The sequence below is a fragment of the Bufo bufo genome, chromosome 6, assembly GCF_905171765.1.
Source record: "Bufo bufo chromosome 6, aBufBuf1.1, whole genome shotgun sequence".
NCBI lineage: Eukaryota > Metazoa > Chordata > Amphibia > Anura > Bufonidae > Bufo > Bufo bufo.
Window position 1 is genome coordinate 181,840,485 of NC_053394.1, and position 72,089 is coordinate 181,912,573.

The following is a 72,089-nucleotide window of genomic DNA, read 5'->3' on the forward strand; positions in this document are numbered from 1 at the left end:
CATGATCTCTTGGAATGGAGGGAGAGCAGGTATGACTGGGACGACACTCATGAGATTGAGCAGGACCTGGTCCACCTGGTGACCCGGGAGATGGAGCTGGAACAGGGCTACCAGCAGCTGTTCCACGCCAGTGAGAAGGCTCAGCAGGACAGTAAGGTGACAGACCCAGTCTCCATTCCCCAGCGGCAGTGTGAATTGCAGGGAATTGGGAGCCCAGTCTCCATTCCCCAGCGGCAGTGTGAAGTGCAGGGAGAGGAGAGCAGCGTCCTCCCTCCCCAGCGGCAGGCTGAGTTACAGGGGGCAGAGGTAGTAGTCCCTGCCCCCCAGCAGCAGCATGATTTTTTGGGAATTGGGAGCCCAGTCTCCATTCCCCAGCGGCAGGCGGAGTTACAGGGGGCAGAGACAGTCGGTCCTGTCCCCCAGCGGCAGAGTGTCCAGCAGGGAATAGAGAGCCCAGTCTCCTTTCCCCAGCAACAGGACACTGTATTGGGAGCGGAGACGGTCTGTCGCCCTCCCCAGCGGCTGGAAGTATGTATGGGAGAGGAGCTCGTTACCCCCTCTCCCCAGCGGCAGCTTAACGCACCAGGGGGAGACAGTAAGCCCCACAACCGTGCAGATGGGACCGTGGTCTCTGCACTTACAGCACAGGGGGTAGAGACAGTCGGTCTCCCCCTCCAACAACCAGGCTCCAACCAGGCTTCTTCTGTGGTAGCGCTGGCACCAGGGCAGAGTACCGCTGATCCCTGCCCACAAAGCAACCTCCACTCCAAGCCAGGGAGCAACACAGAGACTGGGAGTACCAGCTTCCAACATAACCTTGGTAGACTCACTGGACAGAGACAGGCTACTAAAGTCAACAGGTCCAGTATTTGGTTGTGGGTGGGCTGCCAGACTAACTCCGGTACCGACCGGCGTGAGGTCAGGTATCTGGTTAGTCTTCCCTGGGGGGGGGGGGAGATGTGTGGTGAAACCAACCTCGCCACTGGGTTTTGGAGAGGACTGGCTGATGGCCTCTTGCAATTTTGGATAGGTTTGTCACAAAGTTATACTGTTTGAATTAATGTAAGTTATATGTATGGCCAATGTAAACTCACAAAGTTGTAACAATTTATAATAAGTGTAACTTGTCAGCTTGGGAGGAATATGCGGGTGTGTTTCTATTGTGCCATTGTGTGTTTAAAATGGTGATGTCTGTTCTGTTGTCCTCACATGTGTATTGGCGATCTCCCTTTGTCCTCAGAGATAATTGGATTGCTCTTCAGGTTGTCTGGACAGAGAGGAGGAAACCATGATGCATTGTGGGGATATGTTGTCCTATGTCACAGTCTTCATTCTGGTCCTCTGGGGGCGTGAACGATTGGTTGCTGTAGTTACATTGTATGTGTTGTTAATTACTGATTGGTTGTATTTCAAACCCCTGTGGGCAGTACTATGTTTGTGGTTTATGAATAAAAGAGGCTTTACGTGAAGTACAGTCAGACCACTGCTTAACCCGCAACACGGAGCCTTGTCTCGTTATTGGGGGGATTCGCTGTATGCTGTTAGAAGACAGATTGCCAGAAGTGTAAGCTGATCCCTGTTCGTCTGCTAGCAGCTATTCATGAGGTTCCAGTTTGGAGTGCTATTTTGTATCCAGTTCGGGAGTTGGTGTTCTGCAGTAGCTGTGCCTGTCTCTCAGAAAGGGGCTTATCGCCTAAACTGATTTTAACCCCTTGTCTGCTGAAACGGTCTGTTACAGTTTCCTCTCTAGTATAATCATCTCCCCTGTAATGTAATGCTCCTGTATATATAATGTTGTCCCACAATAGTACAATGCGCTCCCCTCCATTATTATAATGGCCCGATTTATAAAATGCTCTCTAGTTTAAGGCCCCCTTATGTAATGCTCCCCATGTAGTATAATGCCCCCATATAAAGCTCTCTCCCTTTGGTATAATGCCCCAATATATAAAGCTCTCCCCCTCTAGTATAATGCCCCATATATAATGCTGTCCACCTGTGGTATAATCCTCCATAGATATAATGCTCTCCCCCTCTAGTATAATGCCCCCCATATAATGCTCTGCCCCTGTAGTATAATGCCCCCATAGATAATGCTCTTCCCCTGTAGTATAATGCCCCAATAGATAATGCTCTGCCCCTGTAGAGGAAGGCAAAAAAAAAAAAGTGAGGTAGAAGCCAATTTTCCACACTTAAGGGGGAAAAAAATTCCTTCCCGACTCCAATCAGAATATCTCCCTGGATCAACGACCCCTCTCTAGTAACTATAGCCTGTAATATTATGTAACCCTGTGAAGTTACACGGGCTGCATTATGTGAAATGCCCAGTAGATGGCAGATGGACTCAGTATGCTGTTAATAGAACATTGAGCATTGATCACATGACCTGCTGAAATCAGTCACATGATTGTGGCATCATCGCAGGTCCTGTTAGGATACTTCCTGCACAGCTCTGAGGAGGGAGGTCCTGGAAGATTTCTAGAGGTTACGACATGCTCAGCCAGAGAAAGGACATGTGTCTAGTTGTGAGAGACTGCAGCACAGAGATTCAACCTTGCTGAGAGAACTTGCTTCACCCAAGATCACACCTGCTGAGAGAGGGACCTGCTGGCAAAGACAAGCACTGAGTCCAGACGTCTGGTGAATCCTGTGAGAGGAGATTGCTGCGGACTGGCCTGGTTAATGGTGTTGTGAGGGTAAGTCAAACCTCTCCCTGTATCACCACAGGGCACCTGTCTCCTCACTCACAGTAAAGACTCTGAGGTCCAGTGACGGACATTATACAGCTCAGGCTGCTTCAGTGACCCTGCGGAGCAGGACTTATAAGGGCCCCAACTCTCCTATGTGCACCAACGGCCACTAGGGCGAAGATAAGGGGGTGGGATGCAGGTGTGCTGGTGGGTGGGTGAGGAAAAATCCACATTTCATTGTTATCGGTGTTACTCTATTGTATTTTCCTATGTATATTGGTTCATTTGCTACGTGCTATATAAAGTTAATTCCAGTTAGGCTGTGTCAGTCTCATTGCACCAAGTATGTTCCCAGTGGGACCCCACATCCCTACCCCAGATGCTCCACTGGGTGGAGGCACTGCCGCAGACATGTACCCCAGCTACCAGATAGCGGAGGCTCAGGATCCGCCTGTCAGGCATAGTGAGTTAACTAGGTTTAGGGACCCCAAAGACACTAGGGGGCGCCAGCAAACCCCTGTTACAATTATTACACTCCAGAAGTACGTCCAGGCCCCTCTTGAATTCCTTTATTGTAGTCACCATCACCACCTCCTCAGGCAGAGAGTTCCATAGTCTCACTGCTCTTACCCCATATATAATGCCCCCATAGATAATGTTCTCTACACAAAAACACAAACATTATACTCCCCTGTATCAGTCTGCGATGCAGGCGCTTCCTAGTGCAGGCGGTCGCAATGACATCACCCCAAGCTCCTGTGCCAGGTCACAGGCTGAGTATTGATGTATGCAAGTGACCACGTTGTTCCGCGGAGGAGTTTGTAATGATGTTATCATGACCACCTGCACCATTATACTGCCTCATGGGCTTCAGACCATCCCATGGTAGAAGCGGCACCAACGTCACTAAAATACTGCGGTAATTAACAAATGGTGACCGCCGTTAATTATCATAGATACCAATTTATAGCACTAACCTGCCTTCAGCCCCTCCAAGAAAGTGCCATGTAAACTACATCATTTCCCCTGTCTTCAGTCCCTCCAGCATACAGTAAAATGTTAATATCACCCCCTTCTCACATAGTCTCCAGTACAAAGATCATTCCTCCTCCTTTCAGCCGCCGCACAAAGGCCCCCAAGTAAAAATAACAACCCTTGCTCCCATCCGTACAGCGACCTGCAGCATCTGCTCCACTCTCCAACCACCTGCTCTGAAGATTCTCGGGCAAATCCTAAAGGCCCCGCCCCATGGATGACCAGACCCCGCCTCTTCCCATGACGTCATACCTACCAGGAGCGACTCCATTCTATTCGCTACAGTCCAGACTCGTTGGCCAGTTATACAGAACAGAAAGAAGACAGAGGCTGGCGGGTTACAGCGGGAAAGACGCAAGCGGTTTGCTGATTTGGTGTGTACTGGAGCGGAGAAGTTTATGCATGTTATTAAGAAGTTATGAATTCTCAAGGACAGGCGGCGAATTTTTCAGTCTCAGTGAAAAGAATACAGCTGCAATATGTGTCCATATCGCCTATGTCTTCCCCATAGGTCTGAGCATGGCTGAAGATTGGAGACACACGACTAACCGAATGCTAAACCTTACCCTGGAAATTATCTACCTGCTGACTGGAGAGGTGAGATATTCCTTGAATGATATCCCATGAGCCTCCTATACATGGCTGCAGAGAGATTCTGGGAATGATATCCCATGAGCCTCCTATACATGGCTGCAGAGAGATTCTGGGAATGATATCCCATGGAATCAGTATACATGGCTGCAGAGAGATTCTGGGAATGATATCCCATGGGCTCAGTATACATGGCTGCAGAGAGATTCTGGAATGATATCCCATGGGCTCAGTATACATGGCTGCAGAGAGATTCTGGAATGATATCCCATGGGCTCAGTATACATGGCTGCAGAGAGATTCTGGGAATGATATCCCATGGGCTCAGTATACATGGCTGCAGAGAGATTCTGGGAATGATATCCCATGGGCTCAGTATACATGGCTGCAGAGAGATTCTGGGAATGATATCCCATGGGCTCAGTATACATGGCTGCAGAGAGATTCTGGGAATGATATCCCATGGGCTCAGTATACATGGCTGCAGAGAGATTCTGGGAATGATATCCCATGGGCTCAGTATACATGGCTGCAGAGAGATTCTGGGAATGATATCCCATGGGCTCAGTATACATGGCTGCAGAGAGATTCTGGGAATGATATCCCATGGGCTCAGTATACATGGCTGCAGAGAGATTCTGGGAATGATATCCCATGGGCTCAGTATACATGGCTGCAGAGAGATTCTGGGAATGATATCCCATGGGCTCAGTATACATGGCTGCAGAGAGATTCTGGGAATGATATCCCATGGGCTCAGTATACATGGCTGCAGAGAGATTCTGGGAATGATATCCCATGGGCTCAGTATACATGGCTGCAGAGAGATTCTGGGAATGATATCCCATGGAATCAGTATACATGGCTGCAGAGAGATTCTGGAATGATATCCCATGAGCCTCCTATACATGGCTGCAGAGAGATTCTGGGAATGATATCCCATGGAATCAGTATACATGGCTGCAGAGAGATTCTGGGAATGATATCCCATGGAATCAGTATACATGGCTGCAGAGAGATTCTGGGAATGATATCCCATGGGCTCAGTATACATGGCTGCAGAGAGATTCTGGAATGATATCCCATGGGCTCAGTATACATGGCTGCAGAGAGATTCTGGGAATGATATCCCATGGGCTCAGTATACATGGCTGCAGAGAGATTCTGGAATGATATCCCATGGGCTCAGTATATATGGCTGCAGAGAGATTCTGGAATGATATCCCATGGGCTCAGTATATATGGCTGCAGAGAGATTCTGGGAATGATATCCCATGGGCTCAGTATACATGGCTGCAGAGAGATTCTGGAAATGATATCCCATGGGCTCAGTATACATGGCTGCAGAGAGATTCTGGGAATGATATCCCATGGGCTCAGTATACATGGCTAGAGAGAGATTCTGGAAATAAAGCAAGCTTGATTGCGTGTCAGATCTCCCAGGTGCCCTGTCCGTACAGCTGGTCCTTTCTCTACTCCCAGGTGCCACCACAGACAATGGTCTGATTCCAATTATCACTGGGAGCAGAGGGGTGAGCTGGGATGGGCATAGCTGAGTTGCCAAATTTATGGAATAATGGTCTTGTTTGCTGTCTGTACAGGAGGATAGTGTAGCATGAGGGCTGTACGAAGGGCTGGGCGTATGTACTTGTATAAAGGGGGTCTACTCTGGGGTCTGTATTTTTAGTTTGATGGCCTGGTGTATGAATTGTTTTTGCCTAGGGAGCCTGGTTTTGTTTATCCATTTTGGGATGTCTGAAAAGGGATCATATATACAACTTGTGATTTACATGCCACAGGTTTGGGGCATGTTCTGTATAAGGGGGTGGGGGTGAGTATAGGTAAAAAAAATATGCACTTTAAAGTGTCTTTGTTCAAGTATACTGGATTTCCTTTTCTAAAAGTTACCAAATATGGAATAAAGTCACCCAGCATCTGGTATCATAAACCTTAGTCTTTCTTCTATTTTAGGAATATGGCCCTAAGTGTAGTGATCCTGTGAATCACAGCAGGCTGCCTTGTTTGTCAGAAGGTTGGAGCACTGAGATCCCCATTATAAATCCTCACTCACAGATCCATGGGAGGAACAGTGGGCAGAAGATCCTTGAACTCGCCAAGAAGATCATTGAGCTGCTGACTGGAGAGGTGAGGAATTGATGGACATTATATGGTAACACCAAGAGTCAGTGTTTGGATAGTGATTATATGATTATCTTTGTCAGGTTTCTGTAAGGTATCAGGATGTTACTGTCTATTTCTCCAAGGAGGAGTGGGAGTATGTAGAAGGTCACAAGGATCTATACAAGGATGCCATGAAGGATAACCACAAGCCCTACCTGTTATCAGGTGAGAGGTTTAAACAGCCATGTTTATGTAAAGTATTCTTTATTGTATATTTCCCTTTTTCATCTTCTATCTGAAGCCATATGGGATTGTAGATGTAGAGTCCATCAAATACACTTTACTTTCAGCAAAGATGGGTGGTTTGGCACTAGCAAAGTACTAAAGACAAAAAGTTGTGTCCATAAAATTGAGTCTCTAGGTAACTGAAATTATATAGCAGGAGACCTCTAAAGTGAGGTGTTAACATGAATCCATGCATTCTTAGAGAAATCTAAGGAACAATAAAAAGGGATATGATAGCCACAAGTAATTAAAGAGGTTCTGCAGGCTTTTAATATTGATGACCTATCCTCAGGAAGGGTCATCAATATCAGATCGGCGGGAGTCCGACACCCTGCTGATCAGCTGTATGAGGAGATGGAGCGCGAAGTGCGCACGTGCCATCTATCTTGCTGCTGATGTCTATGGCATAGCAGCAGCAAGCAGGAAGAGAGAAGGGAGACGGCTGATATACCGGTGGCAACGATATACAGCGGTATTAAGAAATAGCGATATGACGATATTTGATAACGTCATAGGAGCGGTCACATGTGCGCTGACCGCCTCTAAATCTGGGTCTGGCTGTCTGCATCGTGATATGCATACCGTGCATAACATATTACTTCCTGCCCCTGGCTTCTCAATTCTATATTCAGGTATCCGCCCACCGACGTCTGATGTCGGAATCAGATATTGGCCGAGCACAGGAGCGAGGCGGGCAAAGTCATTCAGCAGTCAGTGTCCAAGCCAAGGTGGGAGAAGAGGAGTGAGAGACCCTAACGGTCCGGGTGTCATAAATAAAGGTTGTACTGTCTGTCTATGTCTTCTGCGGCCCTGGCCCTGCCTGCAAGCTGCACTGCACATGGTGATCTCTCATAGCAAATTGTTGTCCCATAAAGTATGGGCAGTATAGTTCCTGATTCCAGACAGTATGAAGTAAAAAAAAAAAAAAAAAAAAACATTTTTATTTATAAAAAAATACCAAATTTGCCAAACATTTGAAAAAATTAGCAAATTTCTAAGTTTCAATTTCTCTACTTCTATAATACATAGTAATACCTCCAAAAATAGTTATTACTTTACATTCCCCCTATGTCTACTTCATGTTAGGATCATTTTGGGAATGACATTTTATTTTTGGGGGATGTTACAAGGCTTAGAAGTTTAGAATTAAATCTTGGAATTTCTCAGAAATTTTCTAAAACCAACTTTTTAAGGACCAGTTCAGGTCTGAAGTCACTTTGTGAGGCTTACATAATAGAAACCACCCAAAAATGACCCCATTCTAGAAACTACACCCCTCAAGGTATTCAAAACGGATTTTACAAACGTTGTTAACCCTTTAGGTGTTCCACAAGAATTAATGGAAAATAGAGATCCAATTTCAAAATTTAACTTTTTTGGCAGATTTTCCATTTTAATATTTTTTTTCCAGTTACAAAGCAAGGGTTAACAGCCAAACAAAACTCAATATTTATGGCCCTTATTCTGTAGTTTACAAGAAACTTTTGGGGGTCTAATCCTTTACAATGCATTCCAATATTTCTGCATTGGAATGCATTGGCTGTATGAGTAATACAGTGTGTATTACACATACAGCTTCCGGCCTGTGAGATCCAGGGGGCTGGATCTCACAGGCTCGTCACAGGAAGGTAGCGCCGATGCCTCAGGATGGCATCGCGCTGCCTTCCATGCCATCGGGTCCCCCCTACAGCCCCACGGGGACCCGATGGCACTGCTGCCGCGCCATAAAATGCCGCAAACCGCCCCTGCGCATTGACCCAAGGTGCCTGCTCAATGATTTGAGCAGGCACCCTGTTCCGATCACCGCTGGGCGGCAGTGATCGGAAATACACATGACGTACCAGTATGTCATGTGTCCTTAAGTACCGGGACAACATGCCGTACCGGTACGTCATGTGTCCGGAACAGGTTAAAAGGGAGCATGGGAGGCATCTACTTCTTCATTCAGACCGAGTATAACTTCTACATGTACGGCCCGGTCTCTTGTAGTTTGGCTCTCTGAACTAGATTATCAATTGAAAAACATCTCCCAGGGAAGAGATTTTAGCATCCTTGCCAACTATAAAAAAAGCAGCTGACTTCTTGGCGGACGCCTCAGCTGATTCTGTTAGACTGGCAGCCAGATCTGCCGCTTTGTCTAACTCTGCCCGTAGAGCACTCTGGCTAAAAAATTGGGTTGGCGTTTTCCCTTCAACCCAATGTGGTGTCCCTTGTGAAGGGGAGTACCTTTTTGGACCAACTCTGGATGACTTATTAGATAAAGCTGCCGATAAAAAGAGAAAATTTCTGGGGTTTCAGAGTTCCTTCTCCTCCAAAAATAGGTTTAACCGTCTCTCCTCCTCCGGCCAGCCCTGTCAGCATTTCAAAAATCGTGCGCCTGTGTTGATTTGGCGCAGGCGCTCTGAGATAAGGAGGCTCGGCTCCTCAGCACCCCCTCAGTGCGCCTGCGCCGATGACTTCACCGAAAGAGAAGACGTCATCGGCGCAGGCGCACTGAGGGAGTGCTGAGGAGGCGAGCCTCCTTATCTCAGAGCGCCTGCGCCGAATCAACACAGGCGCGCGATTTTTGAAATGCTGGCCGGAGGAGGAGATCGCGGCTGGCCCTGTCAATCAACAAGAGGAGGGGGCGGTTTTCTGTGGCTGCTACCAGCAAGTAGACGCCCTACTTGCTGGTAGAAAGGTAATTAGCATATTATAAAAGTAAGTTTTTAGCAAAATCTACTGAACGAAAATTATTAATAACATAAGGTATAGCAAAATCGCATGATAGGGATTATAAGTACACAAAAAAAAAATAATCTGTTTAGTGGGATGACAGAAGCCCTTTAAGTTTTTTGTCCAGAGAAAATACCGCAGCATGCTGCAGATTTCTCTCCGGCCAAAAATCCTGAACACTTGCCGGAATGCGGCATTAATTTCCATTCAAATGTATGAGTGCCGGATCCGGCATTTAAATTTTCGCATTGACTGATACATTCTTCCGGTCCGCTTATGCGCAGACCTTTAAATCTGTGAAAAAAATAAATACCGGATCCGTTTTTTCAGATGACAACCGTAAAGACGAATCCGGTATTGCAATGCATTTGTCACACGCATCCGCATCCAGATCCATCTGACAAATGCATTCGTTTGCGTCCGGATTGCCGGCGACGGAACTGCCTGCCAGAATCCTCTGCCGCAAGTGTGAAAGTACCCTAAAATTTGTCAAAAAATAAGTTTTAGTGGCAGTAGCAAGGGCGGAAGGCGAGGGGTTTTACTCTCCCCTGTTTTTAGTGAAAAAAACGGATGGGTCTTTCAGGACAATAATAAACCTAAAGAAATTGAACCGGTTCCTTCAGATAAAAAAGTTCAAAATGGAAACTATAAAATCAATCTCAAAGATGCATATTATCACGTTCCAATCTTTCCAGGGCATCAAAAATTCCTAAGGGTCGCAGTGAGAATAGGTGGTCAGTTACGACATTTTAAGTTTCAGGCTCCCTTGTTTGGCCTGTCCATGGCTCCGAGAGTATTTACAAAAATAATTGCAGAAATGGCAGCTCATATAAGGGAGAAAATATTTCATACTATATCTGGACGATTTTCTGATGGTAGGGGGAACAGAAGAAGCCTGCGGAGCAGCAGTGCCAGAAATTCTGGACAAATTGGGCTGGATTTTAAATCTGGAAAAATCAAGACCTTATCCCACCAGAAGACAGTCTTTTTTGGGACTGATATTAGATTCCTCCTGCCAGAGATGTTTTCTGCCACAGGAAAAAGTAATCCTTATCCAGAAGAAAGTCAAGGATCTGATCAGAAACCCGATAATCACAATGAGGAATGGAATGTCTATTCTGTGGTCCCTCACATCATGCATTCCTGCAGTAAGATGGGCGCAACTCCACTTAAGGGGTCTCCAGTGGGAAATCCTGTCATTCTGGGAGAAGAACGACTCCCTAGATGCAAAGATAACAATATCGAACCACACTCTCCAGAGCTTGACGTGGTGGTTGGAGAGGAAGAATTTGATTCAGGGAGTCCCATGGAAACTGGAAGACCTGATATGTTTAACTACAGATGCAAGCCCCTAGGGGTGGGGTGCTCATATTCAGGAAATCTCCCTTCAGAGTCATTGGAGGGATATCCAGGAAAGGGGATCCTCCAACATAAAAGAGCTAACTGCTGTACGCCTAGCGATGAGTTCTGTCCTTCCAAGAATAAGTAGAAAAGACCTTAGGATTATGACGGACAACAAAACAGTAGTCTCGTATCTGAACAAGCAGGGAGGCACAAGGTGCAAAATTCTAAAGCAGGAAGCCCAGAGAATCTTCTTATTGGCAGAGAAAGGGTGTGCATCGATCTCAGCAGTACATATCAGAGGCGTGGAAAATGTACAGGCAGACTTTCTGAGTCGCCATTTTTTTCTCTCAGGGCGAATGGACTCTAGACCAATCTATTTTCAAAAAAATAACGGCCCTCTGGGGACAGCCAGACATCGACCTCTTGGCTACTTACCAGAACAGGAAGGTCCAGAGATTCTTCTCCCTAGATCCGGCAGGATCCCCTTGTGGGATAGATGCCTTCCTCCAGAACTGGAATTTTCCCCTAGCCTATGCTTTTCCTCCTCTCCCCTTGATTCCTTGTGTCTTAAAGAAAATCAGGGAAGATGGGGCGAGGGTTATCCTCATTGCCCTGTATTGGCCGAAAAGGTCTTGGTTCACGTGGCTCCGGATCATGTCGGTCTCGGACCCTTGGGTTCTTCCAGAGATCTGGAGCCTATTGACCCAAGGTCCAGTTTTTCACCCGGACATTAAAAAAATCTCCATTTAACGGCCTGGAACTTGAAAGGTACTTGCTAGGTAGGAAGGGATTCTCTGACACTCTACCCTTCTTAAGAGTAGGAAAAAAGTAACAGTGGATATTTATGCTACAGTTTGGCAAAAGTTCTTGGACTTTGCTCAGATCCAAGTTAATGACATCTCCTCTTCTGCTCCAATTCATTTAATAATAGAGTTCCTTGAGAAGGGACTAGATCTAGGACTAGCAGGTAGTACCTTTAAAAGTACAGGTTTCGGCCCTCTCAGCTTTGTTTGACCAGGACATAGCAGGGTCCGCAATGGTGTCCAGGTTCTTTAGAGCAGTGGCCAGATCCACCCCAACAACTTCCAATAGACCTCCTCCTTGGGATTTAAGCATAGTTTAAGGCCCTAACTCAGCCTCCATTTGAACCTTTAGAGTCCATCTCCATTAAGTGTCTCACATTGAAGTTATGTCTTCTAATAGCTTTAACATCTGCTTGTAGGATTAATGAAATTCAGGCTATTTCCATAAGTCCTCCATATACGACTATTTTAGAAGATAAAGTTTTGATACGCCCAGATCCAGGTTTTCTTCCAAAAGTCGTTTCCAAATTTCATAGGTCCCAGGAAATTGTTCTTCCTACACTGTTTAAAAGATCTTCAGTCTTTGTACTCTTTCAAGGAGTGAATAAGGTTAAGGGGCCACCAAAAGTTCTATTGCTAGGTGGCTAGTTTCTGCCATATCTTTGTCTAAGGCCTCTTTCACACTTGCGTTGTCCGGATCCGGCGTGTACTCCACTTGCCGGAATTACACGCCGGATCCGGAAAAACGCAAGTGTACTGAAAGCATTTGACGACGGATCCGTCTTGAAAATGCTTTCAGTGTTACTATGGCAGCCAGGACGCTATTAAAGTCCTGGTTGCCATAGTAGGAGCGGGGAAGCGGTATACTTACAGTCCGCGCGGCTCCCGGGGCGCTCCAGAATGACGTCAGAGCGCCCCATGCGCATGGATGACGTGCCATGCGATCACGTGATCCCTGCGCTTGGGGCGCCCTGACGTCACTCTGGAGCGCCCCGGGAGCCGCACGGACGGTAAGTATGCTGCTCCCCCGCTCCCCACTACACTTTACCATGGCTGCCAGGACTTTAGCGTCCCGGCAGCCATGGTAACCATTCAGAAAAAGCTAAACGTCGGATCCGGCAATGCGCCGAAACGACGTTTAGCTTAAGTCCGGATCAATGCCTTTCAATGGGCATTAATTCCGGATCCGGCCTTGCGGCAAGTCTTCAGGATTTTTGGCCGGAGCAAAAAGCGCAGCATGCTGCGGTATTTTCTCCGGCCAAAAAACGTTCCGTTCCGGAACTGAAGACCTCCTGATGCATCCTGAATGGATTTCACTCCATTCAGAATGCATTAGGATACAACTGATCAGGATTCTTCCGGCATAGAGCCCCGATGACGGAACTCTATGCCGGAAGAAGAGAACGCAGGTGTGAAAGAGCCCTTATCTTGCATCCGGGTTGTCTCCTGCGTTGGGTTTTAAAGGGATTCTGTCACCTTGTTTTAGCTTATAGAGCTGCGGACATGCACGGCTAGATCGCCACTAGCATGTCCGCAATATACCTGTCCCATAACGCTGTGTCCTTTTATTGTGTTTAAAAAATTATTTTATAGATATGTTGGGCTCCTTCACAGGGGACGTGGCTGGGCTCCAAGAAGGTTAGTATAGCTCCTTACCAGGGTCATTTTACATATCTATAAAATCATTTTTTAAGCATAATAAAAGGACACAGCTTTATGGGACAGGTATATTGCGGACATGCTAGTGGCGATCTAGCCATGCATGTCTGGAGCTCTATAAGCTAAAACAAGGTGACAGAATCCCTTTAATCACCTCAGCTCCCCTAGTTTAAACCCCCTTAATGACCAGACCACTTTTTACAATTCTGCACTACACTACTTTCACGGTTTATTGCTCGGTCATACAACTTACCACCCAAATTAATTTTACCTCCTTTTCTTCTCACTAATAGAGCTTTCATTTGATGGTATTTCATTGCTGCTGACATTTTAACTTTTTTTGATATTAATCAAAATTGACCGTAATTTTTGCCCAAAAAATTCATTTTTCACTTTCTGTTGTAAAAATTTTCAAATAAAACTACATTTCTATATAAATTTTTCTCTAAATTTATTGTTCTATATGTCTTTGATAAAAAAAAATGCAATAAGTGTATATTAATTGGTTTGTGTAAAAGTTATGGCGTTTACAAACTATATGGTGCAAAAAAATTAATTTACGCACTTTGACTTTCTGAGCACCTGTCATGTTTCCTGAGGTTCTACAATGCCCAGACAGTAGAAACACCCCACAAATGACCCCATTTTGGAAAGTAGACACCCTAAGGTATTCGCTGATGGGCATAATGAGTTCATGGAAGTTTTTATTTTTTGTCACAAGTTAGCGGAAAATGATTTTTTATATTTTTTTTTTCTTACAAAGTCTCATATTCCACTAACTTGTGACAAAAAATAAAATTTTACATGAACTCGCCATGCCCCTCACGAAATACCTTGGGGTGTCTTCTTTCCAAAATGGGGTCACTTGTGGGGTATTTATACTGCCCTGGCATTTTAGGGGACCTAAAGCGTGAGAAGTAGTTTGGAATCCAAATGTGTAAAAAATGCCCTGTGAAATCGTCAAGGTACTCATTGGAATTTGGGCCCCTTTGCGCACCTAGGCTGCAAAAAAGTGTCACACGTGGTATCGCCGTACTCGAGAGAAGTAGGGCAATGTGTTTTGGGGTGTATTTTTACATATACCCATGCTGGGTGAAATAAATATCTCTGTAAAAGACAACTTTTCCCATTTTTTTTATTTTTTTATACGAAGTTGTCATTTTACAGAGATATTTCTCTCACCCAGCATGGGTATATGTAAAAATACACCCCAAAGCACATTGCCCTACTTCTCCTGAGTATGGCGATACCACATGTGTGACACTTTTTTTTTTGCAGCCTAGGTGCGCAAAGGGGCCCAAATTCCAATGAGTACCTTTTAGGAGGGCATTTTTAGACATTTGGATTCCAGACTTCTTCTCACGCTTTAGGGCCCCTAAAATGCCAGGGCAGTATAAATACCCCACATGTGACCCCATTTTGGAAAGAAGACACCCCAAGGTATTCCGTGAGGGGCATGGCGAGTTCATAGATTATTTTTTTTGGCACAAGTTAGCGGAAATTGATTTATTTTTTTAGTTTTTTTTTCACAAAGTCTCCCTTTCCGCTAACTTGAGACAAAAAGTTCAATCTTTCATGGACTCAATATGCCCCTCAGCGAATACCTTGAGGTGTCTTCTTTCCAAAATGGGGTCATTTGTGGGGTGTTTGTACTGCCCTGGCATTTGAGGGTCTCCACAATCATTACATGTATGGCCAGCATTAGGAGTTTCTGCTATTCTCCTTATATTGAGTATACGGGTAATGAGATTTTTTTTCCGTTCAGCCTCTGGGCTGAAAGAAAAAATGAACGGCACAGATTTCTTCATTCGCATCGATCAATGTGGATGAAAAAATCTCTGCCAAAAAAAAGGAGGGGAAAGGCGTCTGCCAGGACATAGGAGCTCCGCCCAACATCCAAAACCACTCATCTCGTATGCCCTGGCAAACCCGATTTCTCCATTCACGTTAATCGATGTGAATGAATAAATCATTGCCAGAATTTTTTTTATTTTTTTTTTATAAAAAAATGTTTGCCAAAGCTTATGAACACCGCCCCTCAGCTCATAAGCCTCGGCAAACGTATCTTTTTTACTGCATAGGAGAAATCTCGTCTTGCAGCGCCGCATACACCGTCTTTGTGTAATCTGACAGCAGCGCAACGCTTCTGTCACAATGCACACCAGTGCTGCAGCTGGTTGATCGTTTGGTCCACCTAGAAGGTAAAAAAAAAAAACAGGCCGCAACGCAATAAATTTATTAACATTAACTTTATATAACATTTGAACAGAACATTAACTTTTATAAACTTTATTGAACTTTTGGAACATTAACTTTTTTGCTTACCTGTGATTTTTTATTTTTTTTGATCTCTTCCTGAAATTTGAGGAAGGATCTTGTTCTCCCAGCCTTACTGTAGAGAACAAAACTATTGTACATAGCCAATTGAATTAGGTATACAGACACCTTCTTATACCAGCATCTGGTCCTGCGGGAGAGTAAATAAGGAGCCAACATCTGGTCATTGAAGTCCACCCCTCCCATGAGCAAATTATAGTCGTGGACCGAGAGGAGCTTTTCAATGACACTGGTTGCCAGTTCAATTTGGATTGTCGTGTCTGCGTGAATGGAGGAGAGCATGTAAACGTCACGCTTGTCTCTCCATTTCACCGCGAGCAGTTCTTCGTTACACAAGGCAGCCCTCTCCCCCCCTTGCAAGACGGGTGCTAACGAGCCGTTGAGGGATGCCCCGGCGACTAGGTTGCGCGGTGCCACAGCAGCCAATCTGTTCTAGGAACAAATGCCTGAAGAGGGGCACACTTGTGTAGAAATTGTCCACATAAAGGTGGTACCCCTTGCCAAATAAGGGTGACACCAAGTCCCAGACTGTCTTCCCACTGCTCCCCAGGTAGTCAGGGCAACCGACCGGCTCCAGGGTCTGATCTTTACCCTCATAGACACAAAATATGTGCGTATAGCCTGTGGCCCTTTCACAGAGCTTATACAATTTGACCCCATACCAGGGACTCGTCTATGCAGATGTTTTGCTCAGGGGTATACAAATCTGCAAATTTGGTGTTAAAGTGGTCTATGCGGGGCCGAATTTTGTGGAGCCGGTCAAAAGCTGGGTGGCCTCTGGGACGAGAGGTGCTGTTATCACTAAAGTGCAGGAAACGCAGGATGGTCTCAAATCGTGTCCTGGACATAGCAGCAGAGAACATGGGCATGTGATGAATTGGGTTCGTGGACCAATATGACCTCAATTCATGCTTTTTTGTCAGGCCCAAGTTGAGGAGAAAGCCCAGAAAAGTCTTAAGTTCGGAAAATTGGACGGGTTTCCAGACTGGGCATAAAAGCTTCCCGTTGGCGGCTATAAATTGAGTGACATACCGGTTTGTTTCTGCCACGACTAAGTCAAAGAGCTCCGCAGTGAAGAACAGCTCAAAAAACCCCAGTGCCGATCCAATCTGAGCTGTCTCAACCCGAACACCAGACTGGGCGGTGAAAGGGGGGAAGTACTGATGCGGCTGAAGTTGGGGGGCTGCCAATCAGGGTTTGCCAGCACTTCAGGGACTCTAGGGGCTCTACGGGCCTGTCTGTGCGGTGGCTGCGACGGGGGAACTACTGCACGTGCCACCGTACCAGCTTCAACTGCCCTTCTGGTGCTCGCCACTTCACCATGTTCTACGGCAATGCTGGTACTAGGTCCAGGATGGGTTTCGCTGCTGGTGTATGCCTCACCACGTAATCCGACAGCGCCAGCCCCACTCTGCTGCCCTTGAAGCGGATCCTGCGCAACCTGTGGTCTAGCAACATGGGGCTGGGTACGCCTGGTGGTATCAGGGACCTCAACCTCATCGTCCGAACTTTGGGTCAGACTGCCACTGCTTTCTACAGGTTCGTATTCTGACCCGCTGGATTAGTCAGATGAGGGTTCCCATTCCTCATCCGACTGGGTCAGAATCCTGTAGGCCTCTTCAGAAGAATACCCCCTGTTTGACATTTGGACTACTAAATTTAGGGGTATTCCCTGAGACTACCCAAGAAAAAAAGCAAGCCTGTCTTACAAATGGGAGGCTAGCGAAGTACAGGAAGCCGCTGCGATTGATAAAAAATATCAAAACTGATTTTTTTTTTATCGGCGCAGCGCTTGTGTAGTGATTGTGCAGTGATAAAAAAATAATAATAATTTTTTTGTCACTGGGGCGGGCGTGGGTAAACGCACGTGTGGGAGACCGATTAGGCCTGATCGGGCAAACACTGCGTTTTGGGTGGAGGGCGAGCTAAGGTGACACATACTATTATAGATCCGACTGTGATCAGTTCTGATCACTTACAGATACTATAAAAGTACCAATCCTGATTTGCGTATCGATAATCAGCGAATCAGTGACTGCTGTGCGGTGGGCTGGGCACTAACCGACGCTAACTACCTACCAAAGGGGCCTAAACTAACCTAAACCGAACAGTCAATACTGGTGGGAAAAAAAAGTGACAGTTTACACTGATCACTTTTTTCCCTTTCACTAGTGATTGACAGGGGTGATCAAGGGGTTAATTGGGGTGATGGGGGGGGGGTGATCTGGGGCTAAATATGTAGTGCTTGGTGTACTCACTGTGATTTGTGCTCTCTGCTGGGACCAACCGACGAAAAGGATCCAGCAGAGAGCACAGAAGCCATTTAACACATTATATTTATGAATATAATGTGTTATGTGGCTTTTGGTTCGTTTATTTAAGTCACCAACCTGCCAGCGCTGATCATTGGCTGGCAGGCTGGTGACCAACTCCTTCTGCGCCTTTTGCCGACCCACACTGCGCATGTACGGGCCGAATATGTGCGTCATCTCGCGTCTTGCGAGATGACACGTAGATGCGTCAAGGAGGAATAACCCGGCCGCCCGCAGGACTCATCCCTGCGTTAGGCGGTCGGGAGGTGGTTAAAGGGAGTCTGTCATCAAAGTTTCACCTTTTTAACCCTTCCCATAGCTTTCTAGCAGCCGTAAAGTTAATAAAAACATTACCTTTATGAGCAATCCTGGACTTATAAAACCGGCAAAAAACAACTTAGTAGCATATGCAAATGAGGGCTCACAAGTTCCATGGGGCGGGGTTACCCTCGTAGGTGCCCAGCTAGCTCAGCCTTAGGCCTAGTTCACGAACGTATGTCTTTTTCAGTGTTTTGCGGTTCGTTTTTCACGGGTCCGTTGTTGCGTATGGCATATACAGTATACAGTAATTACATAGAAAAAATTGGGCTAGGCATAAAATTTTCAATAGATGGTTCAGCAAAAACGGAACGGATACGAAAGACATACGGATGCATTTCCGTATGTGTTCCGTTTTTTTTTTGCGGACCCAATGACTTGAATAGAGCCTCGGAACGTGATTTGCGGGCAATAATAGGACATGTTCTATCTTTCAACGGAAATACGGAAACGGAATGCATACGGAGTACATTCCGTTTTTTTTTGCGGAACCTTTGAAATGAATGGTTCCGTATACGGAACACAAAAAAACAGCCCGTACACCTGCAAAAAAAAAACGTTCGTGTGAACTAGGCCTTATTGTGGCTTCCCCCGCCCATTCTTTCCCTCTGCCCGCCCATTCTTTCCCTCTGCCCGCCCATTCTTTCCCTCTGCCCGCCCATCCTTTCCCTCTGACCGCCCATCGACTTCCGTCGGCCGGCGCATGCGCACTCCGATGCCCATTCCTTGTAAGGCATCACAGTAATTAATGCGCATGCGCCGGCTTCGCACAGTTAGCCGGCGCATGCGCATTAATTACTGTGATGCCGTACAAGAAATGGGCATCGCAGTGCGCATGCGCCGGCCGACGGACTGAGTGCGCAGGCGCGGGATCTCGGCGAAACAAGAAGTAGGTAGATGAGCGGTCAGAGGGAAAGAATGGGCGGGGGAAGCGAAGATAAGGCTGAGCTAGCTGGGCACCTACGAGGGTAACGCCGCCCCTGGGGACTTGCGAGCCCTCATTTGCATATGCTACTAAGTTGTTTTTTGCCGGTTTTATAAGTCCAGGATTGCTCATAAATGTAACGTTTTTATTAACTGTACGGCTGCTAGAAAGCTATGGGAAGGGTTAAAAAGGTGAAACTTTGACAGACTCCCTTTAAGGCACATTCTACCTTGACATAAAGATCCTCTGTTCCCATGGAGGATATTTGCAGAGCAGCCACCTGGTTTTCTCCTTCAACCTTTTTTAAACACTATCGGCTTGATTTGAACACCTCCCCTTCGGGGTTTTCCTTTGGGGAAAAGGTGCTTCTTTCTACTCTCCCACCCTGATTTTTCCTCTAGTATATCTCTCGTGGTGCTGTCATGGGCAAAGGGAAAAATGATGATTACTTACCGGTAATTCTATTTTCCAGAGACCATCACAGCAACCTTGTATTCCCTCCCTGCTGTTTTTTTCTGGTTCTCTTATACTCACACGGGTGTAGCATTAATAAAAAAAAATAATAATAATAATAAAAAATTGATATTAAGTGAAAATTATTGTCTATCTAACATTATGTTGGCTGACTGCCTCCGATGCTTGGATATCACACTGAATTGGGAGGAGATTGTCCGCCCTTTTATTCTGCAGTTTTCATGTCTGTGCGGGCAGATCCTTCGTCTCATGGTGCTGTCATGGGCTCTGGAAGATCAAATTACCGGTAAGTAATCATAATTTTTCTGTAAAATTCCCCCCCCCCCCCCCCCCAAACAAAAAACAGCTGTGGGCCACTATGGGGGCATTATTTAAACCATGGGGGAAATTATTTAAGATGGGGCCCCACATTGGCGGCGTTATTAAAGCTGGGGGCGGTAAAAAAATGTCCTACACTATGAGGGACATTATTTAAGTTGGGGGCGGTAAAACAATTCATACAATATGGGAGACATTATTTTACCGGGGGCCTACGTAGGGGCATTATTAAAGCTGGGGGCAGCAAAAAAAAAAAATCCTACACTATGGGGGACATTATTTTAGCTGGGGGCCTAACATCCTGTGGGTGTTTTCAGAAGGGTGGGTCTAGAAATAACTGCCAATCAAATTCATCCATTTTTCATGTCATTTTTAACAGACGTGAAAAACTAATGCAAAACTGACATTAAAACTGAACATATGGCCAGAAAATGGATGCACACATTGATACAAAATGGCCATGAAAAACTGACCGTGTGTCGTGTGCATGTAATGCACACATTGATGCAAAATGGCCATGAAAAACTGACCGTGTGTCGTGTGCATGTAGCCTCACTGAGGTCAGAAAAATGCCATGTAAGGTGCTAAATGAAATGTAAGGTGCTAAATGAAGTCTCAAATCGATGTAGAAGCGAAACCAAAACATAAATGATGTAATCGGAGCTGTTAAAATGTACGCTGGAGCTCAGATAAGTGGTTGAGCAGTGCGACATCTATAGATGTCCAGAGCACATGCATTATCCAGGAGCTCCTCATGATGTCAGCGGGACATCACTACCATGGTGCTAAGAACACCACCGTGTGAGTGCTTGGGCAGATTACAAAAGTGGGAAAATAAGGTACAAATTCTGTTCAAGTATTAAACTCTCTAGCGCTGCAAAATCCTGGACACAAGTGAGCAAAAGTCCATACAGTGAAATAGAAGAAAAATTGGATTGCGCTGCAGGAGAGTATACTAGAAATAATCAAAGTCACAAAGTTATTTTCTTCCTATGTAAATCTTCAGTCAAAAGGATTCATCCATGAACATCAAACACAAACTGGGATGTAGAATTAAAACTCGGATGGTAATAAGTGTAGAAAGCCGGCTCAGCGCTGTCAAAGACCCAGGAGCTGCACACCTCAAATGCTGTTCACCAGACCCGACGGGCGGATAGAATCTTGGATAATTTCCACAAGCACAGGCTGGATCTCCAGGTAAAAACCACTTAGGCAGAATGTCAAACTTTACACTCCTCAAAGTCTCGGAAAGAAAAATATCATCCAATGGTGAAGTATATACCACAAGGTTGAATAAAAATGGATTTATTATACTCACAAACAACGCAAGTTTTGGAGCAAATTAAAACAGGTACAAAGTGCCCGACCCGGGTTTCGCCATAATGCTTCGTCCAAGATTCTATCCGCCCGGTGTGCAGCTCCTGGGTCTTTGACAGCGCTGAGCCGGCTTTCTACACTTATTACCATGCGAGTTTTAATTCTACATCCCAGTTTGTGTTTGATGTTCATGGATGAATCCTTTTGACTGAAGATTTACATAGGAAGAAAATAACTTTGTGACTTTGATTATTTCTAGTATACTCTCCTGCAGCGCAATCCAATTTTTCTTCTAGATTACAAAAGTGGGTGAACCTGGCAAGTGGGGTATAACTCAGAGTAGTAAAGAGTAAGGGGGGGGGGCGAAGCCTGACCGCTAATGGAGGAAGACACATGAGAGACGAGCTCCTCCACAGCAGTCTCTACAAGCAGCCTAAAGATCACTTTTACCAGCATAGACATGGTCAAATATGGCAAGGACTGAAGATCGGACACTACTGGTGCACAACACCCCCAAAAACACTTGTCAGACATTCATAAGTTCTTGCAACAAAAGACCTCGAGCTCCAAACCACGGCCTCCCAAGATGGCGCCCGGAGACTTGACGGCAGCCGAGAGTGAGGATGAATCAGACCAGCTTAGTCGTGGAACGAGTGAACACTGTGAACCACAACTAGCCGCCACATCCAAAGCCTTCTTTAAGACGAACACTACCCAGGCCCTGCGCCCTGTCCTCTCCGAATTGTCTGAGATTAAAACAGAGATCAAACATGTCGGAGCAAGAGTGGAGGGGCTAGAAAATACATGCGCTGCTATTATAGCGCATTCAGCGGCCCTTGAATCTCAATCTATGTATTATTTAGCTTACATTAATGAGGCATTGACCTTGATAGTGGACCAGCAAAATAGAAGCAGAAAACGCAGTGTCCGCATAAAGGGTCTACCTGAATCCTGGTCAGCTGACTCACTGCGGACAGTCGCTCTTGAAGTCTTTGAAGGGCTAATTGGGGAACTGCAGCCCAGGAAGTTACTGTCGAAAGAATTCACAGATCCCTTAGACCCAGGCCGTCCTGACCGAACTCTCCCCTTCCCCCCCAAGATGTGATATGTGGCCTGCTCTTTTACGTGGACACAGCTAAGATCCTAACAGCAGCGAGAGAAAAGGCCCCTGTGACATATGCTGGCGCAAGTTCTGCGCCCTATCAAGACATGGCTCCATCCATAATAGCTAAAAAGAGAATCCATTGGCCACTTCTAGAGAAACTAAGCCAGAAAAACATTGCTTACTCCTGGTTATACCTGTTTGGCCTTTCCATTATGCACAATGGTAGACAAATACGCATCCACACTCCTGAAGACCTCACCAATTCATAGCCGATACTGGACATGGTGTCGATCAAAATACCATCCTGGATACCGGCGGAGTCAGCGGCCACCCTGCCTATGCTACCGACTAGGGATCGACTGCTATTGATTTTTTTAGAGCCGATACCGATAACCTGTGAACTTTCAGGCTGATAGCCGATAACTTATACCGATATTCTGTGCATTTTCATTTTTGAAAAAAAAAAAAATTCCTACACATCTACTGTTAAATGAACATGGTTATTGTTAACGTTTAGCTTTTTTTTGTAGATCTTTCTTTTTTCATTGGTAAATAAATAATACAGAGACACACCAGTGAGATTGCAGCAAAACAATGGTGATATGGGTCAAATACAACAAATTGGACCACAATTTTTTTTTATATCAGTCAAAAAGTAACAAGAACAACAATGTTTAATTGCACATAGCCACATAGTCCATATGATTAGTCATCATACGGGTATTGGTCTTGGGTAGCAGAGGAAATGGTAGTGGGCACAGGGTAAGGTGGGTACACCACACACAGGACCAGTTCCTGGAGCAACCCAGATCATTCAGCGAATGCCAAGCCATGTTAACCTGCTATCCAGCTTCAAGGTTACAAAAAAGTGAGTTAAGACTGACATTAAATAAAATTTTATGAAAACTATACTAAACTAATATAAAACTTTAGAATTTCTTCAATACTTCCAGTTGAGAAGTAGTACATTGAAGTGCAGAAAGCACAACATTTCTGCATGTTCTCCTGTTAAACGGCTTCTGTTTCTTTCCTAGATTGCTGACACTTCACTGAAAACACTCTCACTAGGTACAGGAGGGTGGAGAGCAAAGGTATCTTCTGGCATAAGAAGAAAGGGTTTTAAAGCGTGTCTCATTTTTCTTTCCACCACTCAAGTGGATTGCCCTTTCTATTGATCACTGGTTCTTTCAAAAAAGGTGAAGCTCATCATCAAGGCAGACTTTTGTTAAAGTTAGAGAATCCTCTACATGAGGCCCCAATAAAACGCTAAACATGGCATCAATTTGGCCATGTTTAAGCTTTTTTTTTCCATGTGTTTCCTTTTTGGGAATTTGTATGTTTCTGTTGCATCATCATCCTGCTCTTCCAGACTAGTACTACTACTAGTAGTAGTAGCATGCTCTTCCAGACTAGTACTACTAGTTACATGCTCTTCCAGACTAGTAGCATCAGGCTCTTCCAGATGTGACCTTTCTAGAACATGCATATCTTCTGTCAGCCTTGCCCAATACATTATCAGAAGAGAAAGTATGATGTTTGAATCGAGGATCTAAAAGGCATGCCAACACTACGTTTATATTATCTTCATACTTCAAAAAACGTTTGAGACTTTCCTTCATGGCCTCCCTAAGTGTTTTAATGCCACGTGTAGTGAACCCCTCATTCTCTTGAAGCATCTTCAGCACTCTCACACAGGGAATGACTGATGACACACTTGAGTCGTTATGGCTAACCTCTAGGGTCACCTCCTCTATTGGGAGGAGGGTCTGAATAAGATTTGCTACAATCTCCCACTGATCAGCATTAGGGCAAGAATATTCTCCATGTTTACCAGCATAGATGCTAAGAGCTCGCTTCTGTTCCAGCATTCTTTGTATCATGTGGAGTTCCACCGTGTTGGAACAGCCTGAATCAGGCTGTTTTTAGGAAGGCCAAGGTCTGACTGAATGCACCTCAGTCAGTGCTTGGCAATTAATGAATGGTGGAAATGACTTGCGTACTTCTTTAGCATGGCAATTTATGTCTATCACAGCTCTCTGGCTTGACAGACCATCATTTACTACAAATTGCAGGGTGTGTGCCATGCAGCTGAGATCTGACACTTCAGCACTCGATCTTTGGTTATTCCCCAGTCATCAAGCATGCCTAGAAACAGTTCTTTAACATGTTAAGGACCCAGGACGAGAATGCTAGTCCTAAAAGGCCGGTACTTAGTGCCCCAGGATGAGCAATCTCGTCCTGCGGTCCTTCATTCCCCCCCTCCCCCCCCCGTGTGGTGCCGCGATCAGTGGCGGAAATCCGGCTATTACTGACAGCCGGATCCCTGCTGCATCCACCAGCATCGGTTATAACGCCGATGCCGGTGGATTTAACCCCTAATATGCCGTGGTCAGCGCTGACCGAAGCATATGGAAGGTTTGCGCTCCCTCACCTCATCCATCGGGTTCCGGCGCTGCTGTGGCGGGGACTCGATGGTTGCCATGGCAGCCCCAAGCCATTCCAAGGCTTGGGGCCCGGCATATACGGAGGTCTAACAGGCCCAGCCCCCAGGCTGGGTCTCCTAGGCAACTGTTAGTATCTTACAGTGTAAGACACTAACAGTTCAATACAGCACAATACAGATGTATTGTGCTGCATTGAAACAGGGATCAGACCCTGTAACGTTGAAGTGGAAAAAATAAAATAAAAGTTAAAAACAATTTTTTGTTTTAAGTAAAAAAAAAAAAAAGCATAATTTTCCCAGAATAAAGTAAAAAAAAATTGTAAAAAGATAGGGAAAAAAAAGGAAAAGTAGACATATTAGGTATCACCTCGTCCATATCGACCAGCTCTATAAAAATATCACATTACCTAACCCCTCAGGTGAACACCGTCAAAAAAATAAAATAAAAAGTGCTAAAAAGACTTTTTTTTTTGGTCATCTTAGGGCTCTTTCACACCTGCGTTATTGTCTTCCGGCATAGAGTTCCGTCGTCGGGGCTCTATGCCGGAAGAATCCTGATCAGGATTATCCTAATGCATTCTGAATGGAGAGAAATCCGTTCAGGATGCATCAGGATGTCTTCAGTTCCGGAACGGAACGTTTTTTGGCCGGAGAAAATACCGCAGCATGCTGCGCTTTTTGCTCCGGCCAAAAATCCGGAACACTTGCCGCAAGGCCGGATCCGGAATTAATGCCCATTGGAAGGCATTGATCCGGATCCGGCCTTAAGCTAAACGTCGTTTCGGCGCATTGCCGGAGCCGACATTTAGCTTTTTCTGAATGGTTACCATGGCTGCCGGGACGCTAAAGTCCTGACAGCCATGGTAAAGTGCAGCGGGGAGCGGGGGAGCAGTATACTTACCGTCCGTGCGGCTCCCCGGGCGCTCCAGAGTGACGTCAGGGCGCCCCAAGCGCATGGATCATGTGATCGCATGGATCACGTCATCCATGCGCATGGGGCGCTCTGACGTCATTCTGGAGCGCCCCGGGAGCCGCACGGACTGTAAGTATATTGCTCCCCCGCTCCCCGCTCCTACTATGGCAGCCAGGACTTTAATAGCGTCCTGGGTGCCATAGTAACACTGAAAGCATTTGGAAGACGGTTCCGTCTTCAAATGCTTTCAGTACACTTGCGTTTTTCCGGATCCGGCGGGCACCTCCGGCAACGGAAGTGCATGCCGGATCCCAACAACGCAAGTGTGAAAGAGGCCTTACATCACAAAGTGCAACACCAAGCGATCAAAAAGTCATATGCCCCCGAAATAGTTTCAATCTAACCGTCACCTCATCACGCAAAAAAAAATAAAAACTATAGCTCTCAGACTATGTATGGCATTGTGAACGTACCAGGTGACTTCTGGAAGTGATGCTGTGCTACCAACTGTGAATATTGCCGCATATACGGTATTAATTGGACTTTAACTGGGAACGACCATTGGCATTAAGCGCTACACAGCTTTCACCATCATACCTGTACATGTGTTGTATGTCCAGTGTTATATCTGGCTGTGGTATACTGACACATGTACCACATTCCCAGTACTATACAGCCGGTATATATGTACCATCTTTTCTATTAATTAGCACGGGCCTCATTTCAACGGTAAACAGCTGACATAAACGCTATAGGAATCACCCTGGGACTGGTGCATTGATATACGGGACTCATTCCTATCTATATAGAGGTCATATATCTGTATAGAGCCTGCATTTTATGTATATTTTTAGGGGATATATGTTTTTAGGTTAAATAAATTGTGCATCATTGTTCTTTCAAGTGTGCCCCTTCTTTGCTTTTGCTAAGAATGAATCCATCTCTCTGCTCGTCATGCGGACAGACGGATCCGTCTTGTATCTTTTTACACATTTTTACCGGAAGGACGGATCCGGCATTCCGGTATTTTGAATGCCGGATTCGGCACTAATACACTCCTATGGGGAAAAATGCCGGATCCGACATTCCGGCAAGTCCTTCAGTTTTTTTGGCCGGAGATAAAACCGTAACATGCTGCAGTTTTATCTTTTGCCTGATCAGTCAAAACGACTGAACTGAAGACATCCTGAACGGATTACTCTCCATTCAGAATGCATGGGGATATGCCTGATCAGTTCTTTTCCGGTATAGAACCCCTGTGACTGTGAAAGTACTCTAAAATATTAAGTTTAAATCCCCCCTTTTCCAATTTTACATATAAAATATATAAACAATAAATAAATAAACATATTACATAGTGCTGCGTCCGTAAAGTCCAAACTATTAAATTATTAAAAAATATCTCCTATGCGGTGAGCGCCGTAGCAGAAATAAATAAATCCATGCGATTTGCCATTTTATAGTCACTTTGTCACCCCAAAAAATAGGATAGGACTGTTCTATTATAGGCCGAACGTTTCATAAAATGTGAAATGCACACGGCTTTTTTTGGTGTTTTTTTATTTTTTTCCCCGCATGATATTGAGTATCGCAATACTTTTTTATGGTGACGAAAGTGAATCAAAATTTTGGTATCAAAACAACCCTACGCCGATCTGATCGGCGTAGCGTTGTCACGATACCAAAATTTCGATTCGGTTTCGATTTGGCAACTAAAAATTTAATTTGGCTCCTAAATTTTTCAGTTCAGGAGCCTTTGGCTACTAGGTATTTTTTTCTAGTCTGGAGCACTGTAACTAGTGGTAGCTGGGCATATACCCTTTTCGGTTTGGTGCTGGCTCCTCACATCAGGGGCTCGTCTTCTTCCTAAATGACTGAAAATGGTACACTACAATGGTAAATGCAATTGACAACAGATGGGTAAACTCCCACACTGATATTAAAATGAGACTTTTGCTAATATATTCTTATATCAAGAACATACCGGAGCCCATGCACCCCGTCAAGGTCTCTCAATGTGGCACGGGACCTAAGGATAACCTACCTATCCCGTATGGGTAGTTACTGATAGGAGCATAAGGTCCGACACACAGCCAGCAGCTCCCAGTTACCTCCAGCGTGAAATCACACATACAATGGGAGGAGGCTGTGAGTCCCACCTATGACTGGCTCATGTGACGCAGGCTACCCAGGTGCACCTGAATGTTACCCATAGATCAAAATCAAGGCACATTCAAACCTGAGGTTGCCCCACCTCTTGGCATACATATGCAAACAAAATCACAGAATAAAGTGGTCTTAGATGGCAGAAAATTCCCAAGACCCCAAATGCTGTTGCGCATTTGTAACCGGGGGAGCAAATCCTGCACATGTGATACGTTGCTAACAGCAATCCCCAGCAAAATTGCATACAATGGAGGATGCCGGCAGCGGACCACATGTACCACAAAAACATCCTACACAGGATAGCCAAATGTGCGGATGAAGCTATAAGAAATACTAAATCACTGAAAATGGTGCATTGTAGAATGGTTAATGCAATTGACAATACACTGCGTGCAGAATTATTAGGCAAATGAGTATTTTGACCACATCATCCTCTTTATGCATGTTGTCTTACTCCAAGCTGTATAGGCTCGAAAGCCTACTACCAATTAAGCATATTAGGTGATGTGCATCTCTGTAATGAGAAGGGGTGTGGTCTAATGACATCAACACCCTATATCAGGTGTGCATAATTATTAGGCAACTTCCTTTCCTTTGGCAAAATGGGTCAAAAGAAGGACTTGACAGGCTCAGAAAAGTCAAAAATAGTGAGATATCTTGCAGAGGGATGCAGCACTTCTGAAGCGTGATCATCGAACAATCAAGCGTTTCATTCAAAATAGTCAACAGGGTCGCAAGAAGCGTGTGGAAAAACCAAGGCGCAAAATAACTGCCCATGAACAGAGAAAAGTCAAGCGTGCAGCTGCCAAGATGCCACTTGCCACCAGTTTGGCCATATTTCAGAGCTGCAACATCACTGGAGTGCCCAAAAGCACAAGGTGTGCAATACTCAGAGACATGGCCAAGGTAAGAAAGGCTGAAAGAAGACCACCACTGAACAAGACACACAAGCTGAAACGTCAAGACTGGGCCAAGAAATATCTCAAGACTGATTTTTCTAAGGTTTTATGGACTGATGAAATGAGAGTGAGTCTTGATGGGCCAGATGGATGGGCCCATGGCTGGATTGGTAAAGGGCAGAGAGCTCCAGTCCGACTCAGACGCCAGCAAGGTGGAGGTGGAGTATTGGTTTGGGCTGGTATCATCAAAGATGAGCTTGTGGGGCCTTTTCGGGTTGAGGATGGAGTCAAGCTCAACTCCCAGTCCTACTGCCAGTTTCTGGAAGACACCTTCTTCAAGCAGTGGTACAGGAAGAAGTCTGCATCCTTCAAGAAAAACATGATTTTCATGCAGGACAATGCTCCATCACACGCGTCCAAGTACTCCACAGCGTGGCTGGAAAGAAAGGGTATAAAAGAAGAAAATCTAATGACATGGCCTCCTTGTTCACCTGATCTGAACCCCATTGAGAACCTGTGGTCCATCATCAAATGTGAGATTTACAAGGTGGGAAAACAGTACACCTCTCTGAACAGTGTCTGGGAGGCTGTGGTTGCTGCTGCACGCAATGTTGATGGTGAACAGATCAAAACACTGACAGAATCCATGGATGGCAGGCTTTTGAGTGTCCTTGCAAAGAAAGGTGGCTATATTGGTCAATGATTTGTTTTTGTTTTGTTTTTGAATGTCAGAAATGTATATTTGTGAATGTTGAGATGTTATATTGGTTTCACTGGTAAAAATAAATAATTGAAATGGGTATATATTTGTTTTTTGTTAAGTTGCCTAATAATTATGCACAGTAATAGTCACCTGCACACACAGATATCCCCCTAAAATAGCTAAAACTAAAAACAAACTAAAAACTACTTCCAAAAATATTCAGCTTTGATATTAATGAGTTTTTTGGGTTCATTGAGAACATGGTTGTTGTTCAATAATAAAATTAATCCTCAAAAATACAACTTGCCTAATAATTCTGCACTCCCTGTATATGACTAAACCGTCACATTGATATTAAAATGAGACTTTTGCCAATATATTCTTATATCAAGAACATACCGGAGCCCGCACACCCCGTCAAGGTTTCTCAATGTAGCACGGGCTTTAACGCTAACCTACCTATCCCATATGGGTAGGTACTGATAGGAGCATAAGGTCCGACACAGCCAGCACACATACAATGGGATTAGGGAGGAGGCTGTGAGTCCCACCTATGACTATGTGATTTTGCTATTCTTCTTCCTGCCACACGCTGAGCTGTGCCTCAACGCACAGAGCGTGAGGTCACAACACACCAACGTCATCACGCTGTTCACAGCACAGTGAGCAGTCAAGGACTAGGAAGCGGTGAGTACAGAGCCCAGGGAGCGCTCCATTCACCAGTTCCTCCTGTACTAATTAGCGCTTCCATAAACAACTCTTTCTTTAAAGAGGACCTTTCACCAGAATAAAACATCTAAACTAACTATACAGACATGTAGAGCGGCGCCCAGGGATCCCCCTGCACTTACTGTTATATGTGGGCGCCGCTCCGTTCGCCCGGTATAGCCTCCGGTATAGCCCCCGGTATCTTCATAGTTAGGCTCCACCCAGGGGAACCTGCCGGCGTCTCATTCTCCCAGGCTGTAGCGCTGGCCAATCGCAGCGCTCAGCTCATAGCCTGAGAGAGAAAAAAGCCTCTCAGGCTATGAGCTGAGCGCTGCGATTGGCCAGCGCTACAGCATAGGAGAAAGAGACGCCGGCTGGTTCCCCTGGGTGGAGCCTAACTATGAAGATACCGGAGGCTATAACGGGAGAACAGAGCGGCGCCCAGGTATAACAGTAAGTGCAGGGGGATTCCATGTCTGTATAGTTAGTTTAGATGTTTTATTCTGGTGAAAGGTCCTCTTTAAGCTTTATATGATCATTGCAGTCTACCAATTATTCTGGATATTTGTACTGATGTATGAAAAAAACCATAATCTGTCATTACTTGGTCCAGTAAGAACTTTGTAGCATTGGTATTACACAATAATACTTTAATTTGCATATTTGTTTCCTACAGGAGGAATAGTTGAGGAAGATGCATCCGAATATCCATCCACTCATACTAAAGAAGAATCATTTTCATGTAATAAAGAAAATCTCTTGGACTCTCTTACATATAACCCTTATGCTCATATTAAGGAGGGATCATGTAGTGGAGAAAATCTTCCAGGTTGCACCTATAGAGATTATGTGCCACATCAATATTGTAATGAAGAATCCTCCCCATTTGAAAAAAACTGTTCTAAAAATGGAAATTTTAGACCCACAGATCATGTACAATGTAACAGTTTTCAAATCAAGGAGGAACCTTTCATGTTGTTAGAAGAAACCTGTACTGATATAACTATACCTATAGATCATGCTGAGCAAGATTCAGAATCTTCACATTTGGAGCAGTCAGCCTCATGCATAAGTGTCAAAGATGGTGCTCAACACTATTACTCTGCTTATCTTAAGGAGGAATCCCTCTCACATGGTGAAGGTGATACAGGAGACAATGGCATTTCTCAGCCCACAGGTCACACATGGGAAGATAAATTTAAATTAAAGGAAGAATCGATGCCATGTAGTGAAGGCATTATAGCAGACAATGGTATTTGTAAACCTACAGATCAAATGCAAGAAGATCCATCTTCTTGTATTAAGGAGGTTTTGAATGGAGCACTGCAAGGTGGTAAACCTTATATCTGTTCAGAATGTGGCAAATGTTTTTCTATGGAATGTCGCTTATTTACCCATCAAAAAATCCACAAAACTGTGAGAATGCATTCATGTAATCGATGTGAGAAATCTTTTAAACGAAGATCACATCTTATTCAGCATGAAGATATGCATTCGGGAGACAAGCCATATTGCTGCTCTGAATGTGGAAAATGCTTTGTGTATAACTCCAATCTGCTTAGACATAAGAGAATTCACATTGGGGAGAAGCCATATTTATGCCTTGTCTGTGGAAAGTCTTTTGTCAGAAACGCAAGTCTTCTTGAACATCAGAAAATTCATACTGGAGAGAGGCCGTACTCCTGCCAGGAATGTGGGAAAAGTTTTCTTACCAATGCCCATCTGATACAGCACCAGATGACACACACAGGAGAGAAACCGTATTCATGTTTGGACTGTGGGAAAAGTTTTATTAAGAGTTCCAATCTTATTGTGCATCGCAGGGTTCACACAGGAGAAAAACCTTATTTCTGTTCAGTATGCGGGAAGTGTTTTGCCAGCAGCTCCCATCTCGTTGAACATCAGAGAACTCATACAGGGGAGAAACCATATTGTTGTTCAGACTGTGGGAAATACTTTGCATTCCGCTCAAGTCTTGTTCAGCATCAGAGAACCCACACAGGCGAAAAACCATATACCTGTTCATACTGTGGGAAATGTTTTTCACAAAGCTCGCAATTTGTCATTCACCTGAAGACTCACACAGGAGACAGGCCATTCTCCTGCTCAGAATGTGGAAAGTGCTTTATCACTAACACAAGTCTTGCCCAACACCAGAGAAACCACACAGGGGACAAACCGTTTTCTTGCTCAGAATGTGGGAAATGTTTTCTTTGTAATTCAAGCCTGGTCATTCACCAGAGAACCCACACAGGGGAGAAACCATATTCCTGTCCAGAGTGTAATAAAAGTTTTTGCAGTAATTCACAACTTGTCAAGCACCAGAAAACTCACACAGGAGAGAGACCATATACCTGTCCAGAGTGTGAGAAGTGTTTTATGAGAAACTCTGATCTTTCTGTTCACATGAGAAGTCATACAGGAGAGAGGCCATATTCTTGTTCTCATTGTGGGAAACGATTTGCAAATAGTTCTGTGTTTGCCATACATCAAAGGATTCATACAGGAGAGAAGCCGTTCTCCTGTTCTGACTGTGGGAAATGTTTTATTAGAAATTCAGATCTTGTAATACATAGACGACGACACACAGGAGAGAAGCCTTATTTGTGCACACAGTGTGGCAGTAGCTTTGTGAGCAAAAGTGCTTTATCATCACATGTTAAGACTCATAAATGACTCCTACCATTTCTGAGTATAAATGTGACAGTTGAAAATAAACGTAACTAAACATAATGGGGCCTGGCTTGAAAAGAATCCTTTCAGAGTTTTGACTGTACTTCCCAGTTCCATCATTTTCAAACAGCAAACCTAGATAACTATAAACAAAGGCATATATCATGTGTGGAACCATGCCAACTAACTAAACCCACTAAATAGAACCACACATGTAATGTAGAAAAATATCTTTATTACACATAGGGATATCCAAATAAATATTGCACAGAAAAATGCAATGTAAAATCAACGGGTAAGAGCTATAGAACAAGTGCTAAACTATAAGATATAGTGCAATCATCTATGGCCGGTTCAGCAAAAGAGAGTCCAATACTCTTCCCACATGGCCAGAGCACACCCAGGTTCCCCCATAAATATGGTCCAAACTCTGTGGCTCCAACTATGGGGAATCTCGGTAAGTGTAACAGTCAGATTGAAATGGACAATCACTAGCCAACACAGACAGATAATATACTGACCCTGGTATCCGTGGGGAGGGAGAAGGGGGATGACTCCCTGATGTACATCCCCGCATCCATGGGTACACATTTGGTGAGTTAAGTGGGCGGAATGATAATGATGGAAAGCCCGGCCCGTTGTGCACACCCTTCCTTCCATGGACGGTTACTGATTGGAGAGAACTAATTACTGTTGAGTGATCCCAGCTGGGTACTGGGTTTATACTGTGGGTAGCAACTCGGTGATCTCATTCCCTTGGATAAAGCTAAGGCGAAACGTACATCAGGGAGTCGCCCCCCTTCTCCCTCCCCACAGATACCAGGGTCAGTATATTGTCTGTCTGTGTTGGCTAGTGATTGTCCATTTCACTCTGACTGCTGTTAGTTACACTTACCGGGTTTCCCCTTAGTTGGAGCCACAGAGTTTGGACCATATGTATGGGGGAACCTGGGTGTGCTCTGGCCATGTGAGATGAATATTGGGCTCTCTCTTGCTGAACCGGCCATAGATGATTGCACTATATCTTACAGTTTAAGCACTTTATTATGTGTTATTCATTGAATTGCATGTATCATCTGTATATGTATAATAGACCTATCATACTTGTGGGGGGATTCTTGCTCTATAGCTCTTACCCGCTGATTTTACATTGTATATTTTCTGTGCAATATTTAGTGGATATTATGTGTAATAAAGATATTTTTTCTACATTACATGTGTGGTTCCATAATTTTAACCTGCATCTGAAACATTGTTTAAAGGGAACATGTTACTTACACATGCTGTTGAGCTGAGCAGATTGATATATAAATTAATATTGATTGATATTTAAATTAATGAAATACAATTTACCATATTTTCGGAGTATAGGAGGCACTTTTCCCCCCAAAAGTGAGGTAAAAGTGGCTGTGCGTCTTATAGTCTGAATGCTGATGACTGCTTCCATTATGGAAGTGGCCATCAGCATGCTGGAGGTGCGGGGAGGTAAACACTGCACTGGCTCTACTCCCCCTCCCTGATCTTCTTCAGTGTGTCCTGACTCTGTACAGCGTCAGTGCGTAGTGCACATGGAGTTTGGGGGTCTGACAAAAACTATTTATTTTCTTATTTTCCTCCTCCAAATTCTAGGTGCGTGTTATAGTCTGAAAAATGCAATATATATTTTTGCATCTGAATCAGTATATAAATCTGCTCAGCTCCTCATGCTGCCTGCAGATTACTTTTGCATTTCTATGGTGCCAGTCTCCTTTTAAAAAGTAACCATCATTTCATTTTTTTCATAAATCAATAATATAAGTGAGCTTCTGCTGCTTTTAGTCCAGTAAAACTGCTTTATTGCTGCCCTCCATGCCGCTGGAATGGACCCTGTTATTACTCATGTAAACAGAATGCCTGACTGAAAATTCAACTGGATGATAAATGTTGTGCAAAGATAGACAGTTGTCTGTCTAACTCTATACCAATTATTGGTTGACTAAGGCCTCATGCACACGACCGTTGTTGTGTTCCTTTCCGCAAAATGGGGTTCCGTTATTCCATGATCCGTTTCCGTGTCTCTTCCTTTATTTTTGGAGGATCAACAGACATGAAGGAAAGTAAAAAAAAAAACTAAGTCAAGTTTGTCATGCAAATGATAGGAAAAAAACGGACGCGCGGACGACAATCTTGTGTGCCTCCGCGTTTTTTCACTGTCCCATTGACTTGAATGGGTTCGTGAACCGTTTTCCGTGAAAAAAAACAGGTTATATCTTTTTGACGGACTGGAACCACGGACGCGGGTGGCAAACGGTGCATTAACCGAGTTTTCAACGGACTGAGAGAAATTTTGACATCTGAATCGTGCTCACATCTTAGGCAGACAGAGCTGAACGAGCACTGTGTATATAGATCAGGAAGCGCTGTGCTGCTTCCTGTTCCAACACCAGCTGTCGGCCTCAGGAGCTGCAGGGTCTTCCTGTACAGCCTCTCTGGGGGCTGTATTCCCCCTGTATCTGATGCTAACATGTCAGCCCTAGTTACAGAAATAGAAAAAGTAAAGGAATGTTAAATGTCTTCCAAAGGTCTTGTGTGACCTTATGAAGGACACAAAGTGTAAAATAAAATAAAAAAAGTACCCCAAAATGGTAACAATGAAAACTTCACCTCATCCCGCAAAAATGAGCCCTCACACAAGACCATGACTAGAAAAAAAAAAATATAGGGTTCAAAGAAAATGGCCACACAAAACATGATTAAAAAAAAAAATTCTCTATAACAATATCACATGATCTACCCCATTAGGTGAATGCCATAAAAAACGGCATTTTTTTCAAGCTGTTTCAATCACTTTTTTTAGGTATAACATATTTATAAATAATTTTTGATAATTTTCATTTTTCATGTCACTTTTTATATTTAAACCAAAACCAAAAATCCTGCAGTTTTTGCACTTGCCACTATGTCTAATAATTGACGCTTCTGTACAGATCACTTTACTGTAGTTTGTTATTCTAATCCTGCCTTTAATGATATCACCTCTGTGTATAGATAAGCCAGGATCCACTATTCATAATAGGTGATTTGTCAAATGTTATTTATTCTTTCCTTGTACAATGACCTCAGCACAGGTCACAGAGCATACTTAGAAAACTGTCCCATAGAAGTCAATAGGAACCTATTGACTTACATGGGAAAATTGCTTTACGGCCATAGACACAATGGACAGGCTTTTTAGCCATAAAGCAATTTTTTTTAATGCTGTGTAATTGCTGTTAAAAACAGCTTAGGCAAGATGGCTGCGCCATAATAATGTTCAGGAAATAAAATGAAAGAAATCTACAATTAAAAAATAAAAACAGATTAGAATAAAAGATGTGCTACTATTAGAGATGTCGCGAACATAAAATTTTCTGTTCGCGAACGGCGAACACGAATTTCTGCAAATGTTCGCGAACGGGCGAACCGCCATAGACTTAAATAGGCAGGCGAATTTTAAAACCCACAGGGACTCTTTCTAGCCACAGTAGTGATGGAAAAGTTGTTTCAAGGGGACTAACACCTGGACTGTGGCATGCCGGAGGGGGATCCATGGCAAAACTCCCATGGAAAATTACATAGTTGACGCAGAGTTGGATTTTAATCCATAAAGGGCATAAATCACCTAACAATCCAATTTTTTTTTGAACAACGTGGTTTAAAACATCCAGTGTGTGTTTTCGATCAGGTATGATGTTGTATCGATCAGGTAGTGTAAGGGTTACGCCCGCTTCACAGACATTGACAGAACAAACTCCCCTTTTAATGCACCGCAAACAGTCCATTTGCCCAACCGCAAACTTCCCATTTGCACAAGGTTGGATACCAAGCTAGCCATGTCCCGTCGATGTCATTGAAGGTTTCTTCCTCCACCCAGCCACGTACAACACCAAGGGTCCCCGAAAGGTGAATTGAATAGATTTTTCGAACGGGGAGATGGTTAAAAAAACGCTGGCTCCCTCCCCTTTGTTTGAATCCACGCCCACTGCGTCTGCGCCGTGCAATTTACTGTCACACCCGATATGAGTGGTATTTTCTGTAGTTCTCTCTTCTCATCAGTTTAATCCCTGTTATGTCCCCAATCTGGGGTCCATTTATTAAATAGATTTTTCGAACGCGGAGATGGTTAAAAAAACGCTGGCTCCCTCCCCTTTGTTTGAATCCACGCCAAGGTCACTGCGTCTGCGCCGTGCAATTTACTGTCACACCCGTGAGTGACACCCTGTAACGGTATGAGTGGAGGCCTAGCCAGTGGCCACAATACAGTCTGTGTGGGCCTGACACACACTGGCTTGCAACTGTGATTAGATCACAGAAAAATATTAAATATAATTTTTTTTTATCGGCGAGGTATTTTCTGTCACACCCTGTATGAATGGTGTGCACACAGTACTGTCTGTGACTGAGCCTGCAGCCTCTCACACACGGGCAGGCAACTGCAATGTGTGTATATGTATATGTATGTATATATATATATATATATATATATATATATATATATATATATATACACTCACCTAAAGAATTATTAGGAACACCTGTTCTATTTCTCATTAATGCAATTATCTAGTCAACCAATCACATGGCAGTTGCTTCAATGCATTTAGGGGGGTGGTCCTGGTCAAGACAATCTCCTGAACTTCAAACTGAATGTCAGAATGGGAAAGAAAGGTGATTTAAGCAATTTTGAGCGTGGCATGGTTGTTGGTGCCAGATGGGCCGGTCCGAGTATTTCACAATCTGCTCAGTTACTGGGATTTTCACGCACAACCATTTCTAGGGTTTACAAAGAATGGTGTGAAAAGGGAAAAACATCCAGTATGCGACAGTCCTGTGGGCAAAAATGCCTTGTGGATGCTAGAGGTCAGAGGAGAATAAGCCGACTGATTCAAGCTGATAGAAGAGCAACGTTGACTGAAATAACCACTCTTTACAACCGAGGTATGCAGCAAAGCATTTGTGAAGCCACAACACGCACAACCTTGAGGCGGATGGGCTACAACAGCAGAAGACCCCACCGGGTACCACTCATCTCCACTACAAATAGGAAAGAGGCTACAATTTGCACGAGCTCACCAAAATTGGACTGTTGTAGACTGGAAAAATGTTGCCTGGTCTGATAAGTCTCGATTTCTGTTGAGACATTCAAATGGTAGAGTCCAAATTTGGCGTAAACAGAATGAGAACATGTATCCATCATGCCTTGTTACCACTGTGCAGGCTGGTGGTGGTGGTGGTGTAATGGTGTGGGGGATGTTTTCTGGGCACACTTTAGGCCCCTTAGTGCCAATTGGGCATCGTTTAAATGCCACAGGCTACCTGAGCATTGTTTCTGACCATGTCCATCCCTTCATGACCACCATGTACCCATCCTCTGATGGCTACTTCCAGCAGGATAATGCACCATGTCACAAAGCTCGAATCATTTCAAATTGGTTTCTTGAACATGACAATGAGTTCACTGTACTAAAATGGCCCCCACAGTCACCAGATCTCAACCCAATAGAGCATCTTTGGGATGTGGTGGAACGGGAGCTTCGTGCCCTGGATGTGCATCCCTCAAATCTCCATCAACTGCAAGATGCTATCCTATCAATATGGGCCAACATTTCTAAAGAATGCTATCAGCACCTTGTTGAATCAATGCCACGTAGAATTAAGGCAGTTCTGAAGGCAAAAGGGGGTCCAACACCGTATTAGTAGGGTGTTCCTAATAATTCTTTAGGTGAGTGTGTGTGTGTGTGTGTGTGTGTGTATATATATATATATATATATATATATATATATATATATAAAAAAAAGCTGATTGATGTACCATGAAAAGGGCTTTTTGGGGTGCTGTCAGGACGCTGTCCTTACAGCAGATGAGTCTGTGGACACAGAACACTGCCCTAGCTAACGCTTTCCCTATTAAATCAGCAGCAGCAGCACTGTCCCTCCTCTCACTGAGAATGCAGATTCCGAATGAATCTAAAATGGATGCTGTCCAGGAGGTGGGAGGCTGCTGATTGGCTGGAATGTGTCTGCTGACTGTGAGGTACAGGGTCAAAGTTTACTCAATGATGATGTATAGGGGGCGGACCGAACATCGCATATGTTCGCCTGCCGCGGCGAACACGAACAAGCTACTATTCGGGCCATCTCTAGCTACTATCTGATTTTTAACTGGCAGATAAAATGTTTGGTGACACATTTCTTTTTAACATCACCTCCCAAAAAACATAATACCAAGTCAAAAAATCTTATGTACCCCAAAATGGTATCGATAAAAAGTACAGTCTCTCCTGCAAAAGACATGCCCTCAGACCTCTACATTGGCAGAAAACTAAAAAAAGGTGATCTATGTTAGTACATGGCAATGCAAAATATAACAGATTTTTTATAAAAAAAAGTGATTTTTATTATGCAAAAGTAATAAAACATGAACGAAAACTATATACATTTGGTATCGCCATAATCATATTAATCTGCAGAATAAAGTTATCATACCATATATAGCACATGGTGGACTCCATAAATAGAAAACACTGACAGAATTTTTATCTTTGTCCGCCGCTTGTCCCCAAAAAAATTAAAAGTAATCAGATAGACAAATGCATCTCAAAATGGTGCCAATAAAAACTTATCCTGCAAAAAATGAGCCCTCACACAACTCGGTGAACAAAAAAAATAAGGGTATGGTCCATAAAATTCATTTCAGCAAATTCCATGCTAGAAAATCCAGATGCTGCTACTTCCCTTCTGAGCCCTCGCGTATCCCCAAACACCAGTTTACGACCACCAATGGGGTGTTACTGTAATCAGGAGAAAATGGGTAAGAAATTGTGGGGTGATAGTCTCCTTTTATCGCTTGTGAAAATTGCTGGGATCCCCACTGATCATGATGACGGGGGACCCCGTATCCCCTGCAGGCCCCTTGCTGCTCCACTGAAATGACCAGAGCGGCTGGTTGCACATGTGCCTGGCTGCTCCATTCATTTCTATGGGAGTTCTGGAGATAGCCGAGGAGAGAGCTCAGCTATCTCCGGAACGTTTAACAAAAAGTCTCTGTGATAAATCTGGAGTGAAACTCATTAACATAACTAACCACGCCCAGTTCCCCACCTATATTTAAAAACTGCAGTAAGTGGAGTAAAAAGTTGCAACCCTCCCCCCCCAAAAATACAAAAACAAACACATTGTATTCTCTCACCCGACAACCACGTCTTCTCCACCTCCGATGCTAGTGGAGAAGACGTGGTTGTCGGGTGAGAGAATACAATGTTGTTGTTGTTTTTTTTTGGGGGGGGGGGGGGTTGTGACTTTTTACACCACTTATGCAGTTTTTAGACTGGAAGTTTAGGAGGCAGGGGCTGGGTTTAGGCTTCATAATTTGTCTGCACAATGTGCATTACCATTTTGTTTGAAGGAATCTCTTAGGCCACTTTCACACTGGCGTTTTTTGCGGATTCGTCATGGATCTACAAAAATGTTTCCGTTACAATAATACAACCGCATGCATCCATCATGAACAGATCCAGTTGTATTATGTCTTCTATAGCCATGACGGATCCGTCTTGAACACCATTGAAAGTCAATGGGGGACGGATCCGTTTTCTGTTGTGTCAGAGAAAACGGATCCGTCCCCATTGACTTACATTGTGAGCCAGAACTGATCCGTTTGGCTCTGCTTCGTCAGGCGGACAGCAAAACACTCTAGGCAGCGTTTTGGTGTCCGCCTCCAGAGCGGAATGGAGACTGATTGGAGGCAAACTAATGCATTCTGAACGGATCCTCTTCCATTCAGAAAGCATTAGGGCAAAACTGATCCGTTTTGGACCGCTTGTGAGAGCCTATGACGCTAGTGTGAAAGTAGCCTTAGTTACAAATCGTATGAAATACAGTGCCAACTGCAGTACACCCAGTAACAGCAGCCAGCTGTACCTTACGGACTCTGGCAACAGTACGAGGCGTTTCTGGTGCAGAAGCAATCTTACTGATTGCTTCTACAAAGACAGAAGCAATATACATAATGTATACCCATTATACACACACATAACATCTGGACAGCAATGTTTACACAGCCAAATGCAGCCTCCATTACAATTCTTCAGCTTTCAAAAGATCCTGAAAGTTAAAATAGCCTAATTATATACCATTATAATTCCCACTCCCTAAATTGCTTTTGCTGTGTATAAATAAATATGGAGGTATGCTGGAGACCAAACTGAGCATGAAGCATGTACTTTTTATTTCCATAAATGCACTAGAAATAATACACATTCAATTTCAAATCAAAACAATAACAAAATGTATCCAGACTCAGGGCCACTTGTCACCTTTCTACCCAGGCCAGTTTTTACAAATCTGACATGTCACTTTATGTGGTAATAATTTTGGAATGTTTTTTGCTTATCCAAGCCATTCTGAGGTTGTTTTCTCATGACTTACTTTTTAACAGTGGTAAATTTGAGTCAATATTTTTCACCTTTTATTTATAGAAAGAAAATTTGCAATTTGGCGCTGTGATCGGGCTGGTGCAGGAGATGCACCCGCCCGATCCGCAGCAGGGGTCCGGCAGTCACTGATAGCCGGACCCCTGCTGCATGCACCGGCATTGGTGAAATCACCAGTGCATTAACACTTAATGTTCCGCGGTCAGCGCTGACCGTGGCACATGCGATGGATGTCCTCATGGGAATTGGAGCTGCCATCCGGTCCCTGTGCTGCTGTGACAGGGACCCGATGGCATGGAAGGCAGCGCGATGCCTTCCTTAGGCATCAAGGCTGCCTTCCGGGGGAGCGCCTGTGAGATCCAGACCCTGGATCTTACAGGCAAGAAGCTCTATGTGTAATACAGACTGTCTTACACTTACAGCCAATGCATTCCAATACAGAAGTATTGGAATGCATTGGAAAGGGGATCAGACCCCCAAAAGTTGAAGTCCCAGAGTGGTACAAAAAAATAAATAAAGAAAGAGTAAAGTTTCAAGTAAAAAAATTAATAAATATATCCTTTAGCCAAAATAAAGGAAAAAAAATTGTAATAATAGGGTAAAAAAGTACACATATTAGGTCTTGCCGCATCCATATCGACCGGCTTACATCACTAAAAGTGCAACACCAAGCGATCAAAAAGGTGTTTACCCATCAAAATAGTACCAATCTAACCGTCACCTCATCCCGCAAAAAATGAGCCCCTACCTAAGACAATCGCCCAAAAAATAAAAAAAAATTGGGCTCAGAATATGGAGACACTAAAACATTGTTTTTTTTGTTTCAAAAATGCTGTTATTGTGTAAAACCTTAAGTAAATAAAAAAAATACGTATTATGTATTTCCGCGTCCGTAACAACCTGCTCTATAAAAATACCACATGACCTAACCGCTCAGATGACCACCGTAAAAAAATAAAAATAAAAACAGTGTCAAAAAAGCTCATTCCGCAAAAATCATACCCTACCTAAGACAATCGCCCAAAAACTGAAAAAACTATTGCTCACTAAGGCTACTTTCACACTGCCATTTCAGGGTCCGCCTCTGAGAACCGTTTCAAGGCTCTCACAAGCGGCCCAAAACGGATCAGTTTGGCCCCAATGCATTCTGAATGGATGCGGATCCATTCAAAATGCATCAGTTTTGCTCCGCTACGCCTCCATTCCGCTCTGGAGGCGGACACCAAAACGCTGCTTGCAGCGTTTCGGTGTCCGCCTGGTGGTGCGGAGCCAAACGGATCCGTCCTGACCTACAATGAAAGTCAATGGGGACGGATCCGTTTACATTGACACAAATATGGTGCAATTGTAAACGGATCCGTTTGACTTTCAATGTAAAGGACGGATCTGTTTGTATTGACTTCACTTAGACTTAGACTTTTTTTTGACTAAGTGTATGCAGACGGATCCGTACTGAACGGATACCATCGTTTGCATTTATAGGTGCGGATCCGGTTGTGCAGATACCAGATGGATCCGCACCTAGCGCAGGTGTGAAAGTAGCCTAAAACATGATTTATTTTTTGTTTCAAAAAAGATATTGTGTAAAACTTGCATAAATAAAAAAAAGTTGACATATTAGGTAACACCGCGTCCGTAATAACCTGCTCTATAAAAATATCACATGACCTAACCCCTCAGGTGAATACCGTAAAAAAAAAAAAAAGCCATTTTACATTACAAAAATAGTGGCAATCAAACCATCATCTCATCCCGCAAAAATCAAAAGTCAATCCCCTGAAAAATCTATGGCTCTCAGACTATGGAGACACTAAAACATTATTTATATTAGGTATTGCGGCGTCGGTAATAACCTGCTCTATAAAAATATCACATGACCTAACCCCTCAGGTGAATACTGTAAAAAAAAAAAAAAGGTGTAAAAAAAGCTATTTTTTGTCGCCTTACATCACAAAAAGTGTAATAGCAAGCGACCAAAAAGTCATATGCACCCTATAATAGTACCAAATCATCTCATCCCGAAAAAAAATTAGCCCCTACACAAGACAGTCGCCCAAAAAAAAAACTACGGCTTTCAGAATGTGGAAAAATGCTTTGTTATGTAAAACTGAAACAAACAACCCAAAAAAGTAGTCATATTTGGTATTGTCGTGTCCGTAACAACCTGCTCTATAAAAGTACCACATGATCCAATACCTGTCAGATGAATGTTGTAAATAACAAAAAATAAAAACTGTGCCAAAACAGCTATTTCTTGTTACCTTGCCTCATAAAAAGTGTAATATAGAGCAACCCAAAATCATATGTACCCTAATATAGTACCAACAAAACTGCCACCTTATCCCGTGGTTTCAAAAATGGGGTCATTTTTTTGGAGTTTCTACTCTAGGGGTGCATCAGGGGGGCTTCAAATGGGACATGGTGTCAAAAAAAAGTCCCGCAAAATCTGCCTTCCAAAAACCGTATGGCGTTCCTTTCCTTCTGCGCAATGCCGTATGCCTGTACAGCTGTTTACAACCACATATGGGGTGTTTCTGTAAACTACACAATCAGGGCCATAAATATTGAGTTTTGTTTGGCTGTTAACCCTTGCTTTGTTAGTGGAAAAAATTATGATCACACTTATCGGTAATCGGATTTTCCAGACCCCACGACCGCACCACAGAGAGATGGCTCCGCCTCCCAGGACAGGAAACTTGCAGCATAAAAAAGGTAGAGCTACTATCCCACCTCAGTGAGTTTACAGAGCATGAGAGGGACTCCCACCTAATTTTAGTCTATAATCTTTTTTTTTTTTCTTTCTACTCCACGTGAAAACATACAACCCATCACCAAGGCAGGGAATTAGGGAGGGTGCTGTCGTGGGGTCTGGAAAATCCAATTACTGGTAAGTGTAATTGTCATTTTTCTCTTCCCCCACGACAGCACCACAGAGAGAGATTACATAGAACACCTTCCTAAGGGTGGGTAACTACTTCCAACAACTTAAAATGAGCCCTCGCACAGCTCAGTGAACAAAAAAAAAATAAGGTTATGGTCCTTAAAATTCATTTCAGCAAATTCCATGCTAGAAAATCCAGATGCTGCTACTTCCCTTCTGAGCCCCGGCGTATCCCCAAACACCAGTTTACGACCACCAATGGGGTGTTACTGTAATCAGGAGAAAATGGGTAAGAAATTGTGGGGTGATATTCTCCTTTTATCGCTTGTGAAAATCGCTGGGATCCCCACTGATCATGATGACGGGGGGCCCCGTACCCCCTGCAGGCCCCTTGCTGCTCTATTGAAATGACCAGAGCGGCTGGTTGCACATGTGCCTGGCTGCTCCATTCATTTCTATGGGAGTTCTGGAGATAGCCGAGGAGAGAGCTCTGGAAAATCCAATTACCGGTAAGTGTAATCGCCATTTTTCTCTTCCCCCACGACAGCACCACAGAGAGAGATTACATAGAACACCTTCCTAAGGGTGGGTAACCACTTCCAACAACTTTTTCCCAAAAGGCTCAGACACCGAATTAAGCTGTAGTCTATAGTGAAGGTAAAAAGTAGATGGAGAGGACCATGTAGCCGCTCTACAAATCTTCTCAATGGACACATTGGTCCTCTCTGCCCAAGAAGTAGAGACTGCCCGAGTGGATGTAGAGAAAGAGTGCATCCGGAAAGGGAATATGCCAGAGAGATCACTGTTTTAATCCATCTTCCAATGGAGCTCTTAGACGCAGTCTTACTTTTATTGCCACCTGAGAAGAGGACAAATAAGGCTGAGGATTTCCTCCATTCTTTTGTTACCTCAAGATAACGTATTAGAATCCTCCTTACAGCTAAGGAGTGAAAAGTTTTCTCTATCACTTCTGGGTTCATCAAAAAAGGACGGAAGGATAATTTCCTGAAGCCTATTAGACCTAGATGGAACCTTTGGCAAAAAAAATGAATCTGGGTTAATTATCACACTATCCTCCAGGATAGTCATAAAGGGAGGGTTGATCGAGAGAGCCTGCATCTCACCAACCCTTCTAGCCGATGTCAAAGCTACTAATAGGACTAGCTTTAATGTAAGCATCTTAATAGAACAAGACTGCATAGGCTCAAAGGGATGACACCTGAACTTTGAGGTACTTTTAGCCAACCCCATCACTAATCCTTTCTGAAGAAACTCTAAAACCTGAATAATAGAGAGTTTCCCTAATCCTGAACCTAACTTCATGCCAGTAAAGGAAATATTTTTTTCTCCATATTCTAGCGTAAATCGACTGTTACCTTCTTCCTGCTTTTAAGTAAGGCTACTTTCACACCTGAGTTAGGTGCGGATCCATCTGGTATAATGCAAACGATTATATCCGTTCAGAACGAATCAGTTTGCATTATGAAGAACAAAGTCAAAACGGATCCTCCCTGACTTACATTGAAAGTCAATGGGGGACGGATCCGTTTTCAATTGCACCATATTGTGTCAGTGAAGACTGATCTGCTCCCATTGACTTACATTGTAAGTCAGGGTGGATCCGTTTGGCTCCGCATCGCCAGGTGGACACCAAAACGCTGCATGCAGCGTTTTGGTGTCCGCATCCAGAGCGAATGGAGGCGGAACAGAGCCAAACTGATGCATTCTGAATGCATTGGGGCTGAACTGATCCGTTTTGAACCGTTTGTGAGATCCCTGAAACGGATCTCACAAACGGAATTCAAAACGCCAGTGTGAAAGTAGCCTAAAGTAGCTATAACATCATCAGAGAACCCTTGACTAGCTAGAATCGACCTCTCAAGTTCCAAGCCATGAGATGCAGGGAACCCACCTCTGGATGACATATCAGGCCCTGCATCAGAAAGTCTGGGAGGATCCAAGGATCCAACACTGACATGGCTCTCAGTAGAGAAAACCTCGCTCGGTTTGGGAAAAACGGCGCAATCATGATCATCCTTACTCCCTCCATTCTGACCTTCTTGAGAACCAGAGGAATTCATTGTAGAGGGGGAAAGGCATACACCAGCGGCAAGTCCCAACATTGTAAAAACGCATCTATCCCATCTGGGAACTCCCAGGGACTGAGCGAGTAAAATCTGTTTACTTTTGTCGCAAACAAATCTATTTAAGAACACCCCCAAAGACTCGCTATCTTTGCAAAAATCATCAGGTTCAGAGACCACTTCCCCTCTCTCAAACGGTGACGACTCAAAAAATCTGCTCTGATAATTTCTTGCCCTTTTATGTGTAGGTCCAATAGCTGAGTTATCGTTTCCTTCTACCTTCCGGAATAGCCTTTCTGCCTCTATCATGAGGGCCACTGATCTGGTCCCCCCCTGCTGGTTCAGATCTGATGGTATATTCCAGGGGTGGCCAACCTTACAGACACAAAGAGCCCAAAAAAATTAAAATAAAGTGTAGGACTACCAGGAGCCACAAGCTATACATTTACACACGAGTCACTGTATTTTTCACCCTAAATGATGCACCTAGGTTTTAACAAAGAAAAATAAGTTAAAAAAAAAAATTTCATCTGATCTGAGGTCTTATAAAAAATATTTTTTTCTTATTTTTCATTAGCAGAGAAAAAATGAAAAAATATGTTTTTCATAAGACCTCCTATCAGACTCCTAAATCAGATCCCCAATCCTCATCTGATCTACAATAAGATCCCCAAACGTCATCAGGCCTCCAAATCAGACCCCCAATGCTCGGATCCGACAACACAAATCAGACTCCCAGTGTCAGACCCTCAGTGCTCAGATCTCCCCTTTCTCAGATTTGACCCCCCATGCTCAAACAAGCCCACCATGCTCAGATCTGCCCCCATGCTCAAATCTGAACCCCCATTGCTCAGATCAGGATCCCACCCCATGCTCAGATCAGAACCCCATTGCCCAGATCAGGAGTTCCCCCATGCTCAGATCAAAACCTCCCATGCTAAGATCAGACCCCCATGCTCAGCTCTATCATTTAAAAAAAAATCTCTTCCCTCTCCTGATCAGGCACTGGGCTCCTTCTCGGGCACCTGCTACTCTGCAGGTCTGACACGCTCTCCACTGTGACCTGATGAGCACAACGTCAGGTCATAGTGCGTGTCTCCACGTACTACATTCTCACACTGTGTGAATCAGGACGTAGTGGAGAGTGAGCTGGAACTGCAAAGTAGTAACAGTGCCCGATCAGGAAAAGAGATCTGAGCATAGGGTGGAGAGTGAGCCGGCCTGACTGCTTCTTGGCTCCACAGCTAGAGCCTCACTTGAAGAAGCAAAGAGCCACATGTGGCTCAAGAGCCACAGGTTGGCCACCCCTGTACTAGAGCATGCCATGGTTGTGAATACCATGTAAAAGACTACAGTTTCCATGATTTCTCTTCCCTCATAGGCACTTTATTTATAGTTGCCTGCATTAAGTTCTATTAAAGGTAGTGTTGTAATTACTCCCTGTATTCGCATACAACACAACTACTGATAAATTGTGTTGCTGCCCAGCGTGAGAAATATGATCACTTCAGAGATGGGGAGTAGTGATGAGCGGCAGGGGCAATATTCAAATTTGTGATATTTCGCGAATATTTGCCATCTATTCGCAAATTCGATCAGGAAAAGACATCTGAGCATAGGGTGGAGAGTGAGCCAGCCTTACTGCTTCCTGGCGCCACAGCTAGAGCCTCACTTGAAGAAGCAAAGAGCCGCATGTGGCTCAAGAGCCACAGGTTAGCCACCCCTGGTATATTCTAACCCCCAGGCGTTCCCATGGTGACGGGGATGCTTGCTTGGGGGGAGAATATACAGGGCCCAGCCGCTCACAGGAGTATACATTTATAAACTGTAATCTTTAACTTTAAATCAGCTCTCATCTCTTTACTACCTTACTCTCGGCTCCGGTAACAGGCAGTGCGGGTGGCGCTCACTCACTGACGTCACGCGCCTGCTCCTCCCACTAGGTGGCGCAGGCGCATGACATAAGTGAGTGAGCGTCGCCCGCACTGCCTGTTACCGGAGCTGAGAGTAAGGTAGTAAAGAGATGAGCGCTGATTTAAAAGTTAGTTACGGATTACAGTTTATAAATGTATACACCTGTGAGCGGTGGGGTGGGGGATCTGTGGATGATACTGTTATAGGGAGGGGGATCTATGGATGACACTGTCATGGGGTGGATCTGTGGATGACACATATAGCATACGATGCTATGTAGTGTCATCCACAGATCCCCCTTCCCATAGCAGTGTCATCCACAGATCCCCCTTCCCATAGCAGTGTCATCCACAGATCCCCCTTCCCATAGCAGTGTCATCCACAGATCCCCCTTCCCATAACAGTGCCATCCACAGATCCCCCTTCCCATAACAGTGCCATCCACAGATCCCCCTCCCCATAACAGTGCCATCCACAGATCCCCCTCCCCATAACAGTGCCATCCACAGATCCCCCTCCCCATAACAGTGCCATCCACAGATCCCCCTCCCCATAACAGTGCCATCCACAGATCCCCCTCCCCATAACAGTGCCATCCACAGATCCCCCTCCCCATAACAGTGCCATCCACAGATCCCCCTCCCCATAACAGTGCCATCCACAGATCCCCCTCCCCATAACAGTGCCATCCACAGATCCCCCTCCCCATAACAGTGCCATCCACAGATCCCCCTCCCCATAACAGTGCCATCCACAGATCCCCCTCCCCATAACAGTGCCATCCACAGATCCCCCTCCCTATAACAGTGCCATCCACAGATCCCCCTCCCCATAACAGTGCCATCCACAGATCCCCCTCCCCATAACAGTGCCATCCACAGATCCCCCTCCCCATAACAGTGCCATCCACAGATCCCCCTCCCCATAACAGTGCCATCCACAGATCCCCCTCCCCATAACAGTGCCATCCACAGATCCCCCTCCCCATAACAGTGCCATCCACAGATCCCCCTCCCCATAACAGTGCCATCCACAGATCCCCCTCCCATAACAGTGCCATCCACAGATCCCCCTCCCCATAACAGTGCCATCCACAGATCCCCCTCCCCATAACAGTGCCATCCACAGATCCCCCTCCCCATAACAGTGCCATCCACATATCCCCCTCCCCATAACAGTGCCATCCACAGATCCCCCTCCCCAATAACTGCCATCCACAGTTCCCCCTCCCAATAACTGCCATACACAGATCGCCCACCAATAACAGTGCCATTACCCCCCAATAACAGTGCCATCCACAGATTCCCCCCAATAACAGTGCCATCCACAGATCCCCCCCCAATAACAGTGCCATCCACAGATCCCCCCCAATAACAGTGCCATCCACAGATCCCCCCCAATAACAGTGCCATCCACAGATTCCCCCCAATAACAGTGCCATCCACAGATTCCCCATGGACCCACCATCTTTTCCCAGCCCCTAGTAGTTCCTATGTGGAAAACTGGGACTGTGAAAAGAAAAAGATAGTTTACCATGGCAGCCAGGACGCTACTGAAGCCCTGGCTGCCATGGTCAGTTCCCTGGACTGGGGAAGATCGTCTTGGAGACAGGGAGGGCTGGGCAGGCAGGGGTAGTCTTATACGGCGAGTTTAGCCCAAACCCTATATTTTAAATGGAGAAGTTGAGGGTCGTCTTATACGCCGGAAAATATGGTACCTCTTTCTTTAACAACTTATCTCTGCCTCCATTTCTAGAGAGCCTTTTGTGACCACAAATCCTTGGGGGGAATTTCCCTGGAATTCTAACTTTAGACCCTCTTTTAATATCTTTTTTACCCAAGAACCTGCCACCTCTTCCCAAGCGGGAAGGAAAAATGTTAACCTTCCCCCCACTGAGCTTCTGGCATCATTGTTTGGACTATTTTCCTGGTTGGGAGGAAGCACTATGGAACATGAATCCCTTTCTCCCTGTCCCCCTAGATCTGTGATTTTGTTCCCTATCACCTGAACGATTTCTATTGCGATATCTGGAGGAAGTCTAAAAGGGACATCTATAACTTTTAAAAGAGGTAAGAGTTGAAGAGTTGAGTCCTGAGGGAACCCCGGAAATCTCTTTTTCCTATCCGCTGCCTTTTCCAACAGAGCGTCCAATTCTGGATCAAAAAGAAAGTGACCCTGACAGGGGATACTACAGAGTTTCTGTTTAGAGGCCAAGTCGTCGTCGTCGTCCCCCCTCTCCAATTCTTAAGCCATAAAGCACGGCGGGCAGAATTAGAGAGGGAAGAAGCCCTAGCCAACAGCTTAACTGCATCCATCGATGCATCAGCAATGAAATCTTTTTGAAGGGTGGGCAAAGATACTGTTCTCGAACACTTCTCCTTAATTTGACTCTCCATTCTCTCAACCCAAACCCCCAAAGACCTTGCTGATACAGTGGCCGCAATATTAGGCCTGAATGTGGAAGCCGCTGCTTCCCACGTGCTTCTAAGACATGAATCAATTTTTTTTATCTAAAGGGTCTCAGGAATCCCAAGTCTTCAAAAGATAAGGCAGATCACTTAGAAATTTTTGATATAGCCACATCAATTTTCAGTGCCTTATCCCATGAAGTAGAAGCTTCTTCATTAAAGGGATATTTTCTCTTGAAACGTTTAGTAATAAAGGCCTTCTTGTCAGGTCTTTTCCAATTTCTATCAATAACCGCAGAAATATTGCTATGTAACGGAAAACATCTGCATCTTCTCTCTCGAAGTCCCTCAAAAACTGTATCAGCAACAGATTTATTTTCTTTCAATTCTAAAGTGGACCTAATTGCTTTCAATAGCTTATCAGTGTCTTCCACCGGAAATAAGGGCCTTTCTTCCATTTCTGCCCCTGATGAAGAGGCGTCATCTAAGTCATCTTCTCTAAAGTACTCTTCGCTATTATCAGAAGACCCTGAATCTAATTCCCAATCCTCCAGTTTTTTCTGTTTTTTACAAGACCTTAGGGATTCCTTTACTTCTGATCTAATTAAAGATTTGATATCCTTCATGAAACTAGGAATTTCTTCTGCAACTGTCTTTTCAATACATTGACATAGCTTTTTTGCATATGAAGATGACAACGGACACTTGCATAAAGCACATTCTTGGGCTTTCTTGGGCAATATCTATAGAAGGAACGACCAGATATCAGTATAGAGCAGTGATGGTGAACCTTTTAGAGACCAAGTGCCCAAAACTGCAACCAAATACCCACTTATTTATCGCAAAGTGCCGACACGGCAATTTAACCTAAATACCAATATAATGTATCTTTCATGTCCTTTATCATTTATCTATAATAGATTAATAGCCTACATTTAATGCGCTGCCTGTGCTGTTTATAGTGTGTCCTGGGGATGATGAATGGCATGAAAAGTCTAAAGTAGTGTTTCCCAACCAGTGTGCCTCCAGCTGTTGAAAAACTACAACTCCCAGCATGCCCGGACAGCCTTTGAAAACCAAACGGGTAGGAATACCGAATAGTCATATACCTACTAATCACAGTGAGATTGACGGAACGGACCAAGTTAAGGACGGAGCGCAAACGCGGGTGAATGACACTATTCAGCCGTTTCGCTTCTCTTTTTTGGAGTTATGAAAATCCCTGAATTTTGAAGCTCCTATTGGTCTTGCCCAATTTTCATATTATACTAAATTTTGTTTGTATTACAGTGTAAGTAATCTTTTAGCTGTCATAATTTATTAACAGTTGTACATGTGATCTCCTCCGTGGGTTCCTTATTAGAGGAAGGATACATATGTAAAGCCCTCGTTTAGTCCATATGGGGCTAGGCTTTTAAGACGGTATATCCATCTTGTTTCCTCTTGCTGCAGCTTTTTGTCTAAATCTCCCATGCGTGGGCCCATCATCATTTTCTGGATACCCCACACTATCAGGGTGTCGGTATTTCCGTTATGAACGGTTCTTATATGTCTCGAGAGAGATGTATCAGACTCAGTATTTATGGTGCTTAGATGTTTAGATATGCGCCTCCTTAATTATTGTATAGTTTTACCTATATATAACTTGGGACAACCACATTGTATGGCGTAAATAACCCTAGTGGATTTACAGTTGATATATTCCCTAATTACGTATTTTTTATTATCTACGGGATTGGTAAATTCCTTTTTTGGTAACATTTTGTCGCAGAAGGTGCACCCGCCACATGGATACGACCCTTTGGTGCTCAGCCATGTCTGTATACGTAGCGTTTTCTCTAGTGTGAAATGGCTATGCACCAGTTTTTCCTTTAGATTTTGTCCCCTTCTGTATGTAATGGCAGGGTGGGGAGGGAGGATTTCTTTTAGTTTTGCAACAGCTGGAGGCACACTGGTTGGGAAACACTGGTCTAAAGCATATTGCTATGCCATAGACTTTTTCCAGGGCGTGGGTGCCCACATAGAGGGCTCTGAGTGCCGCCTCTGGCACCCGTGCCATAGGTTCGCCATCACTGGTATAGAGTATACATGGAGCACTTACCCCTTTTAAAGCCTGTTTAGTACCGCCAGCTGATTCTCTCCTTCTGCCATATCTGTTCTCTTCTCTTCCTCCATGTTATGAAGCCTAGAGAACATAAGGCGAAGCTGCACATTATCGCCCTAACAGTCACAATTTAGAACTCCTCACCTGAGGGTTCTAATAATCAGAAGAAAATAGTGACCGCATTCCTATACATACAGTGCTTAGACCATGAAGGAGAGCACCTGATACACCAGAGAATCGGATCCGCATAGCCGATTCAATCTCCCGGCCTCGCGCTTCTTATACGGCCGCCTCTCCCTCCTTTGGAACGCACTTCCGGTCGCTCCTGGAAGTGTGTCACTGGAACGCACCTTCCGCCGGAAGTGACGCCGATCTCGCTGTCTTTTCTCCTGTGGACCAGAAGCCCAGACCTCTAGACCCTTGCCGCATGCGGTGGAACACAACACCCACATTTAGGCTGTTTCCTCCCATTATCCTCTGCACGGCCTCACTCCCATTTGAGGAGTACACATGCTCCTGGGGTAAGAGCACTTAAAGCATCCCCAGAATACCAAGGCTCCTCGGGTCCTGCCAGCCCAGCCTCTGAGCGATAGACCCCCGCAGGTAAGAGCCATACAGCCCTCCAGAGCCTCTCTGGGATTTCCAGGCCATGGCCCGACCTAAAGGATAAAACTGCAGGTCTCCCACTCCAGGGACAGGAAACCTCACTGAGGTGGGAGAGTGGCTCCACCTTTTTTATGCTGCAGGTTTCCTGTCCTGGGAGGCGGAGCCATCTCTCTGTGGTGCTGTCGTGGGGGAAGGGAAGAAAATTTATTAAAATGGAAAATCTGCCAAAAAAGTGAAATTTTGAAATTTCATCTTTATTTTCCATTAATTCTTGTGGAACACCTAAAGGGTTAACACCTTAAAGGGTATACCTTGAGAGGTGTAGTTTCTAAAATGGGGTCACTTTTTTGGAGTTTCCACTCTAGGGGTGCATCAGGGGGTCTTCAAATGTGACATGGCAGCTTAAAATTATCCCAGTGAAATCTGCTTTCCAAAAACCATATAGCGTTGCTTTCCTTCTGCGCAATACCGTGTGCCCGTACAGCAGTTTACAACCACATATGGGGTGTTTCTGTAAACTACAGAATCAGGGCCATAAATATTGAGTTTTATTTGGCTGTTAACCCTTGCTTTGTAACTGGAAAAAATGGATTCAAATGGAAAATCTGCCAAAAAAGTGAAATTTAGAAATGTTATCTCTATTTTCCATTAATTCTTGTGGAGCACCTAAAGGGTTAACAAAGTTTGTAAAATCAGTTTTGAATACCTTGAGGGGTGTTGTTTGTAAAATGGGGTCATTTTTGGGTGGTTTCTATTATGTAAGCCTCACAAAGTGACTTCAGACCTGAACTGGCCCTTAAAAAGTGGGTTTTGGAAAATTTCTGAAAAATTTCAAGATTTGCTTCTAAACTTCTAAGCCTTCTAATGTCCCCAAAAAATAAAATGGCATTCCCAAAATGATCCAAACATGAAGTAGACATATGGGGAATGTAAATTAATAACTATTTTTGGAGGTATTACTATCTATTATAAGTAGAGAAATTGAAATTTGCAAATTTGCAAATTTTTAAAAATTTTTGGAAAATTTGCCATTTTTTTTTATAAATAAATGTTTTACTCAATTTTACCACTGTCATGAAGTACAATATGTGACGAGTAAACAGTCTCAGAATGTCCTGGATAAGTAAAAGCATTTTAAATAGGGTTGAGCGAACCCGAACTGTAGGATTTTTGGACCCCGGACCCGAACCCGAACCCGAACATTTCAGTAAAAGTTTGGGTTCGGTGTTCGGCGATTTCTTAGCGCTTTTTGAAAGGCTGCGGAGCAGCCAATCAATAAGCGTTTAACTGTCTGACCTTAGAAGCCATTACAGCCATGCCTACTAAAGGCATGGCTGTGATTGGCCAGTGCAGCATGTAACCCAGCCTCTATATAAGCTTTAGTCACGTAGCGCTGCACGTCACTCTGCTGTTACTAGTGTAGGGAGAGGATGCTGCTGGTGATTTCAGGGAGAGAATAGGAGAGAATCTGTGATCAGAACTCGAATCTAACTCAGCGATCTACATACATTTAGTTGTGTGGGTGCAGTGCACAATCTTTTTACCCTGCCCTGAGCCCAGTGACAGAAAAAAATAACTTTTATCTGTCTGTTAGTTAGGTGGGCGGTGGCGGCGGCCATTTTATGCAAGCTAAGTGCACCAGCACTGCATCTGAGCTTTTGTGACATTCAAATCCAAGATTGAAATACTGCACTAATAATCCGGTTTTAAGAAAATCACAATTTTTTGGCAATATACAACATCTGGTGCATTTGCAGGATTAGTCAGTGTGCAATTTAAGCTAGAAATACAGCCATAATTTTCAGGGTTTTTAAAAACACCCTTTTTTGCCAAAATCCACTATTTTACAGATCTGCACGTGTAAAATTCAAGTTTATCATATACAGCTTTCATATTTTGTTACAAAAAAACCACACTTTTTTGTCAATATACAACATCTGGATTAGTCAGTGTGCAATTTAAGCTAGAAATACAGCCATAATCTTTTTTGGCAAAATACACAATTTTACAGCCCTTGCAGCATCAGCACGTGTGAAATTCAAGGGTTATATACTGCTGTCATATTCAGTTATTAAACAAACACCCAGATTGGGCAAAAAACTTAAATTGCTGCCTGGTCTGGATCAGTACGTGTGAGATACACCCTTTAGATACTGTGGTTCTATTCTTCTATTAATAAAACACCCTTTTGTGGGGCAAAGTACACCATTTTTCTGCCCTTGCAGCATCAGCACGTGTGAAATTTAAGGGTTATATACTGCTGTCATATTCAGTTATTAAACAAACACCCGTTTTGGGCAAAAAAGTTTATTTTGCAGCCTTTGCTGCATATGTCATTGTGAGATACACCCTTTACATACTGTGGTTCTATTCAGTTATTTGAAATACAGCCATTTTGGGCACAAATCTTTAATTGCGGCCGAGTCTGGATCAGGGCGTGTGAGATACACCCTTTACATACTGTGGTTCTATTCAGTTATTAAACAAACACCCATTTTGGGCACAAATCTTTAATTGCGGCCTAGTCTGGATCAGGGTGTGTGAGATACACCCTTTACATACTGTCATTCTATCCTGCTATTAATTAAACACCCATTTAGGGCACGATCCTAAATTTGAGAAATAGGAGGAGAGCGTCAAATAAGGGACGTGGCCCAGGTCATGGTGCTGCTGGTGAAGCTCCTGTTGCAGGGAGAGGACGTGGTCGATCTGTGCCAGCTACACACACAAGTTAAACCCCTTCCTTAGGTGCGAGTAGGCGACAGAACCTGCAGCGGTATTTGGTCGGGCCTAATGCTGCTATACGAATGGTGAGGCCTGAACAAGTACAGGAGATAGTAGATTGGGTTGCTCTAGTTCCTTCACATTGTCTCCCACCCAGTCTCCTGCTGAAAGATAAGAGTTGGCACCTGCAGTCTTTCACCTCACCCCCTTGCAAATCAGCCAAGCAGTCTGAGCCCCAAGTCATGCAGCAGTCTCTTCTGCTTTTTGATGACTCTGTTAGCAGGGTTTCCCAGGGCCATCCACCTATCCCTGCCCCAGAAGTGGAAGAGATTGAGTGCACCGATGCCCAACCACTTATCTTTCAAGATGAGTACATGGGAGGACCATCGCAGCACGTCTCGGATGATGACGAAACACAGGTGCCAACTGCTGGGGCTTTCGAAAGTGTGCAGACCGACAAGGAGGGCAGGGGTGAAGACTGGTTTGAAGATGATGTGATGAGGTCCTCGACCCCACATGGAATAAAGGTCATGCGAGTGACCTATGTAGTTCGGAGGAAGAGGCGGTGGTCGCACAGAGCCACCAGCACAGCAGAAGAGGGAGCAGGGTGCAAAAGCGGAGCGGCCGTCCTCTAGACAGTACGCCTCCTACTGCCCACCACAGCAAGGGACCCAGCACACCAAAGCCAGCTCCAAGGAGTGGCAGTTCTTCAGACAATGTGCTGACGACAAGACACGAGTGGTTTGCACGCTGTGCAATCAGAGTCTGAAGTGAGGCATAAACGTTCTCAACCTGAGCACAACCTGCCTGACCAGGCATTTAAGTGATAAGCACGAGCTGCAGTGGAGTAGACACCTCAAAAACCTCCTACTTCCTCTTCTGCTGCAGTCTCGGCCTGTTCATCCACCACTGGAGTGACAGTGCCACCTGCCACCCCGCAAACAGAGGATCTGCCAGCACCACCACCACCTGGGTCACCAAGCATCTCCACAATGTTCTACGGAAGCGTTCAGCTCTCCATCTCCCAAACACTGGAGAGGAAGAGGAAGTACCCACCTGCGATCCCTAGCCCTGAATGCCAGCATTTCTAAATTACTGGCATTTGAAATGCTGTCATTCCGTCTGGTGGAGACGGATAGTTTTAAAGGCCTTATGGCGGTGGCTCTCCCACAGTACGTCGTGCCCAGACGCCACTACTTTTCCAGGCGAGCCATCCCTTCCCTGCACAACCAAGTGGGGGACAAAATCAGGTGTGCACTGCGCAACGCCATCTGTGGCAAGGTGCACCTCACTACGGATACGTGGACCAGTAAGCACGGTCAGGGACGTTATATCTCCATAACAGCACACTGTGTAAATGCAGTGGCGGATGGGCCTGAGGCGGATAGCAGTTTGGCGCTTGTCCTTCCACCACCGAGGAATTGCAGAGTGCTTCAGTTTGCCTCCTGTTGCTTCCTACTCCTCTTCCTCATCCTCTACCGGCTCCTCATCCGGTCAGCGTAACACCTTCACCACCAACTTCAGCACAGCCAGGGGTAAACGACAGCAGGCAGTTTTAAAACTTATCTGTTTGGGGGACAAACCCAACACCGCGCAGGAGTTGTGGACGGGCCTTGAACAACAGACCGATGAGTGGTTGGTGCCAGTGAGCCTCAAGCCCAGCCTGGTGGTTTGCGATAATGGGTGAAATCTCGCAGCAGCTCTGGGACTAGCCGGTTTGACGCACATCCCTTGCCTGGCGCATATGCTGAATTTGGTGGTGCAGAGATTCCTTAAAAATTACCCCGATATGTCAGAGCTGCTGCATAAAGTGAGGGCCGTCTGTGCGCGCTTTCGGTGTTCTCACCCTGCTGCTGCTCGCCTGTCAGCGCTGAAAAAACGCTGCTGGCGATGATGGAAGAGGATGTGGCACAGGAGGAAGAGGGATCATTTTGTATGGTTTCCGGCCAATCATTCACAAGTGGCTCCGAGGGTGGGTTCCTGCACCCACAAACGCCAGGTACACAATTGTCCAGCCAGGGCACAGTTCTGGAGGATGACGAGGTGGAGGATGAGAGTGACAAGGGGGGGGGAATGAGAGTGACAAGGGAGGGTGGGGGGAATGATGAGAGTGACAAAGGGGGGGGAAATGATGAGAGTGACAAGGGAGTGGGGGGAAGAATGAGAGTGACAAGGGAGTGGGGGGAAGAATGAGAGTGACAAGGGAGGGGGGAAAATGAGAGTGACAAGGGAGGGGGGGAAATGAGAGTGACAAGGGAGGGGGGGGGAAATGAGAGTGACAAGGGAGGGGGGGGGAAATGAGAGTGACAAGGGAGGGGGGGGGGAAATGAGAGTGACAAGGGAGGGGGGGGAAATGAGAGTGACAAGGGAGGGGGGGGGATGAGAGTGACAAGGGAGGGGGGGGGAATGAGTGACAAGGGAGGGGGGGGTGAGAGTGACAAGGGAGGGGGGGGGATGAGAGTGACAAGGGAGGGGGGGGAGAAGAGAGTGACAAGGGAGGGGGGGGAGAAGAGAGTGACAAGGGAGGGGGGGAGAAGAGAGTGACAAGGGAGGGGGGGAGAAGAGAGTGACAAGGGAGGGGGGGAGAAGAGAGTGACAAGGGAGGGGGGGAGAAGAGAGTGACAAGGGAGGGAGGGGGAAAAGAAAGTGACAAGGCAGGGAGGGGGGAAAAGAGAGTGACAAGGGAGGGAGGGGGGAAAAGAGAGCGACAAGGGAGTCCCCAGAGCCAGACCAAGAGCCAGATTGCAGCCAGAGACCAGATCATCTTATTGTCCTGGTGGTAAGTAGACATTGCAATATGTTTATTATTTAATTGTTTAGTCATTAATACTACATTGGAAACTAATTTACCTCACATTAAGGCTCCATTCACACGTCCGCAACGTGTTTTGAAGATACACGGATCCGCAAAACACGGAAAGCGCATTTTGCGGACCGCACATAGCCGTTACTAATAGAATATGCCTGATCTTGTCCGCAATTGCGGACAAGAATAGGACATGTTCTATTTTTTTGCGGAACGGAAGTGCGGACCGGGAGAGCGGATATGCAATTCCGTGTGCGGGCAGCACATCGTGCTGCCCCATAGGAATGAATGGGTCCGCAATTCCGTTACGCAAAATGCAGAACGAAATTGCGGACGTGTGAATGGAGCCTAAAAGGACACTATAGTCCCTGAACCACTACAGTTTAATGTAGTGGTACTGGTGTCTATAGCCTGTTCCTGCAGAGAACACTCTAGTGCGAGCACTCTAGTGCCAGGAAAACAAACTCATTTTCCTGGCACTATTTAGTTGTTAGGAGTGCTGTTAAAACCCCTTTAGCCACTTACCTTTCTACAACGCCGGCACTGGGAACTCTTCTCCCTGATCCTCCTCTCTGCTGCAAATGCGCATGCGCACGCATTCAAAACTATGTTCCGCGTCTTCCCACTGTAATTTTCACAGTGAGAATCGCGGAAGCACCTCTAGCTTCTGTCAGGGAGACAGATACAAGAAGCTTGATTAACCCTGAGGGAAACATAGCAGTTCTTTTAATTTAAATGCTGAGAAAGGGGTGGAACATATATAATGTCATGATATGGGCAGATCATCTGATAAAGGGGGGGGGGGGCAATTTTTATCTTGCCTAGGGCGGCAAAAATACTTGTACCGGCCCTGCCCCTGATGCACCCCTAGAGTAGAAACTCCATAAAAGTGACCCCATCTAAGAAACTACATCAAGGTATTCAAAACTGATTTCTCGCCCAATTCCTTGGGGGACACAGGAAACCTTGGGTATAGCTCATCTCCATAGGAGGCGTGACACTAAGTGAAAGACTGTTAAGCCCCTCCTCCAGCAGCTATACCCTCAGCCTGGAGCGAGAGACTACCAGTTTTTTGCTTAGTGTCAAGGAGGCAAGACACTCTCTGCACTGCAGAGCTGTCTTTGCTAAAGATTTTATTTTTTCTCTTTTTATTATTTTCAATTTTTTTCCTTTTTTCAACAGGGACAACAGAGTCGCAAAGACCTCTCTGTTTTCCCGGGGTTGAGCTGTGCCAGTGCCGGCTATCCGCACTGCTGCCTCTCCCACAGAAGAAAAGGAGGACCAGGGCAGCCCAGCTCCCCTGCATCCCGCCAGCACAAGGGTCGCCCGCCTGCAAGCCCCTCTCCAGCTTCCTGCCACTTCGGTGCCAGTGGCTGAAGGGGCGTCCCTGCTGGATGGACTGAGGGTGAAAACGTCGACTGGTGAGGTGGCTATGCAGCCGTTCCTACCCCCCCCCCTCCCCCCCTTGTTAGGGCTCTAACTTCTGCTGTCCCCTCTGCCTAGCCTTGTCACCTTTACAAGGCTTCCTGTCGGCTTCCCCCCTTTGTGTGTGGAGCAGAGCGGAGCGGTGCTCGTGGGGGAGGGTTTACTGCGCAAGATTTACCTCAGGTGCGGCGGCCATGTGGGGCCGCCTTTTGTTATCTCGGCCAGTGCTGCCGCTATGTTCAGCTGCCGGCTGACTTCTCTTGCCGGCTACCGGTGTGTCGTTCGCCTCCGTTTTATATGGAGGTGGACGGGGGGCAAATATTCTCTTCGGCGGCATATTTGTTTGAATCACGCGCGCGCGCGAAAGTTCCAGCGGGGGGCGGAGCTTCGTTCCGCTTCTCCAGTGCATGTTAGGCTTCAGTCGGGGGGGCGGACGTCTTTCTTCCCGCTCTTCGCTGGCCCCGCCTCTTCTTCGTGCCAGCCTGCTCTCAGGAAGGGGGAAGAGGATCGTTTTTACCTCAGGTGTTGCCGCTGCTGTTGCCGCTGCTGTTGTCGCTGCTGTTGCCGTCCGCTCCCACTGTGACCTGGTAGGACTGTTGACCCCTTCTAGCACTGCAGCCCTCTGGCCTGGACGCATTTTTATTTACTTCAGCCAACATGTCTGACCCCTCAGCGCCGGCTGGTCCTTGGTATCATACCTGCACCGCATGTAAGGCGCCCCTTCCAGGGCAGCCTGACCCGCATTGCTCGGCTTGCAAAGCCCCATTACAGGGTCCGCCATCTGTTGTGTCACCCCCTGGCCTATTGGATCCCCCTGACTGGGCTAGATCCCTTTCCCAGGCTGTGGTCAGTCTCTCTAACATTGTGGGCCGCCTTGCAGAGGTATTGCCCTTATCGCAGCCGGATATTTCCCCTGCTGGGCCCTCCGGGTCCGCTATTTTAGCTGACCCGTCTGAGTCCCTCTCTCCAGGCGACACCTCCAGAGCCCGTCAACCCCAGAAGCGGTCCAGGGCGGAGCGCCTATCATCCTCGGATGCTTCAGTAACACCCCCAAGGGTGCGCTCTCAGTCGGGCCCTTCCTCAATACAGGATATGCCCTCTGAAGGGGAACTAGTTGATTCAGATTGTGATATGGACTCGGCCTTGCCTTCAAAACTGGCTTCTGCTGTGGGCCATCTTATTAACAATATTCGTGATACCTTTAAGATTCACGATGATCCTCCTAATTCTGAAAAAAAGTGTTTCCTTTTTTCGCCAAAAACAGACGTCTGCGTTTTTTCCCCTCCACGCTGACTTCTCGTCAGTGGTTTCCAAGGCCTGGGCCCGTCCTGATGCCCGTTTTACCCCGCCTAAGAAGTTGGATATCTGTTATCCATTTCCGGCGGATTGCATTACAAACTGGGCGTCACCACCCAAAGTCGACCCCCCGGTGGCCCGTTTGGCCAAAAGCACGGCTATTCCCGTTGCTGATGGCTCTTCCTTACAATCCACTGAGGATCGCCGTATAGAGGCCATTACCAAAGGTATCTTTGCAGCCTCCGGTTCCGCCCTCCGGCCGGTCTTTGCTTCCGCTTGGGCTGGAAAAGCGGTTTCAGAGTGGGCTTCTCAGCTGGATCAGGAGCTTGAATCCGACGTCCCTATTCAGGACCTCTGTGCTCTAGCCCAACTTATCGTTCAAGCCGGCAAATTCGTCTGTGAGGCATCCCTGGATGCGGGAGCTCTCATAGCCCGTTCGTCTGCCCTGGCCGTTTCGGCTAGGAGGGAGCTTTGGTTAAAGGTTTAGACGGCGGACTCCACGTCAAAGCGGTCTCTTACTGGCCTTCCCTTTACTGGTTCTCGATTGTTCGGGACCCGCTTGGATGAAATCATATCCGAAGCCACGGGGGGGAAGAGTACGCATCTTCCTCAATCTAGGACTAGGAGCACCACTCGAGGCCGTCCCACCTTTTCTCGCTTCAGGTCTTCCCGCAGGGCTCCCGCACCTCGCACCTCTTCAGGTCCATCCCCTAACTCTGTCCAGGACAGACGTAAGAAACCTTTTTTTCGGACCCAGCCCTCCTGGCGCAAGTCACAGCCTGCTCGCCCTCCCGCGACCAAGCAGAACACTACCTGAAGGTGCGCCCCCACCCACCCGGGTGGGGGGACGTCTCCTCCTGTTCAGGGACTTCTGGCAGGCGCACGTCTCCGACGCCTGGGCTCTCGAAGTTGTGTCTTCCGGGTACAAACTCGAGTTTGCGTCTCTCCCCCCAGTTCGGTTCTTTCGCTCCCGGGATCCCCAAGGAGCGGCCGATTTCTTTACTGCCACTCGCACCCTTCTGGACAAAGGGGTCATCGCTCCGGTTCCCATGGAAGAAAGATTCAAGGGGTTCTATTCGAACCTTTTTGTGGTCCCCAAAAAAGAAGGCTCGGTTCGTCCCATTCTGGATCTAAAACGGTTAAACCGTTTCCTTCGTCTTCAGCGATTCCGGATGGAGTCTCTCAGGTCGGTGGTGGCCTCTCTGGAAAAAGGGGAGTTCCTGGCCTCTATCGACATCCAGGACGCCTACCTTCAAATTCCAATCGCTCGGTGTCATCAGTGCTTTCTGCGCTTTGCAGTGGGGTCCGACCACTACCAGTTCGTTGCTCTCCCCTTCGGGCTGGCGACGGCCCCTCGCGTTTTCACAAAGGTCCTTGCCCCTGTCCTCGCCTTACTTCGTTCCAGGGGAGTTTTTCTTCTTCCATATTTGGACGATCTCCTTATCAAGGCACCCTCTCTGTCACGGACATCCGCCAGTGTGGACCTCTCGCTACAAACCTTACGCCGGTTCGGTTGGATTATCAATCTTCCCAAATCCTCTCTTGTTCCATCCAGGCAACTGATCTTTCTGGGGATGCTGCTGGATACAGATGCAGCGGAGGTTCGGCTTCCGTCAGAGAAGCGCCAGCTCCTTCATCGGTCGGTTCGGAGCCTTCTGACCCACCGCCATCCTTCCTTCCGGTTCAGCATGTGGGTCTTGGGACAGATGGTGTCCTGTTTCGAAGCAATCCCCTACGCGCAGTATCACTCCCGCACCTTTCAGACTGCCATTCTGTCCGCATGGGACAAGTCCCAGGAGAGTCTGGATCGGCACTTTCCCCTCCCCCCCCAGGTTCGCTCCTCTCTCCTCTGGTGGTTACGGACCCCTCTCCAAGGGAAGTCCTTCCTGCCGATAACTTGGTTGGTGATTACCACCGATGCCAGTCTGCGGGGTTGGGGGGGGGTGTTTCCTCCTCGGTCCGTACAAGGCACTTGGTCTCCATCAGAGTCCAAACTGCCGATCAACGTTCTGGAGCTGAGGGCGGTTCTCCTCTCACTCCGGCATTGGACTTCGCTGCTTCAGGGTCACCCTGTTCGTGTCCAATCGGACAATGCCACGGCTGTGGCATACATAAATCATCAGGGGGGCACTCGCAGCGCGGCGGCGATGAGGGAGGTGTCTCTAATCCTTCGCTGGGCGGAAGTTTATGTTCCAGCCATTTCGGCCATTTACATTCCGGGGGTGGACAATTGGGCGGCGGATTTCCTCAACCGGACGACGATCGACCCGGGCGAGTGGTCTCTGCACCCCGACGTCTTCGAGTCTCTTTGCCTCCGTTGGGGTCGTCCGGACGTGGATCTCATGGCCTCCAGATTCAACCACAAGCTTCCTACCTTCATGGCCAGAACCAAGGATCCGGACGCTTACGGCGCGGACGCGCTCGTCCTTCCCTGGACGGAGTTCTCTCTCCTCTACGTTTTTCCGACCCTGCCTCTTCTTCCACGAGTCCTTCGGAAGATCGCGGCGGAAGGCACGCCTGCGATCCTAATAGCCCCGGATTGGCCTCGTCGTCCTTGGTACGCCGACCTTATGTTGCTCCTGGCAGACGCTCCCTTGCCTCTGCCTCTAAGAGAAGACCTCCTCTCTCAAGGGCCGATCTTCCACCAGCATTTAGGGTCGCTACGTTTAGCGGCGTGGCTATTGAAACCGCGGTCCTAACGCGGCGGGGGTTTTCTGCTGACGTGGTCCGTACCATGATTCGTGCGCGTAAACCGGCATCGTCCAGGATTTATTACCGAACCTGGCGGGCCTATTTGAATTTCTGCGAGATCTTAGATGTTCATCCCCTTCGGTTTTCTCTCCCCACGATTTTATCCTTCTTGCAGTCTGGTCTGGACTTGGGTTTGGGTCTCAGTACCCTAAAGGGTCAGATCTCCGCGCTTTCGATCCTCTTTCAGCGACCTCTGGCTCCGCTCGGTCCAGTTAAGACTTTTCTTCAGGGGGTTGCTCACTATGCTCCCCCGTATCGCGCTTCCGTTCCATCTTGGGATCTTAATGTTGTGCTGACGGCTCTCCAATATTCTCCTTTCGAGCCTCTGCGCAGGGTTTCCCTTCGCTTGTTGTCTTGCAAAGTTTTTTTCCTCGTTGCCATCACGTCTCTTCGGCGTGTGTCTGAATTGGCGGCACTTTCTTGCGTAGAACCCCTCTTGGTTTTTCCGGATTTCCTTCCGAAGGTGGTGTCCGCTTTTCACCTGAATGAAGATATTGTCCTTCCTTCTCTGTGCCCGTCCCCGTCTCATCCTCGGGAACGGGATCTTCACCGTCTGGATGTTGTTAGGGCTCTGAGGATCTACTTGGATGTAACTAGACCCTTTCGGCGCTCGGATTCTCTATTTGTGGTTCCGGAGGGTCCGCGCAGGGGGCTGGCGGCATCTAAAGTGGTTATTGCCCGCTTCATCAAGATGGCTATTGCTGAGGCTTACCGTGCTAAGGGCAGGGAACCGCCCTTTGGTGTTACCGCTCATTCTACCAGAGCGGTCGGGGCTTCCTGGGCTCAGCGAAATCGAGCTTCGGCTGAACAATTGTGTAAGGCGGCCACCTGGTCTTCTTTGCACACTTTCACCAAGTTCTACATGGTGAACACTTATGCATCGGCGGATGCTGCTTTGGGCCGCCTGGTCTTGCAGGCGGCGGTGCCTTAATGCCTATGGTGCTTTAATTCATCTTGGGTTGTGGTCCCTCCCTATTTGTGGACTGCTTTTGAACGTCCCAAGGTTTCCTGTGTCCCCCAAGGAATTGGGCGAGAAAACGAGATTTTTGTATAACTTACCAGTAAAATCTCTTTCTCGCTCTTCCTTGGGGGACACAGCACCCACCCATTGTTTTGGTTGCCCTGACGGGTGTTTTTTTTTTTGACTTGTTGGTGTTAATTTGATCCTTGCCTTTGTTTTAACTACTTGGGCACATAACTGGTAGTCTCTCGCTCCAGGCTGAGGGTATAGCTGCTGGAGGAGGGGCTTAACAGTCTTTCACTTAGTGTCACGCCTCCTATGGATATGAGCTATACCCAAGGTTTCCTGTGTCCCCCAAGGAAGAGCGAGAAAGAGATTTTACTGGTAAGTTATACAAAAATCTCGTTTTTACAAACGTCGTTAACCCTTTAGGTGTTCCACAAGAGTTATTGGCAAATGGAGATGAAATTTCAGAATTTCAATTTTTGGGCAAATTTTCCATTTTAATCCATTTATCCCAGTAAGAAAGCAAGGGTTAACAGCCAAACAAAACTCTATATTTTCCCCTCCCCCACGACAGCACCACTGAGAGATGGCTCCGCCTCCAAGGACAGGAAACCTGTAGCATAAAAAAGGTGGAGCCACTCTCCCACCTCAGTGAGGTTTCCTGTCCCTGGAGCAGGAGACTTGTAGTTTTTATTTCTAGGAGGCCCATGGCTTGGAAGTCCTAGGAAAGCCTAGAGAGTCATGGGTCTTACCAGCCTGAGACCGGGTGCCGGGTCTGTTTAGGGACGATGGAGGTCGGTCCGGGGCCGATTCTTCATTCCAGAGGCTGAGGACACCGGTCCCTCAAAGGAGTGAGACCGCGTGGGGCCGCACGAGCGGCTCGCATGGAACACGCCAGAGGGCGATAGTTCCGGGTGCGCACGTGTGTGCTGCAGACTGCCGACGCAGGAGCAGTGGAACGCACCGGAGCAGGAACCGGAAGTCGCGGAATGACGTCACAGAGGTGAGACGTGCGTTCCAGATACAAGTTCCGGTCAGGTGACCGGAAATAAAAGGGGAGACCAGGCGGTGCAGCGTTCTCAGTGTTGGCAGGCACTATTGAACCTGCAGAGATTTCTCCTAACGCTGGGCTGCTAGTCATTTTTCCTTTCAGAAAGCACTCTGCATCCGGACCAGGTTGGTGACTTCTGGCACAAGAAAGCTCCCAGGGAACATGTGGAACTCTCCAAGGAGAGGTGCTGTTCCCTGCTTCATATTTTTCCTAAAAACCTCTATGCCTCTAGGTATATTATGGAGGAGGACAAGAGGTCAGAAGAAGTGGACGCGGAAAAGCAGATGCCGGTATAGGATCTTCTGAGGGGGTAAGAGGCAACGGTTGATATAAATACTGATGGTGTTCTTTGTATCTGCTGTCATTTCTTAGGTACCACCTAAAAAGGTCGCATCAAAGAGAAAGAATAAGGAATGCGCACTATGTAGATGCCCCTTGTCCTCATCTTATTCTAAAAAATTATGCCAGGAATGTATTGACAGAACACTGGCAGAAGAGTCCCCGAATTTTATGAAGGGTATTAGAGCACTCATTAGATCGGAGGTTAAGGAGTCCCTTAAAACATAAAAAAAAAACTAAAAAAGCAGCGGAAAGAGTAGATTCAGAGGTGGAGTCAGTAGATGATAGTGAGGAGGATAAGGATGAAGAGTCTGAAGATTCATCCTTATCAGAAGACGAGAAAGAGAAAAAATTTCTGTTTCCAGTAACGGATACAGAAAAACTTCTGAAGACCATTAGAGCTACTTTGGAATTGGAAGACGTCAGAGAGGACATATCCATGGCCGATACAGTTTTTGAGGGACTACGGGAAAAGAAAAAGAGATGTTTTCCCTTACATAAAGGCATATCAGCCCTAATAGATAAGGAATGGAAAAAACCTGACAGAAAGGCGTTCATAAGTAAAAATTTTAAAAGAAAATACCCTTTTGAGGAAGAGGCCACTACGTCCTGGGACAAGGCGCCCAAATTAGATGTGGCAATATCCAAGGTGTCTAGAAGATCTTCCCTACCATTCGAAGATATGGGGTTTTTGAAGGATCCATTAGATAAAAAAATAGACTCTTGCCTTAAAAATACATGGGAGGCATCTACGGCTTCCTTCAGGCCCAACATAGCCGCAACGGTCACAGCTAGGTCATTAGCCATCTGGCTTGAAAGACCAGAAGGACAGCTAAGGGACAAGTGTCCTAGGGAACAAATTCTAGCTTCTTTACCCACCTTACAGAAGGCGGCAGATTTTTTATCCGACGCCTCGGTTGAGGCGGTTCGTTTATCAGCCAGGTCTGCTTCTATCTCTAATTCAGGCCGTAGAGCTTTATGGCTGAAGAACTGGAGGGGAGGAGACATGGCTTCTAAGCAGCGCTTATGTAGTATTCCCTGTCAGGGTCAATTCCTGTTTGGCCCAGAGCTGGATGCTCTCCTAGAGAAAGCAGCGGATAGGAAAAAGAGGATGCCACAGGAATCCTCTTTTTCACAGTTTAGACCCTACAGGCGTCCCTTTCGGAATGCATCAAAATTTCAGGGAAGAAGACAGTCAGGAGACAGGGATCAGTTCACCAGACCCAGGGGGTCAGGAGGTAGGGGCTTTATGTTCGGGAACTCCTCCTCCCAGAAGGATAAGATGTCCAAAAAATGACGCCAGACTACAGGTAGGGGGGAGATTAAGATTCTTCCTTCCTGCCTGGAAGGATATAGCAGGTATTTGGGTCACAAATATTATGAAGGAAGGTTTAAGACTGCAATTCAAGAGACATTACCCACAAAGATTTGTGGTCACCAGGGAATCCAAAAGATTGACAGAAGAGGTAGATCAATTAATAGTCAAAAAGGTGTTGATACCAGTACCAGAAATGGAGTGGGGGAGAGGTTTTTACTCGACTCTGTTTTTGGTGAAAAAACCGGACGGTTCATTTCGGACTATAATAAATTTAAGACAATTAAACAAATCCCTAGTCATAAAAAAATTCAAAATGGAGACCATAAAATCGGCAATTCATTTAGTCTTCCAAGGGTGTTTCATGGCAGTGTTAGACCTAAAAGATGCATATCTGCATATTCCGGTGCATCCTTTCTTTCAGAAATTCCTGAGGGTGGCGGTAGTCAGGAACGGCAAGACCAGACATCTACAGTTCCAGGCTATGCCTTTCGGACTATCAAGCGCACCAAGAACCTTCACCAAGGTAATGGCAGAAGTGGCCTCATTTATCCGCAAGGAGGATATTCTTTTCCTGCCGTATCTAGACGACTTTTTAATAATAGCAGAATCACGAGAGAAGTGTCAGAAATCTGTCCGGAGAGTGATTCGGATTCTAGAGCATCTGGGGTGGATGATCAATATGAAAAAATCCAGATTAGAACCCAGCACGGTACAGACCTTTTTGGGATTGCAGCTAGATTCCCTGCGACAGAGGACCTTTCTTCCAGTAGAGAAAATAGAGAAGATTCGGAACGAGGCCCGGAAAGCTCAGAAAAATCCGGGAATGTCGGTCCGGAAAGCCATGTCTCTACTAGGCTTGATGACAGCTTGTATACCAGCGGTCCAGTGGGCACAGTTCCATTCAAGACAGTTGCAGGAGAATATTTTGGAGGTAACTGGACGGAAGGAGATTACCTTGGACTCCCAGATGATTCTGTGCAGGAGGACTCTTATCTCCCTCAGCTGGTGGTTGGAGGTAAAGAATTTAGATCAGGGTATCCCATGGAATTACCCAGATCCGGTAGTCATTACGACAGATGCCAGCCCATGGGGGTGGGGGGCACACTTCCAAGATCAGTTAAGGCAGGGAAGGTGGTCCCCGTTACAGAGACTATTCTCTTCAAACAGGAAGGAGTTGAGAGCAGTGTTATTGGCCCTAAGAGCAGCCCTTCCAGAGATTCATCACCAGCATGTCAGGATCATGTCAGACAACAGGACGGTAGTGGCATACCTGAACCGGCAGGGAGGTACGAGATCCCGATCTTTAATGAGGGAGACAGAGTTGTTATTTTGGGAGATAAGAAGTCAGGTGACACACATATCCGCTCTTCATATAAGAGGAAGGGAGAATGTCCAGGCCGACTTTCTGAGTCGCCACCGACTAAGACAGGGAGAATGGTCTCTAGATCCCTTGATATTTGCAAAAATTGTAAGATTATGGGGGGTCCCAGAAATAGACCTCTTTGCCACCAGAGAGAACAGGCAGGTGGAGAAATTTTGCTCTCTCAACCCTTACGAATCTCCGGTTGGGGTGGATGCCTTCCTTTTGGAATGGAAGTTTCATCTAGGGTATGCCTTTCCCCCTCTTCAGCTCCTTCCCAGGGTGCTCAGGAAAATCAGAGAGGAGAGGTCGGACATGATAGTGGTCGCCCCCTTTTGGCCAAAGAGGGCATGGTTCTCCCTCCTCAGGTCCATGTCAGTAGTGGAACCTTGGGTTCTCCCCGAGATCCCGAATCTCCTAAGGCAGGGCCCAGTAATGCATCCGGAGGTAGAGTCCCTGCATCTCACTGCTTGGAGATTGAAAGGGCACACTTAATCAAGGAAGGTTTTTCACAATTCTGAAAAGCAGGAAAAAAGTGACCAACACGATTTATGCTAGAATTTGGAAAAAATTCTTATCCTTTGCAGGCCTCGACATTAATGTTTGGCCAGAAAGGATTTCCACTAGACAGGTGTTGGAATTTTTACAACAGGGATTAACCTTAGGTTTAGCGAAAAGCACCCTAAAGGTTCAGGTTTCAGCCCTCTCGGGATTAAGTGGTAGAAGTCTGGCCATGGATCCCTGGATAGTCAGATTTTTCAGGGCAGTAGATAGGATTGTTCCAGTGAGGGGGCCTAGGTTTCCTCCCTGGGATCTGAATTTAGTTCTGAAAGCCTTAACTTGTCATCCATTTGAGCCTATCGGGGATAGCTCCATAAAAAATCTAACTCTAAAACTGGTGATTCTGATAGCCCTCACTTCAGCACGAAGAGTTAGTGAGATCCAGGCCCTGTCCATTAATCCACCGTTTATGACTATACGAGAGGATAGGGTAGTGTTAAGGCCAGACCCAAAATTCGTTCCTAAAGTCCCTTCTAAGACCAACAGATTACAGGAGATAGTTCTCCCAGTTTTTTTTCCAGATCCAAAGAATGAGGATGAAAAGAAATGGCATCTCCTAGATGTAAGAAGGTGCCTGATCCAGTACCTAGAAAGATCCAGGGACTGGAGAAAGTCCTCATCTTTGTTGATCCTACATGCAGGGGTTAGGAGAGGTAATGCTGCCTCTAAGAGTACCATCGCTAGATGGATTCGAGAGCTGATTTCTCTAGCATACTCTTGTTCTGGGGTTTCTCCTCCACTATCCTTGAAGGCTCACTCTACCAGAGTGGTATCTACCTCCTGGGCAGAAAGGTCCAGTGTGTCAGTTGATCAGATTTGTAGGGCTGCCACCTGGGCTTCTCCATCTACCTTTTATAGGCACTATAGATTACAACTTGATTCTATATCTGACCTCCTTTTCGGTACAAAGGTGTTAGAAGTTGGTACCCACCCTTAGTTTCTATGAAATCTCTCTCAGTGGTGCTGTCGTGGGGGAGGGGAAAAATGATGATTACACTTACCGGTAATCGGATTTTCCTGACCCCACGACAGCACCCATATAATTCCCTCCCTAAGGTGGTGGTTGGTGTTAAGATTTCACGTGGTGATATGCAAAAAAAAAAAAAGTATTTAGATATTGTATTAACCAAAAGGGGAGTCCCTCTCATACTCTGTAAACCCACTGAGGTGGGAGAGTGGCTCCACCTTTTTTATGCTACAGGTTTCCTGTCCTTGGAGGCGGAGCCATCTCTCAGTGGTGCTGTCGTGGGGTCAGGAAAATCCGATTACCGGTAAGTGTAATCATCATTTTATGGCCCTGATTCTGAAGTTTACAGAAACACCCCATATGTGGTCATAAACAGCTGTACGGGCACACGGTAGGGCGCAGAAGGAAAGGAATGCCATACGGTTTTTGGAAGGCAGATTTTGCTGGACTTTTTTTTTTGACACCATGTCCCATTTGAAGCCCCCCTGATGCACCCCTAGAGTAGAAACTCCAAAAAAGTGGCCCCATTTTAGAAACTACGGGATAGGGTGGCAGTATTGTTGGTACTGGTTTGGGGTACGTATGATTTTTAGTTGCTCTATATTACACTTTTTGTGAGGCAAGATAACAAGAAATAGCTGTTTTGGCACCGTTTTTATTTTTTGTTATTTACAACATTCATCTGACAGGTTAGATCATGTGATATTTTTATAGACCAGGTTGTCACGGATGCAGCGATACCTAATATGTATACTTTTTTTTTTATTTATGTAAGTTTTACACAATGATTTCATTTTTGAAGCAAAAAAAAGAGCCATAATTTTTTCAGTTTTTGGGCGATTACCTTGGGTAGGGTATGATTTTTCCGGGATGAGATGACTGTTTTATTGGCACTATTTTGGGGTGCGTGTGACTTTTTGATCGCTTGCTATTACACTTTTTGTGATGTAAGGTGACAAAAAATGGTTTATTTAGCACAGTTTTTATTTTTTATGGTGTTCATCTGAGAGGTTAGGTCATGTGATATTTTTATAGGGCCGGTCAATGCGAACGCGGAGATACCAAATATGTATACTTTTTTATTTATTTATGTAAGTTTTGCACAATAATATAATTTTTGAAACAAAAAGAAATCATGTTTTAGTGTCTCCATATTCCGAGCCATAGTTTTTTTTTGTTTTTGGGCGATTATCTTAGGTAAGGTCTCATTTTTTGCGGGATGA

General features: G+C 45.7%; 1 protein-coding gene across 2 annotated transcripts; it reads left to right on the plus strand.

Annotated features, from left to right (window-relative positions):
• The first annotated feature begins 3,985 nt into the window (after positions 1–3,985).
• Positions 3,986–32,894, plus strand: LOC121005330 (zinc finger protein 2 homolog). Of its 2 annotated transcripts, XM_040437993.1 has the most exons (5): positions 3,986–4,099; positions 4,237–4,322; positions 6,288–6,461; positions 6,539–6,662; positions 30,858–32,894. In XM_040437993.1, exons 2-5 carry the CDS (start codon positions 4,245–4,247, stop codon positions 32,855–32,857), a joined length of 2,376 nt encoding a protein of 791 aa, XP_040293927.1. In that variant the 5' UTR covers positions 3,986–4,099; positions 4,237–4,244; the 3' UTR covers positions 32,858–32,894. The 2 variants fall into 2 exon arrangements, with proteins under 2 accessions (XP_040293927.1, XP_040293926.1); XM_040437992.1 differs by having other exon boundaries at positions 3,997–4,322.
• Positions 32,895–72,089: the final 39,195 nt, after the last annotated feature.

What these genes read in the sequence shown, in the direction of transcription:
- LOC121005330 (XM_040437992.1), top strand. Translation starts at nt 4,128, where the DNA reads ATGTTATTAAGAAGTTATGAATTCTCAAGGACAGGCGGCGAATTTTTC. An exon ending in TCTACCTGCTGACTGGAGAG is followed by an intron (nt 4,323 to 6,287) that starts GTGAGATATTCC and finishes CTTCTATTTTAG; the next exon opens with GAATATGGCCCTAAGTGTAG. An exon ending in CAAGCCCTACCTGTTATCAG is followed by an intron (nt 6,663 to 30,857) that starts GTGAGAGGTTTA and finishes TGTTTCCTACAG; the next exon opens with GAGGAATAGTTGAGGAAGAT.